Source organism: Anabrus simplex, chromosome 1 (assembly GCF_040414725.1).
Source record: "Anabrus simplex isolate iqAnaSimp1 chromosome 1, ASM4041472v1, whole genome shotgun sequence".
Classification (NCBI taxonomy): domain Eukaryota; kingdom Metazoa; phylum Arthropoda; class Insecta; order Orthoptera; family Tettigoniidae; genus Anabrus; species Anabrus simplex.
The window spans coordinates 676444525-676516613 of NC_090265.1; the positions used below are offsets into that span (position 1 = coordinate 676444525).

Sequence of the window (72089 nt, forward strand, 5' to 3'; positions counted from 1 at the left end):
GTAGGTTCGTGGAATGACATTAGTGGATGATTAATTTTGAGTGGTGTTTTAAAACGTAGATAGGAAAGATCACAATATGAAGATAAAGTTGGAATTCAAGAGGACAAACTGGGGCAAACATTTGTTTGTATGAAGAGAAGAAGAGGAGTTACTCTGAGAAACAGAATCAACAAAATCCTAAATCTAGAGAGAAGAGTAGCTAGAACCTGTATATATTGCCAGGCTGAGTGGCTCAGACGGTTAAGGCGCTGGCCTTCTGACCCCAACTTGGCAGGTTTGATCCTGGCTCAGTCTGGTGGTATTTGGAGGTGCTCAAATACGTCAGCCTCGTGTCTGCAGATTTACTAGCACGTAAAATAACTCCTGCAGGACTAAATTCCGGCACCTCGGAGTCTCCGAAAACCGTAAAAGTTTCCTATCTTCCAACCGTAAAAGTAGGTAGTTAGTGAGATGTAAAGCAAATAACATTATTAATTAGAACCTGTATAAATAAAAACTATCAAAAAGATGGACAGTTGTGGATAGTGTGAAATGAAGTGGTGTACAGAAAAGTGGAGCCCATCACAAATACTATATAGAAGATCTCTGTTTTGTGGTCACCAAGAACCAGATTACCGGTACCAAGAAAAATGAGAGAAACTCTGGAATGTGAAAGAACAAGTACCCAGGATTGATTAAGAAAATTAGAGAGGATATGGAAGAAATGGAAATAACTATGGATAATTTGCAGAAAGAAAATCTAAAGAAAACTAAAAACGTGAAAATAAGATTTAAACCGAAAATATGCCAACAACATACAATGAAAAGGGTGTTTAAAGATGAGGAATGATGGAAAAGATCAGAACAAATGAAAAGTTAGGTACTGGGAAATTCGGAAAGAAAACATCAAAGAAGATGACCAGAAAATGTTTGACTGAAGTGATTCAATGAGGCCGTGAAAGAAGAAGTAGAGGTAGAGATTGGAATAATATACCAAGGGAGATCTTCAATAAATTTCCAAATTCTTTGAAATTAGGCCTACTTAAGAAAAGAATAAGTAAACAGCTGATAGGTAATGTGCCATCTGGGCGACTGTCCTAAATGCAGATCAGCGGTGATTGACTAAAGTGGCAAGTTCCCTCAAAGTTTCATTCAAGGTTAATATATTATAGTTACAAATGCAAGTAACTTCCTGTATGTTGTATACAATAAGGTCTTATTTCAAAATTTAATATGGCCGTACTACTTCCAAGGCCGAAGTTACTATGTTTACGAAAATGATGAATGCTGAAGAAGTACTAACGTTCAAGAATTTTCATATTTGGCGATCAGCTGATCATTCCGCGGCCATTACATGAGAATTGGCAACATGGCAAACATGGAAATCCGACGCTTTCAGAGATGATTTTGATTTAATTCAATATTTCGTAAATGCTGTGGTTGAAGAGCTACACTCCTGTGTTAGATATCAGTTTAATTACAACACTTGCCAGTTCCTCTCGTTCTGCAACATTTTCACATCTCTGAATTTTCATATCCTACTCGTCTTGCTTATTGTTTTAAGGAATAAATAGGCAACGTTGAATCGATAACTGATATGAACTGACAACGGTTTGCAACGGATGAAAAGGTGATGTAGAACTTCTACACTAAAAATAACTCCTCTCAAGAAGCGATCTTTGAATATTTGATTTATGACATTTCTAGCAATTTGGACTACTTTCCAAATTATGAATATAACCGGCAATAATTTTAAGAGTAAAAGAATCGAATTCTTCCAAGTATCGATATTTGCTTTTATAACATCTAGTAAATTCCATGACTTTGTAAGTACGGCATGCTGCAATTTTTGCGGGGTGTGTTGAAGACGAAGAGGCCAGACTTTTTGCGGGCTTTTGGTTATCGGTTTGCCGCCAATCGAGTATAACGATAACCAAATTGACTTGTAATTTATCTTTAGAAAGGTAAGGGTAATCATTTCTCGATACATTTGATGCAGCTTTCTTTGTACTTTGTTTGCCGAAGGTATTAACGGGAAATATATTTTCGAGTGGAGTAGGTATACTGTGAAAAATCAAAGTTTTCATTTTGGATCTTCTTTTACCCCATAAATACTTGTGTAGACTGGTTTAGTTTTTCATGTCCAGTTTCTCAATAGTATTGCAGAGGTAACATTGCTATCAAATATTAAGAGTGTGAAATGGAAGCTATAGAGGCACGGATGCGGTCCTTTTATACAACAGTTAACCTGAAAAATGGATTATTATATTATCCAACTTGTGTTTGAGCTAACATCTGTTGATGACTTCTTAACCACCAGGTTTATGAGCACCTGCAACATTTGGCGTCCGTAGCTGAGTTGACGTATCCTTGCCTAACCTAGGCGGGTTCATTGTGATATTTGATGGGAACTATGGTTCTCTTTGCAACGTGATCTAACGAACCATGCAAGGGAGAAGGGTGATGACTTTTGGTATATTATTTTCCTGTCACTCTTCGTCCTGCCCGTCTTTTCCTGATTTTAAGGTCATGTTGAATTCGTTTGCGAATTTTTAGGCACTTGAATTCTCTGGTGAGACATGTATTCACGTCAGTTTCATGTGCTGTTTTGTTGCATGGTTTGTGTGAACATAGTTGGTGTACATCGTATTGAACTATGCGTTGCATGTACGCGTGTCTTGCTATGTGTCACATTTGCCTTGTCTGGAATGACATGTTTCTTGCCGTACTGATTATTGTGGAAGCAGTGAGTTTCTGTGCGTCTCGCATGTGGCCGTAGAATTTTTGAAGACCGCCAAGGATTTGTATTGTCTCACGTTTACTACCGAACGTTTCTATCAGTGTGGAATCAGCGGAACGGAATTTTCTTTTTTTTAACGTTGAGATCATTCTGCACTTACCTTGTTCAGTTTGATGTAAGTTGACGCTCTTGACATTGTACAGATAGAGCTATTAATGCATTGTGGATAATAAAAATGTTTTGGTTTTGTAGTTATCAAGATTCTCATTTGACATGTCACATCCCAAATAGGCCCTAAGTGTTGAAACCTTTAATGCTATTACTTTAATAAGAATTATCTGTGTAATGATTACATAGAAAAACTTTGATGTCTGGAATAGATATTTTGTAACTTTTCCTTTTAATATCCTGTTATAACTTTTCCCCAACAAGGGTACCTGTATTTCAAGGGTTTAATGTTCTTACAATTATTTTCCAAATAAGTCTTATATTGTATGAGAACTACAAGATTATGACACTGAGACATTTTGTGTGTTTATGTAATGTACCTGACAGTCTAAAGCACAGTGTTTTCCACCCTTTGGCAATAGCAGGTGGAATGGTAGACAGTAACATCTTCCTCGAACAAGTTGGGGGGGGGGGGGGGGAAGATGCAATTCTGTGTAGATCCCCAGTGCAATGAAGATGACATGCTGCTCGTTGCTCTTTTTTCAAGATTATTCTCCTTCAGTAAAAATTCTTTACACAAGCTCTACAGCTCATTCTGTTTGATTTGTGTTTGAGGTTACATGTAGGTCATCGGCCTGTACTTGTGGAAGAATGATAGTAACGTGCTTAAGAGAGAAGGGTCATGAAAGATAAAGTTCAAAATTGTCAAGCTCACTAGAACTAGGGTGTCACAATACTATAGAGTAGAATAAAGCATTGGAAAGAAGTTAACGATTTACTGATTAACTATCTTATCACAGCATCTGTTGTTTGAGCATTCCCCTGACATTTTTAATGGGTGGACCTATTTGACTTAACTATCTTATCACAGCATCTGTTGTTTGAGCATTCCCCTGACATTTTTAATGGGTGGACCTATTTGACAATCTTGAGGGCTAGGGCAGTAAAGAGAGGTACACTTCTCCCTTGAAAGAAGGCACACATTGGCACTACAGAAGGCAGTTTGGCAGTCTTGCCGAGATATTTAGCCTCAAGGATGCCTTGGAAAATATGCAAGGACAGCTGGGCCAAAAAAAAAAAAATGTAACATTGGAGACTTGTTCTGTTACACCTGATAGCAAACCAAATCAAAGCTGATGCGAATACACTGTTTTGGGGGTTACAGAGCCAATCCTTATTTTTGTCTAAAGTGAAGCATAATTCTTCTGGAAAGGCAGTGCTATGCCATTCATCATGTTACTCATATCGCTCGCATGATATTAGGCTAGAAACATTATGCTAGGGTGTTGACAGTAACCTGTCAAAGGTCCGACGTGATACTATCTGGACTGTAATAAATAGTGACACTGTAATGGTCAACATGGAGGACTATGTAACAGTGCACCACTGCTGCACTAATTCCATTAATGGTGCTACCTGACAAGCCAAAATCTTCATGAGTAAACGATTAGGAAAAATATACACAGTGTATCTCAAGGTTTGTAACGTAAGGAAGTAGAAATTATGCAAATCTTACTTGAAATTCCTTTCAGAGGAGAGATGTTCCTTGCATTGTCCATGAACCCACCAGCCTGCCCTCAAAAGTACATTTATTTTTATAATCTAATAAAGAGCAGCACACGGCATTCTCCATTGCTTAAGTAGCATTGCCAGTGGCCAACGTAAAATAGGATGTAATGTAATTCCCGGCAGTGATGAGAATTAGATTCCGCTAACCCAAGCATAATAAAGCACAAGTGAATAGAACATGTAAAGGAAACAATGTGGAATACAGAAGAGCAGTAATTTTATATGAAACTTGCCTTAACGTAGTGAATCTGCATGACAAAGTTGTAATTCACCTTTTCACCACTAGCCCACATTAGAATGCGTTGCTATCACCCTAAGGCAATGTATGTCATGAGGCTGTGGATCATGCTGTCCTCACGGCAAGAAGAAGGGTGTAATTCACGAATTCACTGGCGAATTGGTGCTTATTTTAGTTCCTAACTAAACAGGTTGGTAAACTTGTGGACTGCCTGACCACATCCTCGATAAGAAGTGAACAAACGACAGTCATTCCATGTGTAGATGTTAGGTATACAAATGGTGACCCATGGCATTAATTTTTGGGGTACACAGGATATGAACGATTTTTAAATGATTTAATTGATGTAGTTTGCTTTCGGGGATCAGATCTTTCTCTTCGTATGTTACGACCTTCGTATCATTCTAGACAAGTAGTCGCTATGACACAAGCTACACCAACCTGATTTTAAGGTGAGTCTGAAGGGCACTTTGTAGGCTTGTCCCAGACAAAGTTGCTTGTCAACTGTCTCAGTGTTCTCACTACGTGTTGAGCACCAGTTGATCTTCTCGGTGAACAACGCAACCTTAATCATTGAATGAGTGATAAGTCCAAGACACACTGCCTGTCTTATTGATCGGTGTTGCTTCCGTTGACAATTTGCGTGTGAAAAAATATAGTAAAATGACACGATACACAAAGTAGTGTAGAGAAGGGATCCTTTCTTTCTCTTGTCAGGATCCGTTAGAATTCTTTCATAGAATTTAAACAGACTGTAAATCTGAGAGATGCAACGATTGTGTTCCTATTGGCCGGCTGTGATCGCTGATTTTCCTATTGTCTTTGATAGAGCTCATGTCTTGTGTGCCCACAGGGTTGCCACAAAGTGGAAACTCGCCAACAGTTTAATCATTCACTAGTTGATTAAGCGCATTATTCCCTGACCTTACTTTGTGCCACATTTTAGCGGGACTCCAGGGGATGCTAGAGGTCCGTTGGCTGCTTTGCAATCCTAATCCCCTTGCTGTTTTCCCCCAAATCAATCGTCTAATTCTGACCAGTGTTCTTGTTCACACTAGAAATTAATTCCTTAGAATGCGCTGTCTCTTAATTTACAATTAATTTATTTAATTAATTAATTAATTTATTTATTTAATTTGTTGATGTTGGCAACCCTTGTGTATTACCTGTGATGTGTTTTACTTGTGATATCGTCCAAGCCATGCCATGTTGGATCTCATAACCAGTCTTTTGCAAATGGTTAATCAAGGTATACCAGTCGGTCTACACTCGGTACTGGTATGATGGACAAATCCCACTTCACTGCTAATCATTTTGGTTATGTGAACGAAAGGTATCTAGGAAAAGTCACTCTTATATTTGTCCCAAATGGAAGATAATAATTGCTTTTACTCAAATAAAGTGTAAAATCTGCAGTAAATTAAGAAATAGTACGAAATATTTTACTTGTAGAGAATAATATGGATACATACTTTAGTACCTTATAAATATATATATATATATTTTTTTTTGCTACGTCGCAGCGCTTCCGTATGTGTTTCGTTTGTCAAACACTTTTGTGTGTAATGTCTTTGCTCACTGAAGTTGTTTGAATTAATAAGGTGTCGTTTTCTTCATGTTGCTCATTCGTTTTGTGCCCCAACTCATTCATTAAATGGTATATTTATTGGTCCAGGGATCATGATATTTTCCTTTCAACCAAAAAGTAATATATTTATTGGTCCAGGGATCATGCTATTTTGCTGTTTGAACTGCCTGCACTAGTCATATAGACAAAGATAATGAGAATTCACAGACATAGCACTCCCATTCTTCGGTGCTAGCTCTGGACCTCAAGAAAGAAACAAGAGGCACGAGCTGCGGAATGCAACATAAGGGAGTCGTCTACAGCCCGTAAGTACGTATACATATTTCTATAGATATTTCTCTAGTAACGACAGTATTTCTTAATTTTATAATACCAGTATAAATGATCCGCTATTGGACATTACAAATTTTCCAACTAACTCATTCCTGATTGCCAGCGTTTCGCCCCAGTGTGCTAAGTTGGGCTCATCAGTTGGTAAATAGCACACCCACCAAGAAGCATGGCTAGTGCATACCGTGGAGGCCACTGCGTAGGCTACTTGCTGCCACCGGCAGTGCCAATGCACTATGAGAGACTTTGTCCCATTACCAAAAATTGATGCCTGCCCTATGGGAATCAATATATCATTTCTTAATTTACTGCAGATTTTACACTTTGAGTAAAAGCAATTATCTTCCATTTGGGACAAATATTACAGTGGCATTTCCTAGGTACCTTTCATTCACATAAGCAATAATTTTTTAAGTCCTGCCCAATGTGCAGTAAACAAACAGCATACTGCAACTTCTGTTGGGCATTCCAATCTAAATGAATAGTAGTGTATTTTCAGGTGGACTAGGGATAGCGAGACTGCCTCTTACAATGAGACCTTGGATTTGATTTCCAGCCAGGTCAGGTTTTTTTTTTTTAAAACCTAGATCATGACGAATAGAATACCTAGTGTGATCACTCTGCTCTTTGAACATTGTTGTTGGTGGCGCTGCAGTCGTAATGTACCAAATTGTCCGTGAAGGTAATAGCGTGCATCAAATCATGGTAACAATGTTAACGCCTATCCAGGGACCTTGTTTTGATATTTTCAGACTGTTTATTATCTGTGCAGTGCTTTGTGTGTGCGATGAACTAGTTTTCTTTATTTTGAGAAAATATTGTACTATTTTGCTCCTGGTTGTAAATCGGGTTACAGAAGGAAACCTGATGGTAGACTATTTTTTTACACTGCCAAAAGAAAATAATCTGTCTGCAAAGTGGACAAGAGTTATTCCACGCAAAGATAAGCAATTGTCAGCCAAAAGCAGAATGTGACCTGCATTTTTCGGCAGATTTAATTACTTTGTAAAGCAGACTGATTCGGTGTGAGCAGTAAAAACTTTCCTTGTGAAAGGTGGAAATTAAAAGCCAGGAGTGGTGCCTCATAGTTTTCCAAATTTACCGACTATGGAATTAAAGGTAGATTATTAAAATCAATCAGAGGCATTTGTGTTGACAATTGGACTTCAGTGAGAATTCATGGTAAAATTAGTTCTTAGTTCAGGGTACTTACAGGGGTTAGACAAGGCTGTGATCTTTCACTTTTGCTGTTTGTAGTTTGCATGGATCATCTGCTGAAAGGTATAAAGAGGGATTCAGTTAGGTGGAAATGTTGTAAGCAGTCTGGCCGATGCTGACGACTTGGTCTTGATGGCAGATTGTGCCGAAAGCCTGCAGTCTAATATCTTGGAACTTCAAGAGTATGGTATGAAAATTAGCTTTTTGAAGACTAAATTGATGTCAGTAGGTAAGAAATTCACCAGAATTGAATGTCGGATTGGTGACACAAAGCTAGAACAGGTCGATAATTTCAAGTATTTAGGTTGTGTGTTCTCCCAGGATGGTAATATAGTGAGATTGAATCAAGGTGTAGTAGAGCTAATGCAGTGAGCTCGCAGTTGCAATCAGCAGTATTCTGTAAGAAGGAAGTCAGCTCCCAGACGAAACTATCTTTACATCGGTCTATTTTCAGACCAACTTTGCTTTACGCGAGCGAAAGCTGGGTGGACTCAGGATATCTTATGTTAGAAGTAACAGACATGAAAGTAGCGAGAATAATTGCTGGTACAAACAGGTGGGAACAATGGCAGGAGGGCACTGGGAATAAGGAGATAAAGGCTAATTTAGGAATGAACTCGATGGATGAAGCTGTACGCATAAACTAGCTTCGGTGGTGGGGTCATGTGTGGCAAATGGAGGAGGATAGGTTACCTAGGAGAATAATGGACTCTGTTATGGAGGGTAAGAGAAGTAGAGGTAGATGAAGACGACTATGGTTAGACTCGGTTTCTAATGATTTAATGATAAGAGGTATAGAACTAAATGAGGCCACAACACTAGTTGCAAATAGAGGATTGTGGCGACGTTTAGTAAATTTACAGATGCTTGCAGACTGAATGCTGAAAGGTATAACAGTCTATAAGGATAATGTATGTATGTATGTACCAAAATACTTATCCACTGAGGTAAAATCATGAAAGGCGCCCAGTAGGAAAAGGAATGAAGACAGTATCAAGAGGATAAGGAACAAGGATCATGATGTAAGTAAAGTATTGATGGTAACAATGAGCGGTATAGTTTGTCAGCCTAGTTGTAGTCAATTTCACGGCCGGTCTAGTTCTCTTACCGATGCCCAAAAGCTAATAATGTCCCTCAAAAGGGGACTAAAGTAGCAACTCATAATTTTGTGCAAGCTAGTCTGTTTCTTCAGTGTAAGGTAGGATCAATTTCCTACAGGGATAGATTAAGAACATGGAATGTTTTATGTGCTCAGTTTAAAAAGTTTTTAAATAGTATGTAAAGTACAATATTGCTTTTGCTTTTCGTAATGTTCCATTTTATCTCATGTGTTTTCTGATTAAAATCCAAAGATATTTCTTCATGGGGACTGAGAATATTTTTTAAAACTCTCCGACAGTATTATTCATTAGTGTAAACAATTGGGTGTTGTATTTGATTATTTGCGTATCAATGTAATCTCCACTAAAACAGCTGACCGTGTGGCGTTGGTGATTGGCTCCAATAGCTCTGGTCTGCGGGAGTGCGCTTGAACTTGGTGAGTGATCTCGCTAGGTATTCTATTTGTCATGCCTGAATCTTGAGGGCTGGTTCAAAGTTCGTTCAGCCTGCTAGAGAACAGTTGAGGAACTCGACATAGAAAGACAAGAATAACAACCGAGAGGATTCGTAGCACTGACCATGTGTTAACTTTGTAATCTGCAGGTCTTCCAGCTTGAGCAGCAGTTGCAAGGTAGACCAAGGCCCATCAGGGATGTAGTGTTGTTGTTAGTAGTGTATTTCAGTACTGTACCAAATACACAAAATGGTTCATACATTGGGATCTACACTAACCGACAACGAGAAAGTGGATCACTTGATGAAAATAATACTTAGCATCAAATATTTAAAAATTGGTTACAAATTACAATTTTTGTGAAATTTTATTTAAAAATGGTTGGTTGAGATAAAGAAAACAAACATTAATTTAATGTTTTAAAGAGTTTAAAGGAAAAATCAGAAATATAGCAATTTTAAGAGAGATGTTCAGTTTTTGGCACAAGGCAGAATGTGCCGACACATTTCTGAAGTCATACTTGTGGGACCTGCCTGGGTAGTAAGGGTTTTGGTTGAATAGAAACTTAAATGAGTGAATAAATTTACATATTAAAAAAAAATAAAAATATTTTCACTGTCCTCCTGCCTTCTCCCCACCCGTCTCCTCTTATCATATCTTACATTTATTTAAGTCTTATACGAATTTAACTGCCTGTTCCAAATGCCTGTTGATGGGTCGATTTGAATCGCCAATCTGTGTCCATAGCCTGTTAACTTCACCACCTGGCTAACTCGTCACTTGACAGGTAAAGATGTAGTTGTATTTTTAGGCTATATGGAAACATGATACATTACCATTACAGATGGCATTGCAGAATAATTCGTATTTACCATGAAAGATGTAGCTGTCATATGTGACTGAATTGCTATCAACATAACTTTGAGAAGCAATAAAAAGTACATGAAACCCAAATTAATAGTTGTATTACCATGTCACATTCCTCGTATAAAAAGGAGACTATGAAGCTAATCCCTTTTCCTTCCAGCCACATATATATATATATATAATATATATATTTGCATAATGCTTTTAGAGGATAAAAGAAAAAAATTGGAAATAGTCCAGAACATAGATTGGTAAGGTTGGACACCTTGCCTGTCATATTTCAAGAGTCTCTGTTTATCATAGTGTGTGTGTGTGTCTGTCTGTCTGTCTGAGGGGATATTATGCTTGTCAAAAATATGTAGCAAGTGCTTATTTTGCACAATAATAGTGAAAAGCCAAGCTAACTGAAAGTATAGTTGACTGGTGCACAATAATAATGAAAGGCCAAGTTGACTCCAACTATAATTGACAGGATATTTCTGTTCTTTGAAGATCAGGGAGTACCATAAATTAATATCCTGTTTTACTGATTGCCGTGAACTGTTTATGAAGGGTGTTTGTTCGTCAGTTCCTGGCATATCTACTGGACGAAACTGTGTTAGACCAATAATTGACTCATTTTTTATATTTATTGCATTCTCATTGTCACCAGTAGTGGTTACGATGACAACAGTTGGTCACTTCGCAGTTCTGTCGCACCTAACCTGTCACTATCAGTGGTTTTTGGTAGTTTACAATGGTCCTGTCAATAGCCAATACTGTCTCAGGAGATGTTAAGTCTGGTGGCTGCTTCATGGCCCTAACCTGGGAGCTTACATCCCCAGACCCCCTTTGCTTGCCTCCAGCCCAATAGTCGTCACTAGCCAAACCTAACCAATCCAGACCAATGGTCTTGTCACTAGCCAGACCTAACCAATCCAGACCAATGTTTGGCTACTAGCTGGATGTACCTCATATTCTGTCACGGTCCTGTTACGTCATGTAAACCTTCCTTCCTTTTACAAACCAGTTATTAAAGTTTTGTCCAATCTAATGGTTGCTTGATTTGTTACGCTTGATCTATATTTGTACGTTGTCAAACAACCAAAGATACCTGGTTGTCAGTCTCCGTTGAAATTATCCACCCTAGTTTTTTTGATGCACCGTTTTACTGTTGATGTATAACTGACACAACATCATCATGCACCTAAACTAAAAACGTACCAATAGCGGGTGCTTCCTCCTCTGGCTTCAATAACAGCTTGAAGGCATTGGACATATTTCCTGTTTGATTCTTCACGCAGAGCATCCCTAACCTGTTCGAAGGTGTTTAAATCACGACGTTGAACGCTTTGTGCTGGCATATCCCACATGTTCTACAATATTCAAGTGGAGTCAGTCCATGGTTTGTATCCTGATTTCCCTGAGACACTCTTTCACACAGTATGCTACATGCAGGCGTGAATAATCATGCATAAGTCTGAAGTTTTCTCCCTCAAATGGTGCATATGGCTTTACGTGGTGTACCAGAATCCCCTTGATGATGTACTGTGTTTCAAGAGTTCCCTGCTGTGGTCAGTACAGATATTGACAAACTCAGTGCCTCCCTGAAGGTGCTGCCTCCCCACACCATAACTGAACCTCCTCCTAAAGTTGTTTTGGTAGACAGTGTAGACAAATCCAGTCATGTCCACCTGGTGAAAACGGCTCTGATCTGTAAAGAGTGATGATGTGATGCTTGTTGTTTAAAGGGGCGTAACATTTAGGTCATCTGCCTAATCTGTAAAGAGTACAGATCCCCATTGTACATCAGTCCAGAATTGATGCTGCCTTGCAAACTGAGTTGTGCTACTATATGGTGTTGCTGAAGCTGTGGCTCTGTTGCAGGTCTTCTTGAAGACAGATTGACTTTAACCTTCGTCTTACTGTCCTTTTACTGACATTCACATTCTTCACAGTTTGAAGTCTATTCTTGCTTTTTTTTTTTATTTGCTTTACATTGCACTGACACAGATACGTCTTATGGCGACGATGGGATGGGAAAGGCCTAGGAAGTGGAAGGAAGCGGCCGTGGCCTTAATTAAGGTACAGCCCCGGCATTTGCCTGGTGTAAAAATGGGAAACCACGGAAAACCATCTTCAGGGCTGTCGACAGTGGGGCTCGAACCCACGATCTCCCGATTACTGGATACTGGCCGCACTTAAGCGACTGCAGCTATCGAGCTCGGTAGTCTATTCTTGGACCGAACTGTGGTTGTATGGCGGTCACACAACATTTGGAGGGTGACAAATTGGTCATCTCGGGCAATTGTAACATCCTATGGCTTGATCCAGGGCTTCTGCTGTTGGTGCTGCTCTTATGTTAGCGTTTTATAGCACATTCAACACTTCCTCATGAAGATCCCTTATAAAGTGTGTAACATTATTTACAAATACATTAATAAAAAATTAAAATGAAGGTCCACCTCTTCAATACGAGTGTCACTGTCAGTGGTCTTGAGTGGATTACAATGGTCTTGTCACTAGCTAATACTGTCCCAGGAGATGCTAAACGTATGCTGGCTGCTTCACGGCCCTAACCTGAGAGCTCAGCATGAACCTTATTGACAAATAGCTCATCAATTAAGATTTTGACTCAAGTTTTATTGGTTTTGCGAGGTTCCTTTTATCAAATAATTGAATCGTACCATCTCAAGTCTACTCATTGTGTGTATACTAATACATGTTACTCAGCAAGGCAGATTTTTACCAACTAAGTACACAAGATGGTTAATTTTAATTTTCAACACCAGTGTTACAGCTCAGCTACAGTTTTAATGTTGTATATGTAACAGCTCAGGTCCAATTTAAATAATTGTACGTGTACAGGGTTACTTCTTAGGACCAAGCAATTTGGCCGTGCGGTTAGGGGTGCGCAGCAGTGATCTTGCATCCGGGAGATAGGCCTAGTGGGTTCGAGCCTCACTGTAGGCAGCCCTAAAGATGGTTTGCTGTGGTTTCCCATTTTCACCCAGGCAAATGCTGGGGCTGTACCTGAATTAAGGCCACAGTCGCTTCCTTCCCTCTTTTAGGCCTTTCCTATCCCATCGTCGCTGTTACCTGTGTCAGTGCGACGTAAAGCAAATTCTAAGAAAAAAAGTTTTTAGGACGGTTCATTGTAGATTAATACCAATGGCAAGGTCACACATGACAAAATTTGACTAGTGGACTTCAAATTCACTAATTACAGTATTATAGACTGAGAGATCTTTTGCTTCTTTTGTAAAATAATTCGCAATATGTACATAATATTTTTAAGGTGTTAATTTGACATAATATTTTTAAGGTGTTAATTTGATTGCATTTGCACTGTATATTGTCAGTTTTAGTCCATGGCTGAAGATGACCCATAATGTGGTCAAAACTGGTATAAGTGTTTTAACATATTAAATGGTATTGAATAAGTGGACCTTCATTTGAATTTCTTATTAATGTGAATGTTTGTCAATGCGGATCACGATGAAGTTTATATCGTGTGATTATTTACAAACCTCAACCATGTGGCAGTGACCCCTTATCAATATTGTCATAAAACTCAAAAGCTTACATTGAGGGAAGAGCCATAACACTTGGCTGGAAGTCCATTAAACATGGCTGAAGACAATAAACAAACAAACAATGAATGCATTTATGGCCCTCTTTCCATTATTCAGTGTGTGAAGTGTTGAAAGGAATATATAGCGTAAAGAACTACCTTATGTACATAATAGAATACAACAGAGTCGAATTTTACACTTAAAAATTATTTTTGTCCTGTGATCCACTTTGTTTGCCGGTTAGTGTACATCAATTTCCAACTTGCATTTCAACATCAAGGAACAGCATCACGTAAAATCATTGACGTAGTCAACCATCATAACAGTAAATTTAGCTCCTAGGCAACGTCACCAGCTGCTCACTGTTTGAAAAATGGCGTAGCAAATCTTCTGGAAGGTGTTCCAATTGTAGTGAACAACAGCGTGTTTTGTGATTTATTTTGCATTTGCCCCTGAATTACCTTTTAAGAACTTTGTAGCAGAATGTTAATTTAGTTCAGTTTTTAAATATTACACTTATACTGTTATTTAAGAGTGTCCACGTTTCAGTCTCGGTCTTGCCATCATACATCATGGAGCAGTAAATAGGGTTACGCTTATCTCTGTAGAAGTTTAGTTTTGTCTATGATAATGCCTTGTGCTGTACTGTAGGTATAAATTTAATGCAATGTAATATCCCAGAATCCAGCAAAATCATTGAGGTTTAGGTCTGAAAGGAGCAGGAGAATGATGAAATTTAATCTTATGTTTCACAGTCCTTGCGCAGCAGTTGGACTGACCATATTGTCAGGCCCCGATTTCAAGTAGTTAGCGCCCTGGCCAAACCATATTTAGCCGTCCCGCTCCTACCGCTCGTCTATCTGTTCCTCTAAAAAATTGTTTACAAATGAAAGATTACAGTTTTGAAGATTGAGTTTTTAAACAGCACATTATGCAAATAAACTTAATTCTCATAATTAAATTTATCAAGTCAAATAATGGTAACAGCCAAATAAGAATCGGGCTGTTTTATTTTTATTTAAAAAGCCGTTGGTTCAGTTTGATTTTTTGTGTGTAAGTAAATAATTTTAGAAATAAGACGCATATAAATGATTATTAATTTATTGTAATTTATTTCGTTCACATTTTAAAAATACAAGTTTTGTTTATAGGCTACTTGTATATAATACTACTTTACAGAAAAGATTTTTTTTTCCCTGGCAAACACTTGAACAATTTCATCAAAGTTGATTTTCAAAGTTAAATCTTTTCCAGTGCAAATAAGGTCTATTGAGCTTAACTTTTCATTAAGAAGAGTTGCCCTCTTGGCATTTTTTACTCTGCTTAAAACTGAAAAGTCCCTTTCTGTAGTACAGTTGGTTATTGGTACAAGGTCAAAAACATCCTAATTGCATTTTCAAGGTCGGGAAAAGTACTTGACAAATTGTTATGCTTAATGTAAGAATACATTTTAGACAAGTTTTGGAATCCCTAGAGTTAAAAATACATTTGGAAGTGTACACAGTCGTTCACAAAATCTTGACTGATGTCTTCAGGGTACAGTGAACTCAGTTTCAAAGCAGCGTTCATCACTTCTCACGATTCGGATGAGCAAGTCAGTAGTAGAGGTAACGCTTAAAATCTGGAAGCTTTGACTTCATATGCTTCTTTCCTTCTTCCTAAGTTTCCTATAAGTGCCTCCATTATTTTAAGAAACTCATATTTGAAGTTTGTTCTTGCATCTAGGTCTTTTTCAATCCCACGTGTTTCATCTGCAAGTATTTTGCATTTTCTTACTCTACAGTAGCTTGGAACATCACGTCCACCTATTTTCAAAGCAGATTGCTCATATATGTCAAACTCACCCCTTTTCGCTTTGATGAAGCCTTCCAGGGTTTTCATTTGTTTTACTCCTCTGTCAAGATTAAGATTTGCATACTGCTAGTTTTTAGAACACTTGTCAACTCTTTCCAAAATGTCATTCCACCCCGACCAACAGAAATGTGGTCTCGAAATTCTGAAATTTAGTTTCAAAAGTTTTGTGCCTCAAGTCTAAAAGTCTTCAGATAGCTGCCTCAATGATTGCCGTATTCCTTCATAACCTTTTACCAAAGCTCTGACAGCGTCTGCTCTGGCAGATAATGTGGTTTCTGATAAAGATGTTACCACTGGTGTACCGTTTCTTCCAAGAATTGCTTCAAAATATTCCACCTGTACGTTGAAACAGAAAAGTAATTATACAACTCCTGGACGAAACCAAAGAAAACTACTGTGGCAGTGCAGCATTCTATGGCAGCTGAACCAACAAGATTTAATGAATGTGCTGCACACGGTATGTATTCAGCAAGGGGACTTTGCTGCTTTATTTGGGCCTGAAGACCTGAGTAAGCTCTTGACATATTGGAAGCATTATCATAACTTTGCCTCCTACAATTCTTGATGTTGATTTCGAAACTCTCAAGACAGTCAGCTATAGCTTTTTCTAGTCCAGCAGATGTATGTGATATTTCTGGCAGCAGCTTCATGAGTCGTTCTACAAGTTTTGGCTCTGTTTGAGGTACATATCGTAAAACAATAGCCAACTGGTCAGTGTGAGGTCAATCAGGCGTCGAATCTACAATGAGAGAGTAGTATCTAGCTTCTTTTACTTCAACTACAGTTTTAAGCACTCAATTCCCCATAACTTCAATAAATTCATTACATATTTGAGAAGACAGGTATGAGATGTGCCCTTGACCTTTGTTACTGTATCTCCCGATGTGCTGGGCAAGGAAAGGGTCTTATTCACTCATTAACTTGAGGCATCCAAGGTATAAACCATTTGGAGTTGATCCAAAATCCTCATTGTCTCCTTGCAACGGTAAACGCCTAACTTCGTCGCCATAAGACCTATCTGTGTCGGTGCGACGTAAAGCCCCTAGCAAAAAAAAAAAAACAAAAAAAAACGCCTAACTGCCAAACATCGTACAACAGGAACTATTCTTGAGATTATACTTCGCCAGTAGTTTACCTCTTCTTCACACCGTGTAAACAGAATTTTATCAACCTGCATTAACTGTGTTTGTCTGGTGATGTACGTAAGAACATTACGCCTGTGGTCATGAGGATGTTCATGATGTTTCAGTAGTTCGTAGCTGTACTTCCAGTCATTAAAACTGGTAGGAAAATGTGTTTTTGCATTGTCTGGTTGAAATAAACAGCATTGAATACAGAATACTTTCCCAGTTGACTGTTAATACTATAACCAATCTCTTAAAACAACGTCTCGATTAGGAAGAGTACTCTTAAACATGTTTTGAGACAATGTTCTTTTGCCATCATTGTAAGTTGGCAGAGATTTCGAAAAATCCACCATTACGTTTTGTTTTGGACAATGTTTAATAACATTCTCAACTGCTGAATTTAACTTGTCATTCCAAGTAGCAGGATCATCTATATAAAATGAATTAGGTAAGGTTACCTCAGGTTGTGATTGTGAAATAGCCCCAAACGGCTGCTGGCCAACTTCAGGCTCATCGTTCAATTTAATACTAACACAGGGCTGATTAGTCTGTATATCTAGGCCTTGTAAGTCTTCTTGTGTAAAGTTGAATGGGACCGATGATGAAGTCGAAGGTTTTGTTAAGTTATCTTGGCATTCCGATTCCGAGGTTGGAGTTGAACGAGTCAAAGTAAAGAACTTTCCCGTTTTAGGCACTTAAGTAGTTCAAGTTCGTCACTCTGCTTTTTAGCAGCGCGTTGTTTGTGTTCAGCACTACTTAACATTTTACTCATGGTTAAATACCGAAAAACATATAAGAATTACACAAGACAATGAGTTTGCTAGGTGAGGTTATCAGGTAGATGGTGAGCGGATGTAAACAGCAATACACACACAAACCGTCATGAGCCAATGCCAGACAGGGGGCTGTCTAGACTAACAGGATTGCCAAGCCACCAACTACAACTGCCCACCCAGCACACGTAAGAGTTAAATAATACCTTTCTTATTCTTTGCAGTTATTTAATTTTCTTCATAAAATTTAAATATATAGATTAAATTCAGGTTTTAAAGTTAGAATAGTTTAAAGTGTTTTATATGAGGCTAATCAAATAATTGGAATAATTTGTGGAAAGTAAAAGTATTTTAAGTGTAATGAATTTAAAACGTAATTCACGCAGGCCATAATTACTCGATCCACCGGCCGCCGCCCCTCAAAAACTGGCGCCCTGGGCAAATGCTCAGTCCGCCCATTTATAAATCGGGGCCTGCATATTGTACAGTAAGATATTATTCAAACCAACTGGTCCAGAACAGAGTAATTAATTGAATGGCAACATCATCAACTGTTCTGCCCAGTGCTGACCTCATTTCTTCCCCCCCCCCTCCCCTTTAATATTGGATCCCTGGCAAGAGGCCTTGAGCTCTTCATGGTATAAGGTGGAGAGGTATGCAGCTATCTTGGTTTAATCAAACCATATATTTGATTACTGTTCATCCTCAAGGTCATCTGACATCAGCTTTGCCTTGTAAAATAGTCTTTTATAAATTTTGCCCTTCCCTTCTCAAAATGTGTCTAAGGAACTGTATCTAGGTAGCAGTTAAGTGATATTTTGTTCTGTGATGGGCACATTTGTACTTCTTTCCATCCAGGCTACTTGTAGCATCCTCTAACAACACATCTCAAAGAAATCAGTTTGAGTGGTCTTTGGGTGTCACGGTCCAGGTCTCACAGCCGTAAAAAAGAAGAATACGAGAGATACATCATCCAGATATACCTTCGTAGTTTTCTATACTGCACACTTCTGCCATATCTTAGTTAAATTGTGGTTGCTCTACCTAGGACAAGTCTTTTAATATCTTTTTCACAGTAATAACAATAAAAGATATACATTAAAGGCAATAAAGTGTTTAAAGGAATTCTGGAATGTGTAACTTAAAAATTCAGTTTTGTATTAGCAACAATTCTTTGTAAATTGGTCAGAATTCTGTATTTTTTAATTCAGAAGGTAACTTCCGTTGATATGCAGGAAGTACGGAAAGCTTGTCGATAATGAAAAGACATTTTAAGAAATAATGTTATTGTTGTGACTTGTTGTGTATGTGGTGCTTTTGATGTTTTTCTCCCTCGTATGTAGAATAATTTGAAAATTCCATGTTTATAGTTTTTTCTGACAGAGATGTCGGGAATTGCTATTGCTCGTCTTGCTGAAGAAAGGAAAGCGTGGCGCAAAGATCATCCATTTGTGAGTATAATGATCTTCATTTTTAAGTTTTGATACAAAATTTTTAATACTAATTATACCTAAGATCTTTTTGTTCCTATTAACGCCCAAAGTCCAATAACGGACCATTTATATTGGTATCCAATTAACCCTTTAACTCCGGCATAGCGAGTATAGTGGCGTGACCCTCTGGATGCGAGCAGCAGGTGGTTCACCGAGCCCACTGTACGGGATACTTGTCTCGCTCCGCTCTCCAGTCCCCAGCCGGCTTGTGACGTGAGAAGAGGATAGGCAGAGTTTAAAAGTATTTTATTTTAGATGTAATGCATATTCGGTGAAATGCTTATGACTATTTTTAGCACTTTTCATTCTCCTCACACAGAAGTGTTATGGTGCTCATGTTAAAACACAGCTGAAAGAAGCATTGTCCACTAAACTTTTCAATCCAGAATTAGCTGCGTGGAACTTGTGTTTCTTCGGATTCAGGTTCTACTTTTTCTAATTTAGTTTTCTGCTCAGTGGTTCAGGCTCCTGATCTTCCTCACTATCTTCAGTCGAATCATCGAAGTAGGTCGACCTTTTAGATGACTGAAGTGGTAACTAGAGTAGAAAATATGCCTGAAGTGGAAGGTGTGATTGAAGTCATTCCATCACCAAAATCTGATGACATGACTATGATCATCATCATCATCATCATCTTCAAAGTCACTACCCAGTATGAGAGCAAGAGCTTCTTCCACAGTATATCTTTCCTGTCATCAGGCTTTTCACAATTTCAAAGCGATTGAAAGCTAAGTCGAGAGGCACAAGCACGTCAGCACAGGGGAGCAACTAGGTGCGAAGTGAGTAGCATACCAGACACCTTGCTTTCATCTTCGAACTGGTTACTCATGCCATCTGGTGATCATAGCCATAAATATAGACTCCCAAGACAGCCGCGAGAGACCTCCAAGGCCAAACTTCCACAGCAGTCTATCGTAGTGAAACGGAAAACAGCCGGAAGACACGCGACTTCTACAGCAGTTGACTGGCTACGAGGCATGGTTTCAGCACGACTGCTACAGCAGTCCACCGGGTGCGCGACACAGCTCTCTCTCTCTCTCTCTCTCTCTCTCCTCTCACTCAACTGCTACACCAGTCAACCGGAGTGAAAGGGTTAACTGAAAACGTGTTTCAGAGGAATGCTCATTTTTCAATTTGTTGTTCTCTACTCTTATATTTGGTAATTGTTATAATATTTGGGTACTTTGAAGGGACAATGAGATTTTTTTTTTTTTAGAGACAAGCCTTGGCTCATTTTTAACAGTACTAGGCTTCTATTATACTAGGACACTGGTGGCGGCACTGGTGGTGCTGAAGGTGTCGCCAATGCTGGAGTTCACTAGACATTGGTGGCGCCACCAGAAATCATGCATAGATCCATTTCAAAAGATGTCAACAAGGGAGGACCTACTTATGCTAGTTCTGCTTATAACGTGATTTTGTTGAGTTCTAAATAAAACACCATTCTAAAAATATATGTATTCAGAACTGAAATTCACTGCTCTCAAGTCAGGATGCTGTTTGCAAAATTAAATATTCTTAAAATGTTCTTGTCAGCATCATCCTCAAAATCGGGTGAGAGATACACCATAATTTCGTTCCACACATTTATTTTGGCATTTCTATCACTGTACTAGTCAGTTGCATTGTTCCAGATTACTAGGTATTTTTCAACTTGGGCTATTAAGTCTGTATTCACTTGCTTATCAGTTAAATTAGCAAATTCTGTCCATCTTATCCCCAGCACTACTCTTCTTCATAACGTAACCCTTAGCCATTATGAGCACAATATCGAACAGAGAACAGCTTGGGTGGAACTGATTGAGGAAAAAGCAGGTATGAAGGGAGGAATGGATCACAACCAGGTGTTGCCACCAGTATCCTAGTATGATAGGCTACATTTGAAGCAATGCCCAGCGGGTGTCCCGATCGGTTGCTGGGCTTGTCCACCAGCCGGAGACCAGTGTCTGGTGGTGCCATCAATGTCCTTAATAAAATAAACTCCATATAACCCAGTGCCCGCCTCAACTGGTGTCGCCGCCAGTGTCCTAGTGTAATAGGGGCTTTAGACCTCACAGGGATGTGACAGTTTCCATTGTCAGTGTTCAACAGCTTGTGAAGTACAACATGTTTTAATGGAGAGACTAAAACAGGACTGTCTAAGTATGATGTATTTCCTGTGAACGGATATAGTCTCATCTGTATCGTACAGCCACGACATAGCCTTGCCTGATGAGGAGTGGCGTATGGTTGTCCCAAGTAATGCACCTTGAAACATTAGGGAACCACTACCTTGCTGCATGTGCAAGAATGTAAAGCCTGACCAGATTGTCTCCAAGCACGTTGCTGGATGGCAAGAAACAAGGCTTAAGCAACACTCATCGGAGAAAAGGATTTCACAGAATACTGAAGATACCTTTCAGCTTAATCGTGGGCTCATTTGTTCCGTGCTCTGTGGCATCTTAAGTTTGATAGCCGGGCTGTGTCGAGAGCGAAGTTGTGGTTCGTGCAACCTGTTTCTCACAGTTTGAGTTGAAACACGGCAGTTTGTGGCTGCTTGAAGATCCTTATTCAGCATGATGGCATTGCATTCATGGTACTTGTGAATTGAAATTTGAAGGTAACCATTGACTGCAGTCATAGCGTTCGGATGACCTGTGCAAGGCAATTCATCAACAGTTCCTGTCTCCCCGTATTGCTTCCATGTTTGAACCACATCACATTGATTATGGCCCACGCGCCAAGCAACTGCTCTGTTGACCATTCTTCTCGACCTACTGTTCTTATGCGTTCACGTTCACATGTTGACATTGCACGTTGTGCTATCCTAGATGCTCACTTTACTGCTGAGAATGCACCTCTGTTTCAACACAAGTGCTACAACTTCAACTGAAATACTGCTTCCAATTTGAGCGTAGTGTTTTGCCTGTGGTTCGAAGTAGGTGCAATTCTATGTTTACAAGCACCATAAGGGTCATCTTACTAGTGTGCGGAGGACAGGCCAACATAGCAGGGCAGTTAAGTGACACAGGGGTGACAAAACTTTTTTTGTGTGTGTGTATATTTAAATCCTTTGATGTCATAAAGTTTTTATGCATGTTTGTAAATCTGTACAGGCAATAATTTCTTTTAATTTCCTTTTTGCTTTGTGTAGAAAATATGGAATATTTCTTTATGCATGTATCGTGTGGGGTAGAGATTTTTTTCTCTAACTAACTAAGTTACTAACAAAGATTTGATGATTTGGCATTTCATCTTTCAGTCGCTACTGATCTGCATTTAGGGCAGTTGCCCAGGTGGCAGATTCCCTATTTGTTGTTTTCCTAGCCTTTTCTTAAATTATTGCAAAGAAATTGGACATTTATTGAACATCTCCCTTGGTAAGTTCCAATCCCTAAGTCCCCTTCCTATAAACAAATATTTGCCCCAATTTGTCCTTTTGAATTCCAGCTTTATCTTCATATTGTGATCTTTCCTACTTTTAGAGACACCACTCACTTATTCTTCTATTGATATCATTCCACGCCATCTCTCCTGACAGCTTGGAACATACCACTTAGTCGAGCAGCTCGCCTCCTTTCTCCCAAGTCTTCCCAGCCCAAACTTTGCAACATTTTTGTAATGCTACTCTTCTGTCAGAAATCGCCCAGAACACATCGAGCTGCTTTCCTTTGGATCTTTTCCAGTTCTTGAATCAGGTAATCCTGGTGGGGGTCCCATACGCTGGAACCATATTCTAGTTGGGGTCTTACCAGAGAATTTTATGCCCTCTCCTTTACATCCTTACTTTCAACCCCTAAATACCTTCATAACCATGTGCAGAGATCTGTACCCTTTATTTACAATCGTATTTGTGTGATTACCCCAATGAAGATCATTCCTTATCTTAACGTCTAGGTACTACAATGAGACCTAAAAGGAACTTTCACTCCAACGCAGTCATTAAAACCGAGAGGACTTTTCCTATTTGTGAAACTCACAACCTGACTTTTAACCCCATTTATCATCATACCATTGCCTACTGTCCATCTCAGAATATTATCAAGGTCATTTTGCAGTTGCTCTCGATGCCCGATTTATTCTACAAAGTCTACATTTAAGAGATTTACACATCCCTGATATCTCTTGATTAGCAGGAAGAAACCATGCTATTTTGTATTGAGCTGAAGTTTGTAATTTGATTTCAGTACGTGGCACTAAAGTGGTTAAGGACTAATTGTACCTTATGTATTCTTGAAAATGAAACTGGATAATGACGTGGCTAAACCATCCTCTTGCGGGTGGACGGATAGAATACATCCACTGTATCCCCTGCCTGTCTTAATGCAGTGGCTTCCTTCTTGGGAGCATGGGTTGGCTATCATGGGTCCCGTAGTTTAGCATGGCATGGTTTCCATTTACTTGTGTCAGGCTCCTTGCTGTCATCATTCCTGTCCAACCTCCCGTGGTCAACTGTTGTCTTTTTGGATCCCAACAGTTTAGGTTTGCGCGGCCTAGGGGGGAGATGGTTTAGTTTTCACGCCTTTCTTCACTTTCTTTTGCTGATACCTTCATACTTCAAAGTGCCAGATTTAATTCTTCCGTTTTCCTTCCGGTTGTCAAGAGAGAACGGTTGCCTGGTTATCCTTCGTCTTAAAACAGTTATCACCACCACCATTTGTGTGAAAGATCACATCTATATGAAGAAATGCTGCCTCATCATTATATTCCTGGTCTTTAAAATTACACTTTGTAATACATTAAGTACCGGGCGAGTTGGCCGTGCGCGTAGAGGCGCGCGGCTGTGAGCTTGCATCCGGGAGATAGTAGGTTCGAATCCCACTATCGGCGGCCCTGAAGATGGTTTTCCGTGGTTTCCCATTTTCACACCAGGCAAATGCTGGGGCTGTACCTTAATTAAGGCCACGGCCGCTTCCTTCCAACTCCTAGCCCTTTCCTAACCCATCGTCGCCATAAGACCTATCTGTGTCGGTGCGACGTAAAGCCCCTAGCAAAAAAAAAAAAAAAAAAAAGTAATACATTAAGTAACGAAAGAAATCGTGCACCAAGAAGGAATTGTCAATTTTCTGCAAACCTTGGCATACAGTTGCATCTTGATTAGGTAGTCAAATAAGTAGCGTAGTAACGTGGTTAGTTGAATGGCCTTGCCACCAGAGGCCATGAACCTGCTCTCATCTGTGGCTCACACAGGCTACTAGAACGTAGTAGACTGTTACCGGTTGCACAAACATCGTCAACCGTTCAGCATGCCTCTACAATGTAGTCGAAGAGAATTTACCCAGTTAAGAGTTTGAGAGGGAGCACATTATTATTGTAATGTGAGAGGCTGTGTGGTATCAATGAATTGCCAGTCTTGCATGCCATTCTGACCAGACTGTTGGACGTGTTGGGACCAGTGGATGCGCGAAGGTGTGCACACATGGTGACTGGGTTCAGGACGCCTTTGACTACCCTCGAAGCTCAAACATATCCGATTGTTCTATTAGGGTCAGGTAGCACCATCATTTTGGATCTCTGTGTCAGCCTGAACCATTACTAGGCGCTTTGCTGAAGGGAATTTAGTTTCGCAGCATCCATTACGTGTCCTGCCGTTGTCACCCCACCCACCTTTGCCTTAGTTTGCATTGGTGCCTGGAACGAGAAACCTGGATCTCTACAGACTAGAACCAGGTTGTCTTTAGTGATTAATCCAGATTCTGTTTGTCCTCTGACAAGTCAGGTTTGTGTCTGGAGACTTTGTGGTGCATGCCTCAGTCCTGGGTGTAGCGTGAAACTGTCCCTTAGCATTATTGTGGGGATGGAGGCAGCAATATAACAGTCAACAACGGGGTGGTGAAACGTGCAAGGACATCCTTTACCCACATGTTGCCACTCATGGCAAGAGTTCCAAGCAGTCTACTCCAGCAGGAATAGACTCGGCTGCACACAGCGAGTGTGTTGCAGGAATGCCTCCGCATCATAGTCGCACTGCTGTGGCCTGCCCTAAATTCATATTTTTTCACCAATCGAACATGCCTGATACCACCTGGGAGGCCAAATTTTGCATCCTAGTAATTTACCAAGATCTAGAAAATCAGTTGCTCAAATATCGGCAGATATGTGTCTCAGGATAAGTTACGTAACCTATGTGCCTCAATGACTGCCTGTATCTAAGCTAGAGGTGAACAAACAGGGTTTGAGCCTCAATGCAGGTGGTCAGTGTTCCACAATAATAGTTGTGTTGTAAACAAGATAAGGTTTACAAGAACAAAACTTATTTGCTTCACACAGAATTCTACAGTATGTACAGGAATAAAACATAAAATTGTCTTGAAGCGAAGTAGATGATTAATCTTGAGAGAGTTTCTGTTTCTATACACTATGTACACTCTGAATGTATTTACACTCACTGCTATCTTGAAAAGATAGTTCTTGGGAAAGATATAGTTCGTGATAGTTGAAAACTATCATTTGCACTAGCATAGATTAGCTAAGAGAGTTCCTTCTAACTTGAAGTGTCTGAGTTCATAAGCTTGTACTAAATGAAAGCTATGTTCACAATTAGAGAATCTAATGTGTGTGTCGGAGCTTGAGTGAGCTTGGGGATGTGTGGCATACACCATCGGGGCTCGACATGGATGAAGGAACGGGAAAGTGGAGTAGTGACCTGAGGTGAAACCTCATACTACCAGAATTCCGTCCACCTGGTCGAGACACATTTTTAAGAGGAGTAGCCTCCGTGTTCGACGTTCAGTGTATTCTGGAGCAGGACACTGGGGAGAATCCTAATGAGTGACAGACAGGGAGCTCCTTATATACTGCACACGACGTAACAGACATGCGCACTGAAGACTGCGCGTCGAGTCTCGAATGATCCACGCTTGCGTGCGGCTGGCTGGCGCTGAGCGAAGAGAGCGGAGGACACACAACAATTTCGTTCTAATATTGTCATAATTTACGAACATCAATGTAGGGTTTCATGTAATTCTTAAAATTCTTACAATTCCTTCTTGGTGCACTTTTTTGTGTGTGTACATTCTTGGTGCGTGCTAATACAGATTATTTTATCAGGGTTTTGTTGCTCGACCTGGGAAGAATCCTGATGGTTCATTAAATCTTATGAACTGGGAATGTGCCATTCCAGGGAAAAAGGGGGTAAGTTACTCTTGATTGTTTTTACTTTATATGTAGAAGGTAATGTCATTGATGATAGACAACCTCCTGAGTGACAACAGAATATTACGAGAGAATAAAGAACTATTGTATAAGTAATAACGATTTCAGGAAACTATTGCAATTTTGAAGTAATTTATATTTCTAGTGTTTTTTTAAACAATATACTTTGCTCCTCTTATTTTTAAAGCTATTTATCAAATATTAGAAATGCCTCGCAGGAGGTTGTCGAATTTGCAAAATTCCACATTCGTTGTCTATTATCCCAGAGTCCAGTAATATTAGATATGTTTGGAAACACATTTAGGTTTATTTGAACAAATGTTATTGCAAACATGTTCCCTAGAAAATGCTACCAATACTGATATATTTATTTGCGTAATGGACACACCCAAATTTTCCCTTTAAATTTTTGGAAAAATAAATTCCCTGCTTAACACATTGCGGACCGGTCCCGAGAAAACTCGTGCATGCCTGGCCGAACGTTGCGGACCGGTCCCGAGTTATCTCGTGTTAGCAGCAGACTGAAGTTTAGTGCTATCTTTTGATATATACCGGAACTATTTGGAGGTCAAGGGTGCTAGAACTCTTATGTATGGTTCTACACAATCGATAGTCACATTTCTTTTTGATTATTCTTCATATCATAGCTTTTCTTTGCATTTCGTGACAACATGTTTACAAAGTTTGAAGAGCCATGCAAGATGGCAGCGCTCAGGGATCGCACGTGTTTAGACAGGGATGAAATTATTCGCGTATTATGTGCTGATACAGGCTGAGAATGCCGAAGTGATGCTGAATATTTAGAGTTTGATGATGAAATACATTCTAACGGAAACGTTTCAAGTGATGACGAGTAGATATCCTTATCTTCAAGGTATGGAACTCACGTGGCGCAGGACGAGTCTCATAATTGTGTTACGGGTGTAAATATTCTAAATATTGTAAATAATATAGTGTTTTCTGACAACTAGGTTATGGACAACAGTAAACCAAGGCTAGAGGATTTTGAACGTGCTCCTGATATAAAGGTATGGCCTAATGAACCTGGAAACGTAGGACAAGTATCAGTACTTATGTTTGAGAGGACTTTTTCATTACGTAGCTGAGCAGACAAACTTATACTATGAGCAGAATTCACATTCTCATAACGTATCGCGTAAAACCCAAAGTGGACTAATGTCCCTAGGAGGGAAATTAAAAAATTGTTTTGTGTATATTGATAGGGCAGGTTAAGAAACCATATCTGAAAGATTACTGGCCAACCGATCCCCTAATAGAAAACCATATATTTCGGAAAACTATGAGCCGAAATAGATTTCAGCAAATACTTACCTAACTGCATTTCAACTACTAATCAGGAATATCTCCAGGATAAAACACAGTAGTCCTTCAAAGGCTAGTGAAGTTTTGGCAGTTTATTTGAATGCATGCACTCCAGTTTGGAGGTAGTTAGAAAGTGGCCGGGAACATGGCTGTGCATGGGGTGAAGGGCACCCGGTCCGCAATGTGTTAATGGACACATTTTATTTTCATTAGCAATTAATTTAGTAATATTTTAAATCTTGAAACTGCATACATTCTGATATGCAGTAAAACTAATGGAGATCAAGCTGCAGACTCGGTTATGCTGACTGCATAATACACATTCCAAACTATTATTTTCTATATCATCTTTGTAAAGGGGATGACAATGTGCAGTAATTTCAGTGTGTGTGTGTGGTGTTTTTGATGGTGATGAGAAGTGGACGTAGTAGTAGTGTTCATATTCAAGTTTTTAAACAATGTATTACCCAGATAACTACTTGGAGATGGGCCTACCATGGTACATTTCCCAACCGTATACAGGAAATATGTAATTATTTGCATGGTTAAAATGCCTTTCTGGTGTAGTGGTTAGCGCGATTAGCTGCCACGCCTGAGGCCCGGGTTCAATTCCTGGCTCTGCCACCTAATTTGATAAGTGGTACGAGGGCTGGAACGGGGTCCACTCAGCCTCGGGAGGTCAACCAAGTAGAGGTGGGTTCAGTTCCTACCTCAGCCATCCTTGAAGTGGTTTCCTACTTCTCCAGGCAATTGCCGGGATGGTACCTAACTTTACTGGGCGAGTTGGCTGTGCGGTTAGGAGCGCGCAGCTGTGAGCTTGCATCCGGGAGATAGTGGGTTCTAACCCCACTGTCGGCAGCCCTGAAAATGGTTTTCTGTGGTTTCCCATTTTCACACCAGGCTGTACCTTACGGCCACAGCCGCTTCCTTCCCACTCCTAGACCTTTCCTATCACATCGTCGACATAAGACCTATCTGTGTCGGTGCGACGTAAAGCGACTAGAAAAGAAAAGGTACCTAACTTATGGCCACGGCCGCTTCCTTCCCTCTTTCTTGTCTATCCCTTCCAATCTTACCATCCCCCCATAAGGCCCCTGTTCAGCATAGCAGGTGAGGCTGCCTGGACGAGGTACTGGTCCTCCTCACCAGCTGTATCCCTCCAACTCAGTCTCACGCTTCAGGACACTGACCTTGAGGCAGTAGAGGTGGGATCCCTCGCTGAGCCAGAGGGAAAAACCAACCCTGGAGGGTAAACAGATTAGGTAAGAAAGAAAGAAAGAAAGAAAGAAAGAAAGAAAGCCTATGAATTAAGAATCTAGTGTGAAATATTTCTGCTTTTGAGGATTTTAAGTGAGGTTGGAAAAATTCAGCTATTTACATTTTTTACATAAATCTGTCTTACGGCTGGGGGTTACCCAAAAATTTGTGTACCGTGATGCGACAAAATGTGTGATGGTGTAACCATAGCAACCGTGCAAGCTGTCTTATGGGTGGGTGCCATCTTGAAATTAGCAGCCATTGGTGGATAGCAATGACCAGGAGACATATTTATGATTTAATTTTCGCAAAGGTAAAAGTGGTTTATTTTTCCTCGGCATGTGTGGGTTTTACATTGTGTATGTACGGATATATCAAAATTTGTACGTACCTTTTCAGATGATGAGCAAAGAATATTAAATGGTGTGGAAAACATGAGTAAACAAATGTGAAAATATTTGCACTGGGGCCTGCAGAAGTATTGATCAAATTATTATTGTGGGTAATGGTGCTAAGCTTAGAATGGGGCAGAATATATGAACACTAAAATAACACAAGGCAAGTCCAAAACAAAAGTAATGGAGTGCAGTCGAACGAAGGCAGGTGATGCAGGAAATATTAAATTAGGAAATGAAGTCTTAAAGGAAGTAAATGCACATTGTCTCTTGGGTAGTAAAATAACTATGGCAGAAGTAAGGAAGACATAAAATGCAGATTAGCACAAGCAAGGAAGAGCTTTCTTAAGAAATTTGCTCACTTCAAACATTGATATAGGAATTAATGTTTTTGAAGACTTTCGCGTGGAGCGTGCTTTTATATGGAAGTGAAACAGGGACGATAACTAGCTCAGAAAGAAAGAGAATAGAACCTTTTGAAATGTGGTGTTACAGAAGAATGCTGAAGGTGAGATGGATAGTTCGGATCACAAATGAAGAGATACTGAATCGATTTGGCGAGAGGAGATCGATTTGGCTAAATTTGACAAGAAGAAATAGAATGATAGGACACATCTTGTTCAGTTGGTTTTTGAAGGAAGTATAGGTGGTAAGAACGGTAGGGGTAGACCAAGGTATGAATATGACAGGCAGATTAGAGCCTATGTAGCATGCAATAGTTACGTAGAAATGAAAAGGTTAGCACAGGATAGGGTGGCATGGAGGCTGCATCAAACCAGTCTATCGACTGATAACTCGGACAACAGATCACTCTTTCAAACAAATGTAATATTGAACTTTTAGTTGAAGCCTTGTATTTCAGACCAGTGGTTTATTAAACATTGTTTTCTGTTCACACTCTTCGACCATATTCACCTGTGTGCGAGAGAATGACTTCGGCCACCATCGTGAATGTGACAAAACTTCGGCATTAGTTCGGACCTTCGGAGTGACTATTCGAAGGTTGCGAGATACAACATTCATGCCACCTCTATGCACTTAAAGAAGTGGATGCCCGTCCACTTCTTAAACGATTTTTTGTCTTTATTAGGCAATTTCATGACTATCCACAACTAGTCTATCACAAGACAAATGTACCACATCATACCACAAGACATGTAATCAAAACAGGAGATAGATTTTGCCAACATGGGTTGTGTATCCTGCAATTGTTGGAAAGGTAATGGTGCTTGACAGCTTAGAATGGGGTAGAATACATGAACACTAAGAATAAAATAACACAAGGCACTTGCCTTCAAAATAAACAATCTTACTCAAGCAAGCAAAAACGTGGAAAACGAACTGAGCACCATTTAAGAAATTCAAAAGAGGTGGGGAATTTACAGGTTGACTGCCATTATGGGTGTATGCCATGCTAAGCTACTTAAATGACTACCTGTATTAAATTTTATGAAATGGTTAAATGAAAGTACCGTATTTGCGCAAATAATCCCCACACCCTAATTTTAGGAAGGATAATTTTGAAAAAATGAAATGAACTAAGTCCTTCCAACGAAAGGGTAACATAGGCATAAAACATTTCATATAACTCCAAGAGTTTACGTGAATGTGAAGATGATGGATATAGCTACTTTGCCTGAACATATTTGAGATTATAAAAATACATTATCACTGCTATAAAATATATTTGCCATGAAAATTAGCAAGTAGGCTTTCTTGCGTGACAGGTATTTAGTTCATCTGAACTTGCAATTGGCTCGATTTGCTGTAGATGGGAAGATTCTTTGTCTCTTTCATCACTAGAACCCTGTTTCTAAATTAATCACAAAATCACAAATTCGTCACACTCCACATCTAAAACACCTCTCACCCGCGATCTCTTTTTATTCGGAGAGTAACAGGACCCGTGGTAGATAATTCTTTTCTTGCAATGCAAACACTTGAATCACACACACCTGCAAACTCGTTTGTTAGTTTTGCGATACAGTAAAACCTCTTTAATTCGAAGTCGTAGGGACGCAAAATCGGACTTCGGATTATGCGATTTCAATTTAACTGCCAACTCGGAATTCAGAAATGCTAACCCTTGCTGCATCACAAAATATTCTAAGACCCGTTACTGCATGCAATTAACAGTGATTCACATTTTAAACCTTTCAAATGCCATGAAAAAACCTATTTCCAAAATGTATCCAACGAGGTGCATTTTCATTATTCAAATAAAGCACTTGGATAAATCACTGGCACAAACAAGTGCCTTATTTTTTGGATTACTGTACTGTTTGCATTTTTAGATGCCTTGTACTTCATACCTGCCACTTCCCCGATTTAGGCAGGAGACTCCCGATTTTCAACAGTGTTTCCTGCCTCTCGGTTATTCTATTATTTCTCCCGATTTTAGCTTATTTTGTGCTGAACTTAAAAACATTTGTTTTCAAATCCTGCCATTTTAGCCTTTTTATGCCAGTGGCCGGAAGTCCTTCGCTCATTGATTGCTTTCAAAAAAATATTTCCGTTTATTAATGCGAGAAATATGTGAGATGTTTATTGAAACCTATATATCGCAACACGTATATCGATCGTCAGTCTCTCATTCTTGCGTGCTATGTTCTTGTTCGCTCACATCAGTCTAGTCGATTCTGGAGACTAGTCGCTAGATATGCAGTCTCTTTTAGTTATTTACTGACAGAATTTCAATGACAACGACTAGTGACTTTTCTAAAGATTTTAGGAGCCATTTGGAGACAATTCTGACTGATTTTAATTTATCTCAATATAAATAAAATAAGTGTCTGTACATTGCTCAAAATTTAAAAAGAATGATATTTCTGTACCGGTTGTGACCATAGTAACAAGGAGAAATGCGCATTTTAATTTTCTGTAATGTATGTACGCACATCACGAGAAAATGGCTGAAGAGAATTTAATGAAAATTGGTATATAAAGTCGGGGAATGAGTCTCTACAATCTAGGCCATAAATAATTGTTCATGCTGAGTGAAATGGTAGCTTAGGGGAAAACCTAAAATTTAATCCTCAGATATTTGTTATTATTGACACTATCGATAAATACTACATAATTATAGTTTTATATTATTAAATTTCCTATCGTTTATGTTTTGTACAATTTTACATTATATTTTTTGCGCCGAGGTACGAGAAAATGGGTGAACAGAATTTAATGAAAATCGGTATGTGAAGTCGTGGAATAATGAACTTCAGTATATGCTATAAATAATTTTATTCACCCTGTTTGAAATGGTAATTTGGGGGAAGGTGCCAAAATTTAATTTAAATTACAGAGTACAATTTCTGAATAATGTCTTATTCAGTTTTACCGTACTGACTATTGTGAAGATGATTATAAGAATGAGAAAGTCATGAAGAAGTGATCACTTGAATAATAACACAAGAGGGAATCATTTATACTTTACAATTTACATTAGATACTTTAATAGCACAGAGTTGGAAGAAAACTAAATGTGAAGGCCTGCAATATAGACAGCTCATAAAATTGATCAACAATAACATTACATTGGCCATTGTTTGTTGTGATGTATTTTGTGTATTCTGCTGCCATTTATCTCCGATAGATGGGATCGCTGCTGCGTACCTAGTATAACAGCCTGCCTGAATATTGGTGGGAAGTAGCTGGGGAGTTAGATCTCTCTCTTCTTTAGCATGCCATTCCTCTGGTTCATAAATGTTCTGTTACTACTGGTACGTAACACATAGGATCATCATAATATTCCAGTTATTCGATCCCTACTCTGAGGCAGTGATTGGAATGAGCAGTGTGCAGACTTAAATGGAATAACCATGTATCTACTACGCTGGCATAGCAGGGGAGAGGTGATACTCTCACGTGTGTGGTGTGTTCCAGGTGGTGGATGCTGGGTCCTAACCGGCTTGCCGGCAGACTTGAGTTAAGTAAAATAGCTCTTGCGAACCAAACACACACACACCCCTGTGGATGGGGGACGCAGGCAAAGAATACAACCATGGCATCCCGTGCCTGTCGTAAGGGGTGACCTAGGGATTTTGAATTAGAACCATGAGGCTACTTATAATTAGCACCACCACGCAGAGAGCACTATGGGTCGCTTTTACTTGCGCGTAGTACCACTATGTTAGGTACGCAATAGGTTTGTGATTAGTAGTGATAGTGTGTGAATCAGGGCGAGTTTTACATTATTTGTGATTAGTACCACTGTATGAGCGACACCATGGGTCTGCCTTGCCTATGATTATTACCCGCTATGTAAGGAACACCACGGGATAGTAAGAGTCCCTGTGATTAGTACACCTATGTGAGGAACACGATAGGTCTGTGTTAGTGCGAATTATATTACCTGTGAGTAGTACCATAATGTGTGGAATACAGTGAGTCTACGCTACTTTTGATAAGTACTGCTACATGGCAAATACCATGGTTCTACTTTCCTAGCGATAAGTACCATTATGAGGGGCTGATGACCTGGATTTTGGATTCCTTTAGACTACAGCCATCATAGATTCAGGATTGTGCTGTAGCAGTAGTCCCTTGATCAGTAATACTATTGTTTAACGCTAGTTTCTATGAATGTGAGGCATTGTGGGTCGGATCCACTAATTGTTTTAAGTTTATATCCATTCATTTTTCGTCATCACGTTTTGAATCCTGGTCATTGGATGATATTGGACTTTTAAATTGTCATTACATTTCGTCTCATTTTATACCATTAGGGGCCAATGACCTAGATGTTAGGTCCCTTTAAACAAGCATAATTTTAAATGGAATAATGGCACAGTGTTTGCGGCTGTGTGCTGCCTGGTCATTCTGGCTCTGGAACTTTGAACTGTTAGACACTGTAGTACTTTTCTTTAAAAGTGAGAAAATGTGCTGTTTTGCATTTTATTGAATATTTCATATGACAGCATTATTTTAATCATGATATTCGTACTCACATCCGAGTACATAAAATCAGCTTCATGGTCCGTATCGCACTTCAATAGATTCACAATTAAGTATTTATTTTCCACCTAGTCGATACAATGATTGCTTAAGGCAATTTTTAATGGTCAAAAGTGGTACATGTTTCGTATATTATCAACATCTTCAGCCACATAACACTGTTTAGATGAAAAATGTATAAAATTGACAAAGTAATGCTTTAGAGGAAGTGTCAATCTTATGTTAATTTTAAGGACACTTCCTCTAAAGCATTACTTTGTCAATTTTATACATTTTTCATCTAAACAGTGTTATGTGGCTGAAGATGTTGATAATATACGAAACATGTACCACTTTTGACCATTAAAAATTGCCTTAAGCAATCATTGTATCGACTAGGTGGAAAATAAATACTCAATTGTGAATCTCACATCCGAGTTCAGTTGAAAATTATAAGTACAGTCTCTCTGAGAATTCCGTAGCGAAGCACGGGTACAACACCTAGTTATTTGGTACAAATAGCATTGCGCTTCACATAAATGCACGGGCGCTTGATGCAATATATTAATCTATGCATTTGCTAAGTAATGGCATTTAGGTGCATGACCGATTCACACATGTGGAGCAGGAGTTCATACTATTTTTGGAAGGCTTATCAGAGACCGATCATCTCACTCGCATACTTCCTGTGAGGTAATACGAGATGTGTAATTTTTAGCCTTTAGCCTTGTTATAACAGTCTGGCTTTGAGACAATAAGTGTTCTAAATATATCATAGTACTGTATTGTGCAAGACATGTAGAATAAGCAGTTTTGACCAATTGCACCTCCTGATTTCTGCTGATTTTTCCTGATTTTCATATCAAAATTTCCTGATTTTTGGTTTCGTGAAGTTGGCAGATATGCTTGTACTTGCACGGAAACGTCGTGGCTTATAGAACTTTCCTATGACAACGGGAGGAAATCTTTCGCTTCAGTTTGCATTGCAACACAGTAGTGTCTCCATCTCATTTAAAACCGTAAGTCCGTTTGATCTCTGCATTAAAAAAGAAAGGTGCAGTTTCATCAGCATTGAATATATTGTTCAGTTTGTACGAATTGACTATAATTACGAGCCAAGCTTTTTCACAAACTGTCGGCATCCCCAGTGTTTGCGGATTCTATTTCTCCGCACTCTGCCTGCTACGTGATGTGGCGTTCCTTAAAACGCTGAATACTAACGAATTACGTTTTCATTCAAACTTAGCAACTATGAAACACACTGTAGACACACCGAAGCGAGTGAAATTGCGGAAAGCTACCCCTGCTTGTTCCCGAACACGCGTTCTATCTTGATGCCGAGAAAATTTGAATTTAAATTGCTCTGTAAAATCTGTTTTAAAAAATGTAAAGGCAGTTTCGAATTACAAGCCTGAATTGTTTTCCGTTTAAATGTGACATGGGGGCAGTTTTCTTCCATCTGCGGTTTCTCAAAGCATAATTGTACACCCAACATCAAAAACTATATGAACCAGGAGCATGTTGCTAACCTTGGCACAAATAGAACCCACTCCCCTATTTCATGCCTCAGTTTTTTTTAAATATGCAAGGATTATTCGCGTAAATACGGTAATAGAATTAGCCATCCTCAAAACACAAAATTAAAAAACAAACATTAAATTGACAAATAAATGTTGTTGCAGTAAAACAAAATTCTCTTGCTGTACTAAGTGTCATATGCAACAAAGTTCATTTTTTAAAAAGAAATTCTATACGATCTTTAAATTAATACAGACATATCGTGTGCCTTCAAATTTCACATCCTTTCCTGTGTGCTCTTCACACTCAACTTCCACAAGTCAACCATACAAGAGTGTAATACCTGCTAACCTTCCTTAAAAGATAAGCTGCAACGAATATATACCAAATAATGGGGTGCATTTTATACCAGAAATCCTTTTAAAATTAGGATAAATTGTATTTCACACTCAACCTGTTTGGTACCAACTCCTTTATTTTTAAACCTTAATAGGATAAATTCATGATTCATGCAGGAGTGCACCAACTTCGGTAAAGAGAATACCGCAGTAAACGTTATAATTTACCAGGTTGCAATTCTCATTTTTGTTGCACCAACGCTCGGTATAGAGTTTACTGAAGTTTTACTACGGTATAATGTTTACCGCTCGTAAGGGAGCGATTTTTTTAAAAAGAAAACTACCGTTAAAATCCATAATGAAGTTTACAGTTACCATACATCATCTTCAAGACAACCAATTTGAACAGAAAGAAGGGAGAGTTGTACTGAAAGGAATTAATTTGATTAAAAAGAAAAACAGGGAGTTGTATTTTAGATATAATTGGTGAATAAACAGTTTCAGACAGAGAAACCATCAGATATCACTAGAAATTGCTTTCTATTAGCACTGCTATTCTATGCAACTGGAACTTTTCAGTCATTGATCGCTTATTTCTGTGATATTGACAAAAACAACTGCCTACTCCATAATACATAAGGTTTCAGAATTCATTGCTGAGTTATCACCACAGTTCATTAAACTTCCTCTTCTACAACAGGAATAAAGTGAGGTTATGGAAGGTTTTATGAAGGATTTCTCAACTAAATCGTGCAAGATGAAAATTTCACGGGAGCTAAAATCGGGAGCTCCTGGACACCTGAATATTTTATCTGATTTACAGGGTGGCACACGAAATGTCATACATCGAAAATGTTTTATAAAATGTGTAAACCTGGGCTCACAACCATGTCCTTTCATGAACAGAAACCTTATTTCATGTGTGATCCAACAGGCAGCACCACATGTCGCGCACGTGTACTGGCTGCCAGTTATACAGCATGGCGGACAAAGGGAGATTGACGTGTGACAGAAGGTGAAGATAGTGTTGTATTATGTGGAAACAAAGAGTGTAGCTCGGACCCAGGAGAGGTTTAGTGTTTATTTCCGTACCCGGTGGGCATGTTGCTGGCAGACGGTATACTGACTGGCCAGGCAATTTGAAAGAGAAGGCAACATACTGGAGAGAAAACGGCCCCGCCTCAAGCTGGTCCGCTCATCGGAAAATGTTGCTGCTGTGAGAGCGGCTGTGGCTCGGAGCCCCTCCAAATCCACCAGAACTGCATGTGTTCAGCTGGGCATCTCTCGTCGGTCAATTCTGAGAATACTGCAGTCTGACCTTGATGTGTTTCCGTACAAAATGACAACAGGTCATAACTAACGGCGCTTGACAAGCAACGGCGAGTACAGTTTGCTGCGTGGGCTATTGCAGAAGGTGATCCCGTATTGCACAACACATGGTTCAGTGATGAGGCACACGTCTATATTAATGGTGCAGTGAACAAACAGAATGTCCGGTTTTGGGCGAAAGAACGGCCTGCTATTGTGCACGAGATTGAAAGTCATGGTGTGAGAGAGAGAGAGAGAGAGAGAGTGTGGGCTGCAATTTCCAGTCATGGAATTATTGCGCCAATCTTTTTCAATGACACGGTCAATAGTGCGTGTTACTTGGACATGTTGGCAAACATTTTCCTTCCAGAACTCTGCATAACGACTAGCAATAGAGACACAATGGTTCATGCAAAACAGCGCTCGTCCGCACACAGCAAATGTTGTTCTTGACTTCCTGAATGAACATTTTGGGCCCCGTGTGATGTCCCATCAATATCCCGAGCGTTTTCAGAGCGATTCAATCTGGCCACCGCTTAGCCCCGATCTCAATCCCAGAGCCTTCTTCCTGTGGGGATATTTGAAGGAGACAATCTAACGCTATAAACCAGAAAATGTACAGCAGTTGCAAGCGGCTATTGTGACTTTCTTCCGAGGGTTGAGTGAGGACTTGTGTCATAGTGATCATGAACATGCGGGTTCGTTTCAAAGCTGTTGTACACCGAAAAGGTGGACATATTGAACTTGTCCTGCACACCGACTAACCATGCACATGGAAATTGTCGAGTGAATGTTGTAACGCCATTTTGTATTCAATATGTTGTATATTTCATTTTCTATAAACAATTTCCAGTGTATGACATTTCGTGCACCATCCTGTACTTTTGAAGATATCTGATAAGTTGATCAAATATTACAATAGAAGTATAGTGAAACTCAGCCGACAGATGTCTCACTGATAGCTCATGGTTAGTAGAGGGTATGTGCTCGTCATCTATTTTATTGTCTTCTAATGGGTATTAATCGACAGGCTACATTCGTGCTGTTTAATTTTGATCTTAAAAGTCCTATTAAAAAACGGGAGTTAAGCGATTTTCATAGCCTATACTTGTGATATCACTCCTATAAATATTAGTTAGGACAAAAGGATGTTTGTAATTACATTGCGACACCATCACTGTGAAGAATGGTGTTTGTTCTGATGAGATTGGACGTAAACCAAGGACTACGCATGCATGTCGTACACGACATTATTAAATATGTTACAAAGAGAGAAAAATTACAATGCCTGACTATTGCTGCATTCCATTGTGCCAAAGTTAACATCAACTGTAGCCTATTCAAACCACCAGCGCAATTCACAGGAAGTACTGTAAAAAAAAAAAAAAAAATTGACTCTATATCTAGGCCTACTTGAACCTGACCTTTCCCAAAAAATTACTCCATTGGATTGTACTGAATGTTTCACAAACCCAAAAATACTCTCAATCCCGAATCACAGAGTGGTCTATAATTTGACTTCCTAAAAAAAAAAACGACTAACAGATTCCAAGTTCAAAATATTTCCTTAGTTGAAACAAGGTCTTGAAACTTGTAAAGAGCTGAAGGATAATTTCATTCAGACAGACTAGTAGTAATCACTGTTGCAGTCCTATCATTGTTGTACTTGCTTTATGTATGGTTCTAACCTAAAAAAAAAAAAGACATGTTTTTAAGAATCCTATTTATGCTGACAGATTTAAACATTCAACAAAATCACTAAAAGAAGGCTACTTTATTTCACATGCATCTTTTTTTTATGTCTCCTTTTCTTCAATTCTCGTTTCAAATCTGTGATTGTATCGCATGTACTTTATTCCTGTTCCCTTTCTCAGCATCAGTAGAAGATACTCCATTTTCTATGAACAGAAATTAAACGTTTTGGTTTCCACATAAATAACATGCAAGACAAGTTAGAAGTGGGAACCATATACTGGCTATTACTTGTATGCTGCCAATACTACTTTGAATTGCATCAAAGTGGAATTATAATGGGGAAAAGAAGCATCGAGAATCTCCATATCGAATATGTTACAGAATGGAATAGAAATGGTGAATGGGTTTTCTGATAATACCACGGTGAAAGATTTTCATTCCAGGAACACTCTCCAGTATCATTTCATTTCATCTGTCAGTCATTAATCATTGCCCCAGAGGAGTGCAACAGGCTTCAGCAGCCGGCACAATTCCCATCCTTAGCATTGGATGGAGGGCTTCATTCATTCCATTCCTGACCCGGTCGAATGACTGAAAGCTGGCTGTGGATTGTTCATCATTGTTCAGTCCATGGATATTCTTCAATATTCAGGTCAGTTTCCATCCGTTCTCTTAGCAGTGATGATTCCAATGTTCATTTAATTTGGACCAGAGTGTTGGAACTTGGAATAAACTGCTCTGCAAAGGATTAAAGAACAAATCCAGTATTTGCATTCACAAGTACTGATGTTTGCTGTAACTAAACGAATTGCAATCAAAAGCTGATTTTATGACAGTGAGCAACAACAAATTTTCCAGAAAATGAAAATTATGAGAAAAACTTGGGGGTCAACCGCTGACCTCCGCCATTGTTATGCGGCTGTTAATAGTTCCTCGAGTATGTTTGTTATGTTCTGTGATGAAAATGAGTGATCTATAAGTACTTCTGGTAAGTACAATAGTTAAACCTATGCGGCTAGTTTTAAAGTTTGCCTATTGCTATATGCAGAAGAAAACAGGAATCAAACTGGAGAGAGAATTTAGTTTTTTAGAAACACATGTTCGGTGTTGATGAAAACAAAAGCAGCAGTTATTTCTTGCCACCAAAAAGTGCAAAATTTCCGGACAGCAAAAGTTTTCCTGGTTGCCACTGCACCTGTGATGACAACTAAATTTGAGGTACAAGTTTTCATCATCCATTTAAACGAAGTCTGCGAGTCTTGTGTGGTCTGACATTACAGTTAGCTGGTTCGAGTCCGTTCGAAAATTTCACCATCAGAATGTTGGCTGGCGGGGTGGGAAAGGTGGTATACAATTTCTAATCACTAGATTGTATGCTGAACGTCTGAATTCAGTTCTAAACCTCTCCGCAGTGTTCATATGGCGTGAGCCCATGGCGCTGCTGGACAGGAGTAGGCTATGTGCTGGCACTGGGTTTTACCTTTTCCCTTCCTACTGTCATATATCACGTTATTCATTTCATCTCATTAATTCCCTCTGATGAGGTTGATATGAGGAAGGTCATCTGGTCGTACAAAAAACCGCTATGAAGATTCATCTTGCTTAATACCCGACCCCATAGAGAAACAGGGATCACAGTTGGACATACATACATAATTTGAGGCAACTATTGGCAGTCTAAATGCTTATCACACTCTTTACAGCGCTGTGCAGTTCCTGCCTTTTAGCGGAATATGTAAGAACTGACATCCAGCAAGAGTTGTTTTACTATAGAACGAGTGCATTTAACCGTGGAACTGGCAATGTTAATTCCTGTGATGGCAGCCATATTTGGCAACTTTAACTTGTCTAAATAAAATTCATAATATTCACAACATATGAAAAAATCTACGAAGTTTTATATATCTTATATATTGACGTGGTGACATGAAATTGCATAAATGTTGTGAGTAAAAAATTGAAGAAACTGTTCAACAATTGTAATTCCTAAATTCAAAATAATAATAATAAAATTTTCAATCATATATACACAAATCTGGAACATGTCACAAACAAACTGAGATATACAGATTGTTAATTATGTATCTATAATGCACTAGCAAAAGTTTCATCAATCTAAGAGGTGTGTTCTTGAAAATATAAGGAAAAATGTATTGGCATGCAGTCATTTGGAGGCGCGCCCTTAGACTACGTTGTTATGATACGTTACTTTATGAGAGGTTATTCATCACTTTCACTTTCCAATATTTGATGCAAAGAAATAGCTGATAAACATTCCAAATCTGACGGTTCATTCATTCTCAATAACCTCAAAGTCAGATCCGTCACTTTCATCTTCCAATAAATTTCGCACTACTTCATTGCTAATTTTCTGTAATGAAATAAAGATGCCATATTTAGACACGCATTGTACTAAAAATGTATAGAATAAAGAACGGTACATGTACAGAAGTAAATAACTTGCACCGAACAGAAAACTACGAAATAAAATAAAATTGAATAGCGAGGCAGAACCCATGTACGTTTACAAACACTACCGATGCTCAAACACATCGTCAGAAAACTACGCTCATTTATGTGAAATCTTGCCCATGGAGGTTACAAAAATTAATGAAACTGAACTCATGGCTGTTGTCGACATTGGGAACGACAAGAAGTAGACTGTCATGACATGTTGACTAAATTAGGAAATTACAAGATGAAATCCGAACATGTCGAATATTGGACAGTGCCACTACAGCAGGGACCAAAGTGTCGAACATTCGACAGTTGCCAGTTCTAGGGTTAATGTGAATTAGAGAAGTCCTAATTTCATACTACTTTTTGTTTTTAAATAGCATTAAATAAATTCTTGCTTCATTGGTTATTTAGATAAATGATTGTTGTTGGACTAAGGATCAAATAAGACCTATCATTTTTATACTTAAAAGCTTACCAAACCAATGCATTTTTTCATGTTCAAGTACTGTAACCTCCCCCATTTCAGAAGACAAAAATTAAGGGAAAAGACAGGGTTTTAAGGGTGAGTAAATGCAGTCCTAAAGGATTGAGTTTCTGTTGATCCTTAGTAAATTAGTATCAATGCATTTCTTTGTATAGTTTATGGATTTTTTAAAAAAATAAACGTAGATTGTTTCGTATGTTTTAACTTTTAAAATTTTTCTTCAGACAACCTGGGAAGGAGGCCAGTACAAATTAAGGATGATTTTTAAGGACGATTATCCCTCAAGTCCTCCAAAATGCAAGTTTGAGCCTCCTCTCTTCCACCCTAATGTTTACCCTTCAGGTGAGTGTTTCTTAAAAATTGCATTGTACAGTTAATACTTGCATGGATTTATTTCCAGATGGGTTTGTAGTTGTTAACATTAATTTTACCATGCATTCAGAGTAGTTGATAAAATATACTGTACTCCTAAATTTTAAGCTGGAAAATTCATGTAAGTTGAGAAATTTGCTGAGCTAAGTTGATTATAGGAAAAGGTTGCTGGAAAGCTGGACTGGTTTGAGGACACTCTAGGTCTAGTGGCTTTCTGAGCCCAAGTTGGTGGATTTGGTCCCAAATCAGTTCATTGGTATTTGAGGGTGCTCAAGTACATCAGCCTCATGTCAGTAGATTTACTGGCACATGAAAATTCTGGTATTTTGGCATCTCTAGAAAGTAGAGATAACTGATAACATTACTATTATTGTGTTCAGAGGACTTGACAGATCCGTATCATGTACTCAAGACTGCCTTGTTCGTTGCAAACAAACAAAAGTTTACTGAACAAAATTGAAAAAATCCTGTGACACTGAAATGAAGGTTGAAAATATAAGTAATTGCAATGAATAACAAAGGAATGTTGTCTTAATACGTAGACTTTCACGACCACTAAATGACATTATGATAATTATTTGGGGATATTAGGTTGCGTAATATTAAATACTAGCGGAGGCGTTTTGATCCTGCGGCCAAGATCGTCTTCAGAGCAATAACAAATCAAAATGGCAACTGTCACTCCATAGTAACCATACTCAAGATGGAGAGACCCTGTTAGAAATATAGTTCATTCCAGGGCCTCCAGAGTCACGGAGAAAGACGTTGACGAGTTAACTATGGAGGGTAGCCATGATCTACTCAGTATATAGCCATCACCTTTGTTGAAATTATTCGGGCATTTAGCAGTTTCTATCGCCTCACGAATGATTCTAGGAATAAAATGTTTGTCTTTACAAATGACAGAAGTTGCATCAAAAATTATTTGATGGCCATTATGTATGGCATGTTCTGCCACAGCAGACTTCTCTGGCTGGCAAAGACGTAAGTGCATGCGATGTTCTTTAACCCTTCTTGCTACCTTCCTACATGTTTGGCCAACACAAACCAATCCACAGGAGCAAGGAATCATATATATTCCAGGGCAGTTCAAACCAATAAGACCTTTGACAGATTGTTTACAATTGCCAAACCTATCCATGACAGATTGTACGTATGGCAAGAAGGCCAGACTCAAAGGACGAGAATCACGTGACAATCTGTCTTTTGGCTTAGGATGTAGCACTTCGTCACTCTGCTTCCTTGAATAGCCATTGCTCAGAAATGTTCTGGTCAGGAACTCAAGTTCACCGTTTAATTTATACTGCTCACAAACCTCCCTTGCTCGGCTGATTAGGATGTTAAACACAGCACGTTTTTGGCAAGGATGGTGATGAGAGGACCCATGAAGGTATCTATTAGTATGGGTAGGTTTACGGTAAACTGAATGACCTAAAGTTCCATCTGATTTCTTAGAAACCGAAACATCCAAGAACGGCAAACATCCTCCACGTTCAGTCTCCATGGTAAATTTAATGTTCGGATGTATGCTGCACAAGTGATCCAAAAACATGGATCATTTGTGTTCACCATGGGGCCAGATAACAAATGTGACATCGACATATCTCAACCAGATGGAAGGCTTGAGCATGCAAGAATTAAAAAAACGCTCTTCAAAATCTTGCATAGAAATTAGCGATGACTGGTGGCAACGGCGATCCCACGGCAACCCCATCCATTTGTTCATGTATTGTACCGTGAAAACTGAAATATGTGGTGGTGAGGACAAGGTGAAACAGATTAACAATGTTACCAGGAAAGATTTTATCCAACAGAGACAAGGTGTCCATGATTGGAACCCTAGTGAACAGAGACAACATCAAAACTGACTAGAATATCACCAGGAGAAACATGCAGATTGGATAAAATGCCAATAAACTGCAATGAATTCCTGATTGATGCCCCATTACCTATGTACGGCTTAGGAAGTTCTCCAAGCTATTTGGCCAGGTTGTATGTAGGGGAACCTATACTGTTAAAAGGTCTAAGGGGAACTCCGTCTTTATGGATCTTAGGAAGGCCATAAAGTCAGGGAACTGAAGAAGCCTGCTGTCGCAAACCACGAGAAACATCATTCGGAATCAAGCTAGCTTTAAGAAGAGACTCTTTTCCTATCAATGGCGTTGGTAGGATCATTTTTAGCACCTTGTAGGCGGGATCACTGCGAAGTTCCTCAATCTTGTTATTGTAGTCGACGGTGTTCATAACCACAGCAGCATTGCCTTTATCAGCCTTTAACACTAAGTCCTTGTTCATTTTTTAGTTGTTTAAGAGCATACCTCTCTTTGGAAGTAGGGTTAGGATGAGGGGGTTTGAAATGTCCGATAATGGTGGCGGTTTCAAGACGAATCTCCTCAGCAATATGATCCGGTAAAGGCTTTAAGGAAGCCTCACCACCACAGATGATCTCCTCCATCGGAAGCTTAAGAGGTGAAATCACAAAATTTGATCCCTTATCGAACACAGACATAGGAGTATCCAAATTAGTGGTGGATAGATTAACCACTACTTTAGAAGAATTCAAGTGCGGGACAAAATTCTTCCTCTGGCACATCGATAAATGGGAAAATTTGGATACATGTCTAGCCCTTAAAGATGATGAAAGCGATAAGGAAGGCATGCGAGACACAAGGTCCAGATGATTGAAAGTGTTCACCTCTAATGTCCGACTTAAAGAAAGATGAAGCATATAAAGCTCACCTGAAACAGAATCCAGTTCCCTTCTCAAAGCATGAATCCACGCTCGAATGACAGCGAAGCTCGCCCTACGCAGAATTCTACGAGTATGTGGCGATTCAATCTGATGCTTTAACACCGCGAATTTAGGGACGATGTTATTGTCCCGACATCTAACACAGAATGTTAGAGACGACAATATACAAACCTTTTTCAGCCTCAGACGTTCAAAAGCGTTTCATGTCATAATAAATACTCTCCCCATAGAGTTTAGTAATCTTAATACGTAGACTTTCACGACCATTAAGTAACATTATGATAATTATTTGGGGATATTAGGTGTGTAATATTAAATACTAGCCAACGCGTTTCGATTCTGCAACCAGGATTGTCTTCAAAGCAATAACAAATCAAAATGGCAACTGTCACTCCATAGTAACCAGACTCAAGATGGACGGACCCTTTTAGAAATATAGTTCATTCCAGGGCCTCCAGAGTCATGGAGAAAGATGTTGACGAGTAAACTATGGAGGGTAGCCATGATCTACTCAGTATATAGCCGTCACCTTTCTTGAAATTATTCGGGCGTTTAGCAATTTCTATCGCCTTACGAATGATTCTAGAAATAAAAGGTTTTTTTTTTTTTTTTTTACAAATGACAGAAGTTGCATCAAAAATTATTTGATGGTCATTATGTATAGCATGTTCTGCCACAGCAGATTTCTGGCTGGCAAAGACGCAAGTTCTACCTTCCTACATGTTTGGCCAACATGCATTTATGTCTTTGCCAGCCAGAAGTCTGCAGTGGCAAAACATGCCGTACATAATGACCATCAAATAATTTTTGATGCAACTTCTGTCATTTGTAAAGACAAACATTTTATTCCTAGAATCATTCGTGAGGCGATAGAAACTGCTAAACGCCCGAATAATTTCAACAAAGGTGACGGCTATATACTGAGTAGATCATGGCTACCCTCCATAGTTAACTTGTCAACATCTTTCTCCGTGACTCTGGAGGCCCTGGAATGAACTATATTTCTAACAGGGTCTCTCCATCTTGAGTATGGTTACTATGGAGCGACAGTTGCCATTTTGATTTGTTATTGCTCTGAAGACGATCTTGGCCGCAGGATCAAAACGCGTCCGCTAGTATTTAATATTACACGACCTAATATCCCCAAATAGTCCGACTCGTTGGCTGAACGGTCAGCGTACTGGCCTTCGGTTCAGAGGGTCCCGGGTTCGATTCCCGGCCGGGTCGGGGATTTTAATCACTTCTGATTAATTCTTCTAGCCCGGGGACTGGGTGTTTGTGTTTGTCCCAACACTTTCCTCTTCATATTCACACAACACAACACACTACACTACCAACCACCACAGAAACACGCAATAGTGATTACATCCCTTCATATAGGGTTGGCGTCAGGAAGGGCATCCGGCCGTAAAACAGGGCCAAATCCACATGTGCTACACAGTTCGCACCCGCGACCCCACAGGTGTGGGATAAGCGGTAGAGAAAGAAGAATAATAATATCCCCAAATAATTATCATAAACAGTGGCGAAGCGCGAACTAAGTAAGGGGGTAGACAGATTTCTTTTATTTAAACTGTTTTAATCATATTATTATATAGAATTTTGTTTTCGACGCATACATCTGTATTCAGTATTATATTAATGACTCTGAAAATAAGACATACCCTATAACAACCTATAACCCTACGTGCACTTGCTTTATTTTTAAATATAGACGAAATAGGACGCGGGAGTTGTGAAATAACAACATACTTTTAGAATAAAAATAGCAATATATTTCATTGTTATGTAGATTTAATAAGATATAAATAGTTGTTCGTACAAGTCACCTTAAATAATATTCTTGTAAATGAGTTTAATTCGCCTGTCCTTCATTTCAGCAAATACTGTATATCTATTACTCTCGTCTTGAAGTCAGGCGTCTTGCTAAAATTCCACAGAAATTTCTTCTCTATAGCTAGAGTTCCCAAGTTAGACAGTCTCTGGTTGGTCATCCAATTCCTTAACTACGTTTTAATTCATTTGAATGAACTCGTAGCGCATTCACTAGAAACTGACTTTAACGGAATATACAGCATCAAGTTAAGCAATTTTTTCCGTATGCGTACTCTGGAGTAGCTTATTAAGACTGGAAGCCAATAGTTGTTGGGGTTATAATACCGCAACTAATATTGGCGGGCAAGAAAATTCACGTACTTGAAGGGTTTTGATGCCGACATTCATTTATTAGGTGTAAGTTTACTCTACTTCGTATTTAAATATTAATTTATTTTTAGACGTGTTTTATAATAAAGTAAATTCAAATTAATAACATTAAAAGCATGTCTAAGATGGTAGCCAATAAGAGCACCTTTATCAGAGAGATCCAAATACTAGCCAATGAGAGCAAGAAGAGACACTGGTGAGTCTGTCTACTGGGCGGAGACATCTCGCTATAGGAAATTCATAGTTCCACAGTCAGCACCTATAGATAGCGTTAGTGTTGCTCTATCTGAAAGCTTTGAAACTCAAAGGGAAAATACACCGAATGGACAGCGTCTACTTTCGCCTACATGCTTCGTGTAACTAACGCGAGCCTTAGCATTGCCGAAGTGAGACGAAAATAAGAAAAGCGGGGAATACAATAATGTCACGAATCTGGAAATAATTAGTGTTCTAAAAAGTAATTGAATTAACTAGACAATATTTCTTTCACAAAATGTTAAGGGTACACGCTGTCTACCCTGTCTCCCCTGACGCTTCGCCCCTGATCATAAAGGAATGTTGGTTTATAACCGATATCTTGTGCCTGTCTGACCGGTTAACCCACTATGGTAATGAGTAGACCGTACAGCTACCGTCTCAGCAGAGTGTCGGGTGGTGGTAAATAATCCAATCCTCTAAGGTGACCGTCAGCTTTGGTCGGCTGAGTTTTCTTTGGTGGGGTGATAGTCTCTTCAGGGTAGGAAATGACACTGGAGTCCATCAAGTAGTGTCTGACCCTAGGTTGGGGACGGCTGCAAAACGCGTCTGTACTCATTAGGAGTGGCCTGATCACCTGCTGGTAGTAGCTCTTAAAGTACCTTTGGGAGTGGTGACCCCTTTGTAATAGCCTAAAATGTAAAATGGCCTTTTTAAATGAGCCTTGGAAAAGTCTAGTGTGCTCCCAGGAAGTGATGCACAGTTCTTATGCTGGGGAACTGTGAGAAGTTGTTGACCAGTTGAAAACATTTTGAAATTGGCAGTAATCAACCTCATGTCATTGACTGGAAAATCAGAAGGTATGATCAGTTTGATGGAGGAGAATATAGCTGTGATGAAATCGAGTCAGGTTAAGTGGTGACGAAAAGGAAAGAAGTGGAGAAGATACACTCTCTATTGGAGTGGAAGACATAAGACAAAGAATGGAGTGGGAGATAATAACCAAGATCATCTTGAATGTGGATAAAGTGGACTTTGTGATAAAATAATACAGTAAAACCTCGTTAATTCGAAATCGTTGGAACGCAAAAATCTTGCTTCGAATGACGTGATTTCGAATTAACCGCCAACACATACTTCGGAAATGCCAACCCTTGCGGCCTCACAATATATTCTAAGCCCTGTTACTGCATGCAATTAACCTTGATTCACAGTTTAAAGCTCTCAAATGTCATGGAAAAAACTATTTCCAAAATGTATCCAACAAGGTGCATTTACAGTATTCAAATAATGCACTTGGATAACTCACTGACAAACATAACCTCATGCAATGAAATCAAAGAAAGAAAACAGGATTCAAAGACGAGGAGAAATCTATACTGGCTCCCCTGTGCAAGTGCTTTATTCATTGGATTACTGTACTATATGCATTTTTGATGCCTTGTACTTGCACAGAATGTACCTGATGCCCTTGAAACATCGCGGCTTATCAAACTTTCCTATGACGAGGGGGGGAAGTCTCTCGCTTCCGTCCACATTACAACTTGGTACAGTGACTATACATGTACGATTTTCCGCCATGGCATTTCTAAGACCCATTAATGCATGCAATCGCCTTGATTCTCAGTTTAAACTTTTCAAATGCCATGCAAAACACTATTTCAGAAATTTATCCAGTAAGGTGCATTTACATTATTTCAAATAATGCTCTTGTATAAAACAATGACAAACATAACCTCATGTAACGAAAAGAAGAAAAACACGATTCAAAGACGAGGAAAAATTATGCTTGCTTCCCTGTGCAAATGCTTTATCTTTTAGATTACTGTACTGTCTGCATTTTTAGATGCCTTGTACTGGCATGGAAAGTGCCCGACGCCCTTAAAACATCGTGGCTTTTTGAACTTTTCTATGCCGGGGGAAGGAAGTCTCTCGCTTCCGTGTGCACTGCATAGCAACACAGTATACATTTCCCGGTTGGCAATTCTCTCCTTTAAAACCATAAGTCCATTTGGCCTCAGCATTTAAAAAATAAAACTTTCAAACTGTCGTGATCCTAAGGATTTCGGCAGGCTGAGGACTCGGGAGCGTATGGTCAGATTGGCAAAGATTGTTTGAATATCACTTATATTCTAAAACCCTTGAAATTATATACTCACATATACAAAACACATATAATTTTCTGACACCATTCAACCTTCAGATCTCTCTCAGATCTTGCTGTAAGTCTTTGAGTCCTTAATTTACACACAAGAATAGATATACTGTATATTCACTGGTTGAATTCTTAACTACAGGATAGAGTTGATCCCCATACAACTGAATTCTTCTTTCTTCTTCTCTTCTTTCTTCTACGATGTTGGCCCTGGAACCCATTACTTCATCGTTTATGCTAAGCTTTCCCAATGAGAATGATTGCGGGTTTATTACTAATTATTATACTCCAACACCTATTTGACTACTGGTGTGGAAAACCCTGTGATCGTTCACTAACGAATCACACTCATTTCAAGAGCCTTTTGTCCCTCTGACTTACCAAAACTTTAACTGCGTACTTGCAGCTCTCCCCAAAGTCTACCAGCACTCTTAACAGTTCTCCCTGGCCGTTTATCTGTCCACTCGGCGAAAGGGCCTCCGGCCTACACAGTCTAAACACCGACAGTCAAAAGTCTACAGTCCAAAGGTGAGAATCAACAAGCCTTGTTTACAATTTACCAGTTTATATATCTTTCCATCCCTTCGAGAACACTCTATACTGAGTAATGAGAATTGATAGGAGTAAACTAAGATGGTCTAGACATGTAAAGAAGATGGAGGAGGAGGAGGAAAGAATAGCAGAACAGATGATGGAGATGAAGTTCGAGGGAAAGGGAGTAAGGAGGAGATCTAGATAGAACAAGGTGGATCGATTCATTAAATACAAATACAAGAAGAAGAAGAAGAAACCTGGACTGGGAAAAAATAATGGAAGAGGAATGATGTAAGGAGAGAAAAAGGTGGAAAAGTGCCATAAATATCCTGACCCCAGCAATAGCTGGATAAGGGGAAAGGATGATGATAATGAGGCCCAAGAATGAAAAATATTACAGCACAGACAAAACTAGGAGCGGAACACGCAAGATTGGCAGAGCATGTCAGGAGAGGAATGGTGTGGGTACAGGAGGAGTCGGGGGATGTGGTGGAGGGAAAGTAACTGGTAGAGGGTGAAGGAAATGAAGCTATGTTCGGTTTGAAATTATAATTGAAGGTTTCTGATAGAAGAATATTCTTTCAGATTGTTGAAATTTTTAAAACTTTAATTATTTAATAATTTACTTTCGTTAACATGGTGTAAAATGTTCATATCCTGCTCTATTGATGTAAATGAGTGTCCACATTTGATGCATTGCTGAAAATTCATTATTTTTGGGCATTGTAATGTTCTCGATATCTAAGTAATAAGGATGGCATAAGGTTGAACTATTGTATAATCATCTATCATTGTATATTGCTGGTTTCTTTTTGCACATACGATAGTATCACATAGCTTATCTTCATTCCTATGAACATTAGAATTCATCTTAAATCTTCTGAACAACTTTACTGTAGAACAAAAGTTATGAGAGTATGTGTTTGAATCAGTGGCGTGCACTGAACCCCATCTACCCCAGCAGCGCTGGGGTAAATAACTTTGTATTCACATTTTCTTATTATTCCTTAGAACGCTTTTTATAGTGTTTAAAAAACTGCGAACATCCAAGCCACGTACAGCTGTCTCGATGATCCGCTCACACTATCGCAGTTCATCTTATCCAGCGAGCTGGGTTTCCTTGCCGGCGCGAAAGAGAAACTACCCCAACAAAATTTCTCTTGGATGACTCGAAGCTTCCTATTCCTGGGAGCGTGCAGGGCTGTGAGTCCACCCCGACAGCAGTTTACGGTGACAGGCCAGCTAGCTTAGGTAAGGCATGTTAGTTTTAATACTTGACACTCGAAGTGTTCAGCGCCACACGCTAGAGGCTACAAGAAAAATATTAACATGTAACAGTATTGTAATACAAAAGAATATATTTTCGGATTTCGGTATGTATAAAGTACTTTCGAGCAATTCATTGATGGCAGGTATAGAATATATTTTCCGATAGGCACAGAAAAATATTTAGATTACCCACTATGAACACAGAGTTGAGCGCTAAGTAAAAAAATTGTTTAGTTGTCTGTGATGGTGGTATATAGTGAATTTTTGTAGTGTTCATCTTGGATTATAGGTGAAGGTTTTGCAAGTTCTGTGGCATTCTTCATTAATATAACATGTTATACGTTGTGACAAATATTTTCCCTTATTTGTCGTTGATGTGCGTACACTCAATAAGCGAGTGAAACTGTAAAACTTCAGCGACGTTGAAATACCAGTTAAATTTTGCTGATTCAGTTTAGGTTAGGCTTTTTAAGTTAAAAACAAATAGTCCCAGTGTATTTTTTGTGAAAACCATGACTGTACTATCACGTAAAGTCACCGGGTGAAAATGTAAGTACATTGTTTAAAATCTGCTATAGATTAAGTTATGATGGTGTCGTCACTGCCGTGAATCTCGATTTGGAAATATGTGTGAGTGTGTGGTTGAAAGTATTCTTTAAGACCTTTCTCGGGTAGACCTTTCCATGAAAAATGCAGCCTTATAAAATGGTCATGTTGACTTTACAGAGTGTAGTGGGGGCTACGATTGCATTTAAAAAACATTTTTGCAGCTGGGGTAACGAACGTGTTCACTGCACGCCACTGGTTTGAATCAAATTTAAAAAATGTAACTGTTGTATCAGACTCAAAAATTACTCATTTGTAATCTGGTGTACAGTATATCATCTCAGTTCCACTCAGCCTTTCATATATTTGTAATTTTCACAAACAGCACCACTCGCTTAGAAGTTATTCAGTTATTTAATGTGCTCACATAGTATTGATTACTTGGTCATTTGATTGTTGGTAGTGTGCGAGCTTTTAGATGCACATGTAGTTGGATTTTTGAAAGTTTAAAAGAAGTCGCTTCAGTGCTTCATGTATTGGCATGTAAAATATCTCTGATAATGCATTCTGTTTATCCACTAAAATTAAAACTCAGGGATAGGTTGAACCGTATCCCCTGTCATAAAAGTGGGCTAGCTACAGCGGAAAGAACGCGTGGAATGGTTCGATGTGTTTGGGAGAAAATAAATCGAGCAATAATATCAATCGTACTAAATTAGTACCTGGACAGGATCTACGGTCAATATTTTAGTGAATAAAAACCCTCCCAAAAAAAAGGAAAGATGGATTTGTTCAATAAAACATACTGACCTCTCTGGGCCAAAGAAAACCTGTGCCGAGCACATTATTTGAAAAATACAAGTGAATCAAATTTACATAAATCGGGTTACGACCCGAGGAACAAATATTTATGATCGCAGGGGAAATGTACTTGGATACGCGTTACATTTGAGTGGTTTGTCGCCGCCGCTAAACTTTCTAATTTCATGTCTAACTTTCGCAATACTAAAATTGTCCAAGAAAATGCCGCGTTATCAGAAAATACACTATTAGGCAAATACACATTAACTTGATATAAACACGGTCCGATGCAAATATATTCGGACACTGGGATAAATAAACCTCTTGTTCCAGCCATCCTACTCTCCCTTCCAAAAGAAAAACACAGACTCTAAATATGGCCCGAGCCATATGCAAATGAGAATGGTTAAGAAACCTTACAACCCAGCTATTAGCTTACGAGCTAAAATAGACGCACATTTAAACAACGTTGGTTAAGCAAAATAAACAATAAAACACTGGTCACAACACCATCAGAAAAACATGTACACACACACACACACCTGTAAACAAAGGACACATGGGAAAATGCATATAATGGGATATCAATCTGAGTTCAGCTCCGATATGTGGGCGTAGACCAATAGCGCCTGGCCCGGCACAATACTTCCGACTTGCACCCTCACTGAAAGGAATGCATACAGCTGTGACACACAAACCAAAACACGACGGGCTAGCAAGGGGCTGCAGGTTTCTTAGAATTGTTCTAACAGGCTGGACTCAGTTGCTCGCTGTCAGCTAAGGCCTTCATTCATTCACTAGCCAGCTTGGCCTGCCTGGCTTAGGTCTCCGTACCCGAGACAAGGTTCCTCTCCTCACAATAACAAGCTCGGCTCTTATTTTTAATATTAGCACACATCACCAGCCGGTGAAATCACATACAATAATACCTCGACCTCAGCAAATACATAGGGCTACTGCCTATCTCATACACATATCTGGCCTCACTAGCCATTTCGGGTTACACGAGCTCTTTGCTCAACGTAACGTGGGTTCGACCCCCACTTAATTCAACACAGATGGGCGCTCAGGCCTCTTGGCTTCACTCCCTAGGTACACTCTCCAAGTTTTAGCCCCCCGTTATCCATATATAAGCATCCTCTAGCCTTACAACTCGCGTCACATAAGTCCGACCCGTATCAATTCCAAAATCTGCTTTCCCTGCATATCTAAAGATCTTAATTCACTCGACGGTGTCCACAGCTCTGTCGCACGTCTTAATGGTACCTGAAATGCATGCTGCGTGCAGAGATGACAGTAAATAAAGGATAAAGAAAAATCCTTCTCTAATCCTGAAAACATAACCCTCGCTCCCATGCGACATTTAAGGCTTAAGGCCTAAAAATTCTGTGAGGACGCTATCCAAATAAATCTCAAATGAAGTCGTAGAACACACAGACAGAAACACGTCACCAGGAAATAAAAATCATACAACACTAACTATAACCTAATTCTTCCCTTTAAACCCCAACTATCTATATAACACACTCGCGTCCCAAGCTAATACATGCTATAGCTTATGAACACATTTACTTTACTGAAGTTAAATCAAGACATACGCCTCACTGGCTGACTTTAAATATGCACAAATATTTAGATAGAAATCTAATTTGCCTATAGTATATCTATCTGATAACTACAACATGCTAATAGACATTAGAAAGCTTAGCTTTGACGACAGGAACCAGCAACGGCGGTCACGTGACCGCTGGTGTCATTCAGGCCTTAGCCTGACATCTCAGCGATCTCCAGGAATCGAAGCCTCGTCCTCTCGAGTCCAAAGACGGCCATGATTCTCCAGCAGGCTTCGGTATCCTCCAATATAGCTGTTGTGGAAGTCGTCTTCTTCGCCGTTTCTTTAATCAACAAGCACATGGGATCCACCCCTAATGATTAGGTTGTAATTAGGCAACAACCTGTGCAACAGAGTTATAGTTAAATAAATGCACCATTGGATTGCGGGCAGTTTCCTGTCCTTCAAAACGGCAATATATAAGACGGTACACACACGGCATACGCGTATTCTGCGCCCGCGTCCCGTTCACTCGTTGCTACCGTGAACAAAGTACATACGTGAGACGCCCTAAATATAATGAGAAAATCACTCACAGTCTGAAGTAAGCAACGTATACAGTCATTCACCAGCCCGCACCCTGGCGACTACTCAAATACGAATATTTTAGACAGAGGTAACTGTCCAGATCATTGTTTATTACATGAATTAAAACACCATAATTAAAACAAACAGAGCTTCTAACATGGCGCGGCTTCCCCTTTCCAAGTTCTTTTTTCAACCTCCTTCCTTCCTCCCTCCTGCCAAAGAACTTCGCCCCGTAAAAACTGGCCTTCTGGTCCACCGGGCAAAACAGGTTCAAGCTAGGCTATAGGTTTGAACGTAATACACATGAAACAGGCATAAGACAATTAAAGTCTCGTTTTCACATACGAACAGACTGTAGAATATGGCTCCGTGACGGATATCTTCTGACAGATTCCAATGAAATTTTATACCAGGTTGGGTCAAGTTTGTCTCCATTTCGCTTGCAGTTTGCCAGCTCCGGAAGCTCGGTTATCCCCACTCCAGCACGTGGTTGGTTGAAAATGTTAACCAGCGGACAGAACCTCCGCGCCTACACGTCGAAAAATGTCCGTCTATCCATGCTTGGTACCGACTTCACTCTAACTAGGCGCAGTATTGCTTCCTAACAGCCATTGTCCTCCTACATGCAATAATCCGTTTTTTTTTTTATAAACCCTGTGTGTTACTCATGATAATATGTGGCATATGGCGATATGTTACAAGGTAGCCCAGTTGAGACAGTTTCTCTGCCTTCTAGTAGAGTGAGGTTGAGTGCACACTGGCATGATGTGATTGATGCAATAAATGATTCAATACTTGATGCAATATCAAAGCCACTTCTATCACAGGGGATACATATAAGTTGAACTGAAACGACGGGTCTTCTATGATCAGTATCATGTTTTGCATTTTGCATCGGGTAGCTAACATGACAGGAACACAAGAAGACTTAGCATCCACGAGCTCATTCATCAGACTTGTTGAAACTAACCTTTGTGTATTGAATTACACATTAAAAAGTCACTCCAAGACTGATTTGACCAGTGTGTTTAAATCATGTTCTCCAGATGCTGGCACCTGTCAGGGCTTGTCCTGCAGAATTTGTGGAGTTAGACGATTCTTGAGAAACCAGTGCCGAACTATGTTTGGTACATATTACTGCCATAAGTTCTGTCAGTACTTTAAATGCAGGTAACTGCTAAATAAAACTATGCAAACCCATTAATATACTTTCATTCTGAAAAAAAAAAAAGCACAAAAAAACTTATGGAATGAACATACCATTTGAAATGATCACCATGTGCAGCAACACGGCAGTGAAGATAGGCCATTCATCAATACCTGCATGAATCGTGTCCAGTGGAATTTCTTTGACAGCTGACGTGATTGATTGTTTATATCTCAATATAGCGGTGCAGTTTTTGACATGCTATTGCCTCAAGAATAATCCAATGGATTGAGGTCCGGACTTCCACTATGCCAGTCAGCAGCATTGATGAACCGTGGGACATTGATTGCCAACCACTCCTGCGTCGTTTTCGCTTTGTGTGCAGGAGAGCCATCATGCTGAAAAATCCACGATTTCCCTTCAAACAGCTTTGAATTGATGTATTATCATCTTTTCCAACATTGCCTGGAAGACACCTTCACAAAAATGCACCTCTGATGCTCCCCGTTCGGAAACTGCCCAACATACCATGACAGAAATAGGGTGAAGTCCGCGCTGCACACACAGAACTTTCTTTCTTGCTTCCTTGGAGGACCGTGGATACGCATGATCATTTACTTTTTAAACGACTCTTTTACAGTGAATAATTTTTCTTCTGTGAATAGGCTGTCGCGATAATGGCTCTCCTCAGACGCCATTAAGAAAGCCTGGGATCAAACCCGGTGTATCTTCTTTCATTTTTCAGTTAGTAAATGCCGTGTGTATATTTTATATGCACCAGCACGTAAATCAACCTTCAAAATACGTCACATAGTTCGTGGAGATGCATTCATTTCATGAGACAAAATTGTTTACGCAAAAGAATGCATTGAACCCTTGCACGAACAACATTCTCAATTTCTTTTCTGCGTACACACCTAGGATGGCCCGATCTGATTTGTTCAGCAGTTGCACTCGTTTGTTTAAAATGTGCTGTTGTCCGAACCACAAATCGTTCATCTATACGGAGAGGTCCCAGCGTAGAAAAAAATTCCGTGGCTCGCTTTTTGCAACGAAATAACGCCAGTACAGCGTTACAATTCTCCTACACTCCCCACACCATCTTTCACTGCTGCCTGCTTTTGGTACGCTGCAAGCTGGTTATTGGTGTAGTTGTGAAGGTAACTTTGTGGACGACATACAGCGTTACCACGCTTCCTCATTCACAAATTAACAAACTATAGTGCGTTTAGATTGTTCGGATGGAACTTGTGACAGTACCATGTAATTTAGACTTTACAGGGGTGCACCCAGAAATTTTTATTTTTTCTTCTACACTGCAAATATATCTATGCCATGTTATCTTCTCTTGAGAAACTCATTATTACAACTAAGCAAAAAAAGCCCTTTTGTATTATATTGCTTCAGTGAAACGAGACTCAGATAAGTGTCCCTGGATAGTAATTGTATTCTATCACATTAGTGTGCATTCTGTCTGAGAGGAGACATCGAAATTGATATGTAGGCAGTTGAGATGGTATCAAATCAAAATGTCTGTACACAGCACCTGAGACATTATTTTTTTACTACTTCTACTATTACCTGGTATGTTTCATGTTGGCCAAACAGTCTTTTATTGTAATTGAAAAGCTGAGTCAAAATGTAGGAAAGAAATCGTGCACATTGTAATTGTGAGTTATTGTTTCAGGTACGGTTTGCTTGTCACTGCTTGATGAAGAAAAGGACTGGAGACCTGCTATTACAATCAAACAAATCTTGCTTGGAATTCAAGATCTCCTGAATGAGCCTAATATTAAGGATCCTGCTCAGGCTGAAGCATACACCATCTACTGCCAAAACCGACTGGAATATGAGAAGCGAGTGCGTGCTCAGGCTAGAGCCATGGCTCCTCAAGAATAGCAGAATAAAGACTGAAGATCTGTGTTTGTACCACGAACTGAATCCTTTTTATCTTCAATTGTTTTGGTAAACTTTGCATTTTCGTATGACGTTAGCACCTTTCTTACGTTCCATCTTTGTCTTCTTTGATAAGTGATAAGTCTGCTTAAGGAGTACTTAACCTCATCCCAAGAAATCATACAGAGTGAAGTGCAGGATTGTGTTCCTTAAGTGCAAAAAACATTTTGCCATGACCTATGGCCATGGACAGAAAAAGTAAAAAAAGAAATGCAAAATTTCTTGTAGATGTAAGTTATAGTTATTAGAAAGGTCTGAATGAAGCAGGTGTATATATTCATGCATTGCTTGTTACATTTTTTCCTCCCATTTAAATATGAGTTGTAAATGAATTCAACTTTGTAACATAAGTATTCAGGAGTTTCCATCTTAATTTTTCCTTCTCAGGGCAGGTTTCAGTGGAGCTCTTTATATTCCGTAAGTTATGTACCAATCTGCAGCGTATGTATGCTACATATATGAAAACATTGATGTATCCAAAGTCTGCCTGTTGATAAAGTATAAATCATTTGTGTTAAAGCTCTTTTTTAGCTGTTGATGCTGTAACTAGAGAGTGAAGTATTTTGTACCTGTTAATTTTGTAAAATTAGAAATACCTTACTTACTTGAACAACCAGCATTAATTTTTTCAAGATGTTGGTAAGACTATAGCAAAAAAAAATTTAAATTATTTTAAATCCAAGTATGTATGCAACAAAATGAGAACAGTAGTATATACAAAGTTCTTGAGTGATTTGCTGGTATGATTTTAAAAATTGTATTTCACATTAAAGACAAAAAATTTTACTTGTTTATAATTGGAGTTCGTGGTTTATAGTATTTAAAAATCAGAGATTTAGCATTTTGTAGCATCTAAATTTCTCAAATTTAGCGTTTTGTAGCAAATTGGTTAAAAATAGGCATAATTTGCTAATCGAAACAGACTTTCAACCTATTACGTCATGTTACGTACATTTAGTAAGTGTTGGAGATGTTAACTCTTATTCGCTCAGCGAGCCGATCTATTGGCTCGAGTGGTATTGCTTAAAACACCCAGTGCGCCGATCTATTGGCTTTGTGTTCGGATGGCTGTATAAGTACCTTAATGGACTCCCAGATGTCAGGAAAAGACATCAATAGTAGCTTTTGGATTTAGTTTACACTTTTCGAGAGAGAGAGAGAGAGACACACACACTAAGCTCACCTGTTTTCAACAAATGAAGTTATCAAACCGCGTATGTTCACCGCATGGCGAGTTGGAAGTGTGCTGCTTGCGAGTAGTCTCATTTAAGCTTCAAAATACGGTTTTCCTTCGTTTTATTGTTTCCATTTTAATAATAGGTTATTGTTTATTATATTTTGTTTATATTCTACATTCATCAATGTTCTCAAGTGAATTTTAGTTGAACATTTCGTGTTATTAGATTTTCGTGCCACGATTAGGCCTAATTTTTTTACATGGCTGGGCCAAGTTCTAGGCTAAATAATTCCGATGTTTTAGATTATTTAGATGCTTTAGACGATGACAGTGACGTTATAGCCGATATTGATTCGTATTTCAGTCCTACTCATTGGCTGAATGATCAGCGTTGAGACCTTCGGTTCAGAGGGCCCGGTTTTGATTCGCGCCCAGGTCGGGAATTTTAATCGCCGTTGATTAATTCTTCTGACCCGGGGCCTGGGTGTTTGTGTTTGTCCCAACACTTTCTTCTTCATATTCAGACAACACACTACACTACAAACTACCACGGAAACACGCGATAGTAATTACCTCCCCCCCATATAGGGTTGGCGTCAGCAAGGGGATCCGGCCATAAAACACGAGCCAAATCCACATGTGCAACGCAGTTCGCACCCGCGACCCCACAGGTGTGGGAAAATCTGTAGGTAAAGAAGAAGAGTGATTCGGGTTTTACAGGTACTGATGATAGAATGTTTTCCAAAACACAAATGCTGACTCCGGAAGGTACGTGTACAGTTCTTTACGTCAGGTGCTATAACTCATGAGTAAATAAGAATACAAAAAACAAAATATCATGTTATACAGAATTAAATGCTCTTATTTTCAGAATGAACAACAATATCACTAAAGAATATATTACTTTTTAGTATTTGAAAACCGATATTTATTTTTTGTAATATATTTTAAAATTTCAAAATTTATTTTGTAGTAAAATATGCCATGAACAATTTTGGGATATTTTTTTCCTAAAAGATATTAAATAGTGTACTACTGTGATTTTTTTTTTTCAATTTTGTAACTGGGGATTTCTTTATATGGCAATTTTTTACATTTTAACATGCATAATCATGAAAAATGGCCTGAGTGTTTTGGGCTTGACTGGTGAAAATAGCCTGAGAGCAAAAGGGTTAAGTACAGAACAAAACTGGCCAACCGGACACCAGTGGGATTTGAGCCCACAACCTTTGAATTCACTATAGAAAATAAGACAAACATTAACATAAGACTGCAAGAAGTATTAACGCACACACACGAATATGTTGTAGATGTTGATTTCCATAGGGAATCTCAATTATTTGTCCCAAATGAGTAAATTTATAATACCAATATAATGGTCCGTTATTGGACATTATAAATTTTCCAGCTAACTCACGGGGGCGAAACGCTGGCACCAGGAATTAGTTAGCTGGAAAATTTATAATGTCCAATAACGGACCATTATATTGGTATCGCACATGAATATGCCTATTTACAAACACCATTTCAAAGTGAAAAATACTATTGTGAACGTATTCATTTATCACAGTACAACACACCTACAAGAAACAGGAATTTCAATGATGATTGAAGTACAACATACCGGTTGTTTAAACGGCGTCCTCCTTCATTCGAGACCACCTATCAGTTACAATTATCTTGTACTTGCTAAAAAAAATTTCTACATTGACACTGTTTGTGGAGCCCCTAAAAAAAATTTCTACATTGACACTGTTTGTGGAGCCCCAAATGCACAGCAGTGCTGTCGAGGCAAAGGAAGGACTGCAAAACATTTTTTTCCTTCAAGTCTGATTGCAAAGTCGGCACATCAATATCGGCCTATCTGTATCGCTTACATAAAAATGTCCCGATTTGTGACTCGGCATACTGTTTGATCGTCACTTCGCTTCTACCCATGGCTACCAGACAATAAAATAAATCGCAACCTACTTTAAAACAGGAACTACTGCTCAACACCGGTGTCAAGAATAACACTATGATCAAGGGTCAACACAAAGAGATTGAACATGTGTGCTTGAAAGTGTATGTGCTGTTTGATTGATTATTCTTTGCAATGCTCTTTGGCCAGTGAAAGATATTCCACATATTGAATGATTTAACCCTTTTGCCCACCATTACTTGTGAAAGGAAATATTCCCCTGCATAGCATTTATGTATTTTTTCGTCGCTTTAATTTTACTAATCACATATATAAGAGTACACAACCTTAAACAAATTGCAGAAGACCTAGCTCCAATTAAACCACGTAAAAAACACCAATGGTGGAACAGTGAATGTGATGAAACAGTGGAGAAAAGACATCAGGCATGGCTATTACATCAGTCCCAAAAGACAGAAATATCCTATCAAAAGCTAGTAAAACAGAGAAAAGAAACTACCCAAGTCTTAAGAAGAATAAAAAGACAACATCATAAGGACACCCTGCAGTTAATTGAAGAACAGTTCAGTAAAACTAAATCAAGGGACTACTACAAAACCTTCAGAAAGCAGCTCCAAAAATATGAACCCCCGACCCTACTGATGAAGGATGAAGATGGTAAGCTGGCCCATAACAATAAAGACAATGCAGAAATTCTGGCTAAACATTTCAACAAGCTTTTAAATTGTGAGGAACCTACAGAACTCCTTCATTTGGACACCAACACCCCGATAAAAACATCACCAGAAAACATCAATCCCCCCACAATAAAGGAAGTCTACCAAGCTCTGAATAAATTAAAAAACTACAAAGCGCCAGGAGAAGATCAGACCTTTGCGGAAATCTGGAAATATGCAGGAACTTCAGCAAAAGTTGCCCTCCATCAACAACTTGTCTCTATCTGGATTAAAGAAGAACTACCAGAACACTGGACAACAGCCCTCATTCATCCTCTGCACAAAAAAGGGGACAAAACCGACCCTAATAACTACAGGGGAATCTCTCTCCTAGACATAACATACAAAATATTTTCAATAATCATCCTTAATAGGATAAGTTTACAACTTGAGAAAGAACTAGGAGAATATCAAGGAGGTTTCAGACCCTGGAGGAGCTGTCCTGATCAGATCATGAGTCTTAAGTTGATAATGGACTATAACAGGAGAAGAAACAGAGATATGGTGATAACATTTGTAGATTTCAAGAAAGCTTATGATTGCATCCATAGAGAATCTCTGTTTAAAATTTTAAGACACCTTGGACTACACCCCAAATTAATAAACATGATAAAATTGACTCACCAATACCAAGTCAAAAGTGAAGTTTAGGGGTGAAACATCAGAGACATTTGAAATTAAAACTGGACTGCGGCAGGGAGATGGGCTCTCACCACTATTATTTAACTGTGCTCTAGAAATGGTAATGAGGGAATGGTTTAGAAAATGTCCCCCCAAAATAAAGATTGGCCGAAAAATCAAAACAAATTGCCTGGGTTTTGCTGACGATTTAGCATTACTAGCACTGGACATAAAAGAAGCAAAAACCCAGATATCAGAACTTCAAAACATTGCAAATAAAATTGGCCTCAAAATATCATTTGAAAAAACAGAAATTATGCCCCAAAAACCAACACAGCTAAAAGAAGTCGCCATAAATGGTAATAAAATCAAAATAGTAACTCAGTTTAAATATCTTGGAGAAGTAATAACACATAACTTAAATGAAAAAATCTCAATCCAAGTAAGAACAAATAGATTAGCTAAAGCACAAAAATTAACATGGGATATCTACAAAAAGAAATGTCTATCAATAAATTCAAAAATAAAACACTACAACACAGTTATAAAACCGGAAGCTACATATGCAGCAGAAACACTCTTTTACCTGAATAAACAATCAAAGACTGACAGACTTCAGAAAATTGAAAGGAGGATTGGAAGAACCTGTATCAACAAAAAATATCAGAAAGATGGACAGTGGCGGTTAATACCTAACAAAGTCGTGTACAAAGAGCCAGAACCCATTACAGATACTATGCGTAAGAGGAGACTGGGATTCTTTGGACATATCATGAGGATGCAGGACTCAAGACTTCTGAAACAACTAGTACAACACAATCTCGTCTCAAAAAATACCACAACAGGATGTAAATGGATCAGAGAAGTAAGAGAGGATCTGAAGGAAATAGGCCTTACAACAGAAGACACCAAAAATAAGATAAAATTGAATACAAAACTCAAGAATACAAACCTCCGCTTTACCCTTACACAAAACAAACCAACAACACGCACATTTTCAACTGAGGAAAGGGCACGAAGATCGGAGCGTCTGAAGAAGTACTGGGAGGACCGCAAAGCCCGAACAATCCCTTCAAAGAGACCTGAACGACGGACTGACTAAAGTGATCCTATGTGGTCATAAAAGAAGAAGAAGAAGATATAAGAATACACAGAGCAAAGTGAGCTTTTAGCTCGTCTATAGTAACGGGAAGATAATGTTTTTGTTCGTAATTATTACTGGTTTCAAGGGAAGCAGATAATTTAGCAAGAAATATAGAGGCATGGGCATTGGTTTCCTTAGTAACATGATCCCAGAGCAGTGGGGTTAGAAATTCATTCCCAACGTCCATTTCTTTCGGATTATTTCCCAACCCTCCTCACTATAGAGTGAATTTCAGAAACTGGTTGGCATGTTACAGAAACAGGCTTACTGTGAACAAGATCATAATTTCAAGTATCATTTTACTAGACTTTTCACCCGCTCTTGTTGCATTCTTGTTTTGTCCCGTAGTTTTTATTGGCACTATCATCTTGGAACTGAAAGCAGAATTACTTTCATCACTGTCAGGTGAAGTATTTTCTCTCTCCAGAGAATCATTTCTACTTTTCAAGTCACTTACGAATAACCTCATCCATGATGTAGATGTTGATTCCCATAGGGAACCTAAAATATTTTTCCCGAATGAGTAAATTTATAATACCAATATAGTGGTCCGTTATTGGACATTATAAATTTTCCAGCTAACTCATTCTTGGTTGCCTGCGTTTCGCCCTCGTGTGCTAAGTTAGGCTCGTCAGTTGGGACTTAGCACACCACCCAAGACGTAAGGCTAGTGCATACCGTGGAGGCCACTGCATAGGCTACTTGAAGCCACGAGCAGTGGCAATGCACTATGAGAGCTATGTCTCATTTTCAAAAATTGATGCCTGCCTGGCCATCAAATGATGTAGATGTTGATTCCCATAGGGAACCTAAAATATTTTCCCGAATAATGTCCGATAACGGACCATTATATTGGTATTATAAATTTACTCTGCTGTTGATCATGGTTATAGACAGGAAGAGAGTTGAATATTATTGTGGAGATCATGATTTCAAGACATTTGCATTTGTTGTGATAATCTGGGGCTACAGAGTACGGGAGAAATTGAATGTATGGAATGTCAATTTCCTACGCTGGACTAAAAATGTCATATGAAAACTGTGGTTATGAACAGACAGAGGGCACAGGGACAAGCCATACTGGATGGAGTAAAACTGGAATATATTTAAAAAAGGAGTCCAGTTCTACCATCAAATTATAAATCTGCTGTGGACCAAGGCCCCACACCGCTGGCTACGCAGAAGCGTGTGACCGGGGAAGACATGGCCTTGCGCGTACCGCCATGTTGCGGGCGCTCCTCAGCTTGACGCGGAGATCGTATGAGGCTATTTGTATCAAAAGGAGCAATCTCCACCTTTCTGCACTTTACGGTGGGAGTGATTTTTTTATCTAATGCATTTCTATTCACTCTATCTGGGTGATTTTTGCCTTATATACACAACAGACAGGCTGTGAGCAAGTAATCAATGAAAACCTAGCATATAATTAATGGTTGATTAGGTATTTTAAATTGTATTTCAGAGATTGTCCCTTTTGATACTAACTTTCAGATTTTCTTGGATATTGCTCTTTTTTATACCAACATGTAAGGAGATTGCTCTTTTTGCTAGTAACTTACAGAATTGTTATACCTACACTATTTTTCCTTACACTAGATTGAAAGGTCAAGAATGTCACTATAATGTACTGCACATTTATTTAAGAGTTACAAAAGTGATGAATAATATTACCTAGACTGCAAAACGGAAGACCACCAGCACAAAACACATCAGTTTAGATTTGCAAACAATCTTATTACCAATACATTCAATATAGGGTACAATAAAATTTAAAAATTAACATTGTCCTTCAGATAGTCAGTAAAAAGAAGGAAGAGAAGTCTGTAAAATAAGGATAGTTGTTATAATATAGTGCCCTGAGGTTATGATCGGTTCATATGGATATTGACTACACAATATAAAAAAAGTCAATTTCCCAATTGAATTTCTACTTCGTAAAAAATATTTACTGACTTAATGTTATTGCCACTTTTCTTCAACAACTGATTTCCATTTCCTATGATCATGAGTCTATTTCCTCGCTTTGGTGGGTGACACAGGTGTTACGTTTTGCGGTAGCATGTCCATCACAGAACACACTGAAGAAAGCTACAGATTGTTTTGGTAATATAATATGTTCGTTCACGTTCATATACTTTTGAAACACCGAAAATATCTCCAGTATAACTCTAAAACCGAAAAATAGGCATGCATAAGCAAGGCAGTCTCAATTTATAACTCAGTTGAACCAATATGGCAGCGCTCACATGGTGTGAGCAGAATGAGCAGATTGGTAGTTCTGGAGATTGTCCCTTTTGATACCAATAGATGGCGGAGATTGTTCTGTTTGAAAGTCACACTGTACTTTCGTGCTCTGAAACGATGGGATTTTTTTCTTTTTGAAAAAGACAAAAAACATAGTTTTATAGACAGCTATTAATACAATACGTTATCAGTAACTCATTTCCAACGAAAAGTGGAGATTGCTCCATTTGATACCAATAGCCTCGTATGGAATTCATGCTTTAACTTGCATTTCGCACACATGAAAATATTCGCCGTATAAAATTAATGACAGCCTACACCGACTACCATGTACACGCAATAAATATACATAATATCAAGACTGTGGTAATATTAAAATATTCTTCTGTATAAAAACTGAACAATCTACACAAATCCTTTGGATAGCCTATAGGTGGCGCACCTAAAAAAAAAAGAAACCTTTAGCAGACTGAATAAGAAGACTGAAAAATACACTAGCGGTACCTCAAACGATTATGTTGCTCACTTTAATATAAGGGTCATGTTTGTAACTGATGTGTTTGAACATTGTACGTATGGCAAGAAGGTCAGACTCAAAGGACGAGAATCATGTAAAAAAAAAAAAAAAAAAGGCGTATGGCTTTGTGCCGGGAGATTCCGGGTGCAGGTCTTTTGATTTGACTCCCATAGGCAACCTGCACATCGTGATGAGGATGAAGTGATGAAGACAACACATATACCCAGTCCCTGTGCCAGGGAAATTAACCAATGATGGTTAAAATTCCCGACCCAGCCGGAATCGAACCCGGCACGCCTGTGACCAAAGGCCAGTACGCTAACCATTTAGTCATGGAGCCGGACAATCACGTGGTAATCTGTCTCCTGAGAAACCTAGGATCAACAATTATTTAGCTTTATTGAAAATATGAAGACATGTTCAAAAAGTGGTCTACAACTTAAGTTCCTATGGTTACATATCGTGAGAAAAAAATTTCAGCAGACTGGAGAACACAAACACACAAATTGAATATTTACAAACTCCTGTACTGGTAACAATAATCTTCAGTATCAACAAAAAAGGAAACCTGTGAAATAAAATCTTTCTATGAAAGGTACTGTACCCGATGCATTTACTGGACGTATTAAAAATGGCGCCTACGGAAGGTAGAGGCCAGCCAAGGCAAAGAAATGTGTAATAGGGTATCGATATTGATGTATGCTAGAAGGCCATGACTAACTTAAACCTACCACTATAAAGGCGGTGTACAATGATGTAGAATCGATAGAATTGTTTTTAAAAAAATAAGAAGGATCAAACAGATTATTATAAAAACTGACTTAAAAAATTGACGTGGTAAGGACAAGATATCCCGAACATCGCTCTCAAAAATAAGCAAGATTTGCAATATCTAACGTGAAATTTTAAGCTGAGCGGACGGAAATATTGAACGAAACGAAGAGATAAACGTTGAAATACCGTAAAGAGGGAATAAAAATCCAGAAGCTTTGAAACGTCCATCCAAATACTTGGACGCAAAGTCGTTTGGAAACAAGAAGTTGATTGAGACGTGAGAGCTCGAGGTTGAGCTATATTAAGTGGAAAATAATCGCAAGGACAACCTAAATAAAGAAGCAATCACTATAAAAATATATATATACTACGCAGAACCATGATGAATTCACATTTTACAGAATCGACGCATATTGTCGACTGTGTTCCTGAACAGATGATGGCTTGCTAAATCGGCACAGACCAACCTGGAGGGAGATGTCATCCTGGCTGTTAAAACCACCCGACCTGTGTGGAGGAGGTCACTCTACCTGAGATACCAGTGGTGGAGATCCTGCCCAGTTCCCGATCCAAAGCCTGCGACCAGGCCGAAGAGTAACTAAGGCCCGAGATATTGAATGGCGAGCTAAGTAATAGTATTAAGTAGTATAATTTCTTATGTAGAGTATTACCAGTATATGCAATAGATCTGAATAGCCTAAGCGTGAGATAATTAAGTGTGCAGTGAATATAAGAAAGTGCAGTGTGAAATATTTAAGATGATATCTAGTTACAGAATGGTAACGTGTTTACTACATTATTTTATCCAAGGATGAAGGAATACGATTTAAAATGCGACATAGTGTAACAGCTGTTTTCAAAGAATCCCGGTTAGTTAGAAAGATCCATGAGTGATATAATACCAGTCAAACCCAGTTACGTCACAGAGGGATGCATGTTTGAATTGGTTAAGTTAAATTACCATACTCTTTGCTGTGTGAATATATTGAAAGAATAGATACTGAATTTGGGGTTATATGTTGAATTGTATGACAAAATGCGTTTTGAGGAACGAATTCTGCGCTATTGAAGAGATACGTATCGTTGTGTTTAATTAATATTGGAGGTTAAACGCGGTAATTATAGATGTTAAATGAATTAAATATGGGTTGAATTGAAGGTTAATAATGAAATAATGGAAGTATATATGGTATTTTAAATGATATATTGCGCAGATTAACAGGAAGTAAAACGTATATGATTTATATAATGTGCGAGGTAGGAGCACATGTAAAGCGACTACGGTATATAAGTATGCCCCAGGAAGGAACTATAGCAAGGTATGGACAATAAAATTACGCATATTTTAATGAAGTGTGAAAGTGGTTTGACAATAATAACAGCCGGTGATGGGTAAATGAATACATGATTGTATCATATTCTGAATGAATGGTAATTGCGTGGAAGATCAAACTTGTATGCAACTAGTATGATAATGTAGTGTTGAAATATCTTTGTGTAGGCATTTGCACATCTATATATGAAAAATGCTTATTGGCTATGTGTATATTGAACTGGAATACGTTACATAAGAAATTATCTAGCTAGAGTAGGGAAATTATTTGAGATTTACGTAAGATATCATCGATGTTTTGTTAATCTGAAATATTATTAGAGCGAATATTTAGTTAGGAGCCGTAATTTAAGTGGCAATCGGACCGAGAAACTTAGTGCGTCATTCACTATTTCATTTTCTTCACTGTAGTCTGCACCAACGAACTCAGATAATTTTCAATGTAACTTAGGTCGCTGATATTTGTATTCAGGACACTTTATTCAAATTCAGTTAATTTCCGCGATAACTTGAACAATGTTATGGTTGTATTTTTGAGGAGGGTGTATAATTAATACCGTGAGTGATGGAATAACTTATTGGTATACCGAATTTTGACCGTGGTCTGAAGACTTTGATGTAATATATACTTAAGTGACCAGATGTAAATTTTAATAGGAAGATGAAACAAAGCAACAATTCATTTCAGGAATACGCGACCCAGAATGTTAAGATATGTAAACTTAGTTTAGGTGTAAGGCAGCGCTGACCTAGAATATTTGATTCAGTAATTAAAATATTTATTTATTAGGTTGATAATTGGAAGATTATGAGCAATATTTGACATTAACCATTTCTTTCGCGAATCTTGATAGTTTAATAAATGTGTTTCTTGATTAATTTTTATATAATGGAATGAGTTTTCATTTATAATGGTAGTCAGTAGTTGTACTTAGTGAGTAAGGTTCTCATTATGCGGATATGTTTTTTTCGAGAGGTTGACTGAAGTTTATGTTCGCAAAATCCACTACTGAGCGTTGAATTACGTAATTCTGAACCGCGTATGATACCGTTACTTTCTCTTTGAACACACGTTAAACCAAAACATAGAAAAATTAACCATTTTTCTGGAGGCATGAATACCCTGAGATACGTAACTGACTAGTTGGGAAAATACTGTGGTTACCCTGACCCGCAGGGTGCAGTATAAATTGCCGCTTCAACGTGGGGCGATTAAAGAGAAAGATACCGGGGAAAGAAACGTATCAGTCACCAAAAATAAGCTAGTATAAATTGTCGCCGAACAGTGAGGCAATTGAAGAGAAAGACACCGCGGGAACGATTATTTAATTGAGAGTTAGACCCGAGAAAATAGCCCGATAGCTTACTGCTGAACCAACATGGGGGTCTGAAGAGAAAGATAGTAGTTGATAAAGAGATAGATGGAGAAAGGTACCGAAGACTGCAATGTAATGGGCATCCAAAAACAAGCCAGTTATTTTTGATACTCTGAGCTGAGGTCAAAAGAGAATGATATTGCGGAACGTTGTGGGAAGCAAAAGAGCCCAACATGCGGTTGGTGAAGGAGATACTTGGAGATTTGTCAAGGAAATAGGCTCGGACGAGAAACTGATAATTAATTATTGAGAAAATGATGTTTAAGTATGAATATTTTCCAGAAGTAGATTGTTAGATGGAGTGATAGGATATTTTATCCTTTTTATTGAAATAATTGTAGGTCTTCACATTTTATTTTTTAAAATATGATTGAATCTATTCTTGATATTTGGATTAATAATTAGTATGTAAGTAGATGATGAATACCACATGGTGGGTAATTATTTTTCTCTTTTTGGGAAACTATTTCTGAAATGAATTCAAAGGAAAATGATCTGATTTCGTTGGGAAGTTGCTCATACTTTAACTGGTAGGATTATATCGATCTTCAGGAAGGTCTATATTTTAAGTAATTGGAGAAACTAAGTGAATATTTAGTATATAAGATTTGATTGCTAGCTTTAAGGGTATTTTAGATTTAGAAATTGAAAAATATTTCATATATTTATTGACACTGTGTGATATTAGAGAACTTGGAAAATTAGAGTTGGTTAGGAAATTAGAGAATTATTCGAAATATTACTGAAATTGACGAAATAATGGCAACTCAAGGAAGAGTGTAAACCAGAAGGGAACAAGAAGAAGAAATGAAAAGAGCACAGAAAAAGCATGAAGGAATGCCGTGGTGGTTCCTAGAATATATAAAGAAACAAGAAGAAGAGAGACAGAAAGAAAAACAAGAACGTGATGAGAAAGAAAAGAAACAAGAAGAGAGACAGAAAGAAAAACAAAAACGTGACGAGAAAGAAAAGAAACAAGAAGAAGAGAGACAGAAAGAAAAACAAGAACGAGAGGACGAAAAGAGGAAAGAAAAACAAGAACGTGATGAAAAAGAAAAGAAACAGGAAGAAGAGAAGGATAGGAGACGTGCAGAGAAAGAACAAAAGCAACGTGAAGAGAGGAAAAAGGAACAACAAGAACTCTTAAAGGCGTTCCGTAGAGAACAAGAAAGGAGAAAAGAACAGGAAGAATGGCAACAAAAACAACGTGAAGAGAGGAAAAAGGAACATCAAGAATTCATAAAGAAGTTACTTAAAATGCAAGATGATACATACGATAAGTTGATCGAAGAATGCAGAAAAAGTCGAAAAGAAGATAGAGAAGAAGCAGCCAAATTCCGAACATCAATAAATGAAATCATGGGGAAGATGAGGTATGATGAGGTAGGCAAAGCCAGTGAAGAACTAAGGGAGAGCCAAGAAGTCATCCAAACTTCAAGAGAAGAAGAAATGGAGGAAAACCAGGAACTGGACGCAGAAACAGAAAGAGAAGAGAAGTTTATGGAACAACAGGAAGACACTCAGGAGATGAAAAATGAAGAAAATGAGGAATATCAGCAAAAATTCACCAAAGAGACGGATAGAAAAGAGTGTCATAAGAATCAAACGGAGTTACCACAAGAAATAAAGAAGAAAGCATAATTATTACAAGAAAAAATTGATAATCAGGGATTATCACAGGAAAAATTGAATAAACAAGAACTACTGCAAAAGATAATTCGTCAACCGGAACTGTCAGATAAAATAACCAATAAACCGGACTTAACTCAGAGAAACCAGAGAAAGAAGAAGAAGCGAAAAGGAGTAGTTAAGAATGAGGGAAAAGAATTACGGAGGAAGACCAAGAAACAAGTAGGAAAACTGCAAACATTGCTTGAACTAGAAAAGAGAAGGGAAAAATTGGAAGAACGGAGTATTCAAAGTGAATGGCAACATAATCAGCTAAATCAGATGAAAAGGATGGAAGAGAAGTTACGGAAACTGAGAAAGATAAAGATTAAAATAATGCAAACAGAGATATTAAAAATGAACGATGATATAAACTTACATCAGAGTGATATGCAAGAACAAGGAGATTTCCGTATACTCGAGATGATAAGAACATTGACAAAGCTAGTTAGAACTAGGTTAAAATACATCGTGGAGACATGTCGGGAAAATTATTACGAAAACGGTAGATTGATTCCGGAAGGCGGAATAAAGTCGAAGCAAATACGGGCAACATCCAAACCACCAAGGAAGAGAAGGAAATCACTAAACGTAAACTAAATTGGACTCTAAACTACCGAAAGAAATGG

General features: G+C 38.7%; 1 protein-coding gene across 1 annotated transcript; it reads left to right on the forward strand.

The window, feature by feature from the left end:
- The first annotated feature begins 1804 nt into the window (after nucleotides 1–1804).
- lwr (lesswright) lies at nucleotides 1805–58646 on the forward strand. The gene is made up of 5 exons (XM_067135887.2): nucleotides 1805–1943; nucleotides 18931–19011; nucleotides 26083–26166; nucleotides 42122–42239; nucleotides 57701–58646. Exons 2-5 carry the CDS (start codon nucleotides 18946–18948, stop codon nucleotides 57910–57912), a joined length of 480 nt encoding a protein of 159 aa, XP_066991988.1. The 5' UTR covers nucleotides 1805–1943; nucleotides 18931–18945; the 3' UTR covers nucleotides 57913–58646.
- The last annotated feature ends 13443 nt before the right edge of the window (nucleotides 58647–72089 follow it).

What these genes read in the sequence shown, in the direction of transcription:
- lwr (XM_067135887.2), top strand. Translation starts at nt 18,946, where the DNA reads ATGTCGGGAATTGCTATTGCTCGTCTTGCTGAAGAAAGGAAAGCGTGG. An exon ending in GGCGCAAAGATCATCCATTT is followed by an intron (nt 19,012 to 26,082) that starts GTGAGTATAATG and finishes TTATTTTATCAG; the next exon opens with GGTTTTGTTGCTCGACCTGG. An exon ending in CCATTCCAGGGAAAAAGGGG is followed by an intron (nt 26,167 to 42,121) that starts GTAAGTTACTCT and finishes ATTTTTCTTCAG; the next exon opens with ACAACCTGGGAAGGAGGCCA.